Source organism: Lycorma delicatula, chromosome 11, assembly GCF_047948215.1.
Source record: "Lycorma delicatula isolate Av1 chromosome 11, ASM4794821v1, whole genome shotgun sequence".
NCBI classification, from domain to species: Eukaryota; Metazoa; Arthropoda; class Insecta; order Hemiptera; family Fulgoridae; genus Lycorma; species Lycorma delicatula.
In genome coordinates this window covers 71,500,718-71,572,806 of record NC_134465.1, presented here as the reverse complement: position 1 = coordinate 71,572,806, position 72,089 = coordinate 71,500,718, and the positions used below count along the sequence as shown (strand labels likewise).

The 72,089-nt window shown below is 29.1% G+C and overlaps 1 protein-coding gene across 1 annotated transcript; it reads right to left on the bottom strand.

The window, feature by feature from the left end:
• Positions 1-19,710: 19,710 nt before the first annotated feature.
• On the bottom strand, positions 19,711-54,356 carry LOC142332175 (uncharacterized). Its single transcript, XM_075378454.1, has 2 exons — positions 53,980-54,356; positions 19,711-20,759 (listed from the first exon to the last, which is right to left on the bottom strand). Exons 1-2 carry the CDS (start codon positions 54,209-54,211, stop codon positions 19,846-19,848), a joined length of 1,146 nt encoding a protein of 381 aa, XP_075234569.1. The 5' UTR covers positions 54,212-54,356; the 3' UTR covers positions 19,711-19,845.
• Between the last annotated feature and the right edge of the window lie 17,733 nt (positions 54,357-72,089).

Sequence of the window (72,089 nt, the reverse complement as noted above, 5' to 3'; positions counted from 1 at the left end):
TACATATTCCAAACGTGGCCTGCCTACACAATTTTTCCCTTCTACCTATCCTTCCAACATTAAAGCGACTATTCCAGGATACCTTACTATGTGGTCTATAAGTCTATCTCTTCTTTTAACTATATTTTTCCAAATGCTTCTTTCTTCATCTATTTGCCGCAATACCTCTTCATTTGTCACTTTATCCATCCGTCTGATTTTTAACATTCTCCTATAACACCGCATTTCAAAAGCTTCTAATCTTTTCTTCTCAGATACTCCGATCGTCCAAGTTTCACTTCCATATAAAGCGACGGTCCAAACATGTACTTTCAAAAATTTTTTTCTGACATTTAAATTAATTTTTGATGTAAACAAATTATATTTCTTACTGAAGACTCGTTTAGCTTGTGCTATTCGGCATTTTATATCGCTCCTGCTTCGTCCATCTTTAGTAATTCTACTTCCCAAATAACAAAATTATTCTACCTCCGTAATCTTTTCTCCTCCTATTTTCACATTCAGTGGTCCATCTTTGTTATTTCTACTACATTTCATTACTTTTGTTTTGTTCTTGTTTATTTTCATGCGATAGTTCTTGCGTAGGACTTCATCTATGCCGTTCATTGTTTCTTCTAAATCCTTTTTACTCTCGGCTAGAATTACTATATCATCAGCAAATCGTAGCATCTTTATCTTTTCACCTTGTACTGTTACTCCGAATCTAAATTGTTCTTTAACATCATTAACTGCAAGTTCCATGTAAAGATTAAAAAGTAACGGAGATAGGGAACATCCTTGTCGGACTCCCTTTCTTATTACGGCTTCTTTCATATGTTCTTCAATTATTACTGTTGCTGTTTGGTTCCTGTACATGTTAGCAATTGTTCTATCTCTGTATTTGAACCCTAATTATTTTTAAATGCGGAACATTTTATTCCATCTACGTTATCGAATGCCTTTTCTACGTCTATAAACGCCAAGTATGTCGGTTTGTTTTAATTTAATCTTCCTTATACTATTCATCTGAGACCTAAAATTCCTTCCCTTGTCCCTATACTTTTCCTGAAACCAAATTGGTCTTCTCCTAACACTTCTTCCACTCTCCTCTCAATTCTTCTGTATAGATATGTATTAATAAAAGTAAAATAAGTGCATATCAGATATTAAGTTTAAACAAATATATGAAGCATAAATTTGCATCGATATTTATTTGTGTAGGGAAGGAGCTCATGTAGAAAAAAATCATTTAATTTATTAGCGATTCGAACTATTTTAACCGTATAAAAGTGTTTGTAATACATCGTCGCATAAAACAAAAGATATTACAGAAGTTTAAATTATAGAATAAAATAGAATAGACAAAAAGAGATGTAAAAAAAGGAAATAACAGTTCTTTGGTTAAACGAAGAAAAGAAGTATGCGGGCAGAAGGTAAGAAATACAGCAACTATATAAAACCATCGGTAGTCCGTGGTTTACTTGAATATTCCGACCTCAGTCCTTCAAAGTAAGATCTGATCTCGGTTTATTGACCGTAAACCGGTAACGGAAACCTCAGTCGGTGAATAAATAATGAGTTTGAACAACGGCTACTGACCGGAGTTTATAGACCGGAGGGGTAAATCATGTTCATGCAATAGTATACATAGAGTACATGTAATAAAAGTAAAAAGTATTAAAAGGAGAAGAGGATAGGTGAAGTAAAAGAAAGAACGAACTTTAAAAATCTTTATGGTACCTCCATGTTTTATTCTTTAGTTTCTTGCCTTCACTAAAAGAAAAAAAAAGGGGTAAATAAGGCATTTGATGTTAGTTTCTATAAACAAGTGATAAAATAAGACTGTAAAACAGTTGGATTATATAATTTAAAACTTTAAGAAAAATAAAAGAAATTAAAAATTTTATATACGTTAATCGTAACTATTTTCTTTATTAAATATTTTATGTTAATGAAATGCTCATAAAAAACTAAAACGTAACTAATCACACTGACGAATTAAATATACAAATAAAAAAATGACGATACAGTTGTTTCTGAAGCATGACTTCGACTTATAAACACGTAGCTTAATTTAAAATATTTATCATTTTATTTAAATATAATATTTTTTCGTTTATTTTATTAAATGATTCTATCTAAACCGCGCGTGCATATCGTATTTCAATCGCGCGTGTGTGGCGGTAAGTGAACACTTTTAATACCTTTTAACGCTGTAAATATTATTCATTTATTTAATTCTACCTCTCACCTGTGACGTTACAACACACCTGGTGCCGGAGGCTAAAGAGAAAGAAAGACGACTATAGCAGCTGTACGTCAGTACTACAGTAGCACTGTAACCCCTTTTACCTTTTCTTTTTTTTTCTTCCGTTTAGCCTCCGGGAATTACCGTTTAGGTATTATTTCAGAGGATGATATGTATGAGTATAAATGAAGGGTGCAGTCTCAGTTCGACAGTTCCTGAGATGTGTGGTTAATTAAAAGCCAACCACCAAAGAACGCCGGTATCAACGACCTAGTATTCAGATTCGTATAAAAAAAACCTTTTACCTGTAATACCGCTGTAACCTAATCCTGTAACCCATTTTCATTGAACAACAACTTTATAGGTAATTCAGAGGACAGTATTACAAAGGATAATTGTTAAACGGAAATGTTGCTTTATTAAAAGGGGTTCTTTTAGCCCCTTTCTGGATTTCTCCCGTTATTATATTTTCTACTACTTTCTTCTTAATCGGTAGGAGGAATCCGTTGTTCAGTACCATTACACCGGTCTTGTTTACTCATATACAGTGTATGTCGAAAGGTAACTAACCAAATTTGTGGGACTTACTCGGAGACGTAAAAATAAACAAAAATTATTTTTATGAACAAACGCCCATTACTTCATTTTGCGTGTTCGTTTGTTTGTTTTATTATTTTTTTTAATAAACTTCTATAACTTAAGATCCAATCGAAATATTTCAACGAAATTTTATATTTTTTTTACCCCAAACTTTTAAAAAAAAAAGAGTACCTTTGAAAATATTATATTCAAAAATTTTTAAACGGTAGGCCTTTAAATTCGTTAATATTTTTTCCAGCTTCGTAACATTTTAATTACATCAAATTATGTTTTTATAGGTAAAATATTACATTTTACTGTGCAAAAAAAGAAATGAAATTTGTTAAAGTTGGTTGGCCATTAGATAAGCTGTAATATATTTACACAGTAAGCTTCCTGTAAATAAGTAGACTTACAACTGTTAAAAGAATATTTAGAGTATGCTTAAAGAAAAATAATGCAGTCTATTTTTTTTTCTATTTGGAAATAAGGAATTTATCAAAATAAATCTTTTAAATCTATTTTGATGCCTTGAATCGTTCAAATTTTACGAATTCCTCCATAGATACAATTGTAATTTTCTTCGATATCTACTGATGATGATTGTTTAAAAATGGAATTGATCATGCAAGTTTTTTAATATTTCAACAAACAATTATCGAGCGTAATCTAGTTTTCGAATTTAAATATTGAAATATTATACCAGAAGTCCACAACCCTTCTTTCTATTTTAAAGGAGTAGAAATGAAAACAACAAAAAGGAGGAAATGAATTAGAAAATGGTTTTATAGAGGAAGAAGAGGAAGTTGAGGAGGATGAAATGGGAGAAACAATACTGAGATCTGAATTTAAGAGAGCATTAAAAGATTTAAATGGCAGAAAGGCTCCTGGAATAGACGGAATACCTGTAGAATTACTGCGCAGTGCAGGGGAGGACGCGATTGATAGATTATACAAACTGGTGTGTAATATTTATGAAAAAGGGGAATTTCCGTCAGACTTCAAAAAAAGTGTTATAGTAATGATACCAAAGAAATCAGGGGCAGATAAATGTGAAGAATACAGAACAATTAGTTTAACTAGTCATGCATCAAAAATCTTAACTAGAATTCTATACAGAAGAATTGAGAGGAGAGTGGAGGAAGTGTTAGGAGAAGACCAATTTGGTTTCAGGAAAAGTATAGGGACAAGGGAAGCAATTTTAGGCCTCAGATTAATAGTAGAAGGAAGATTAAAGAAAAACAAACCAACATACTTGGCGTTTATAGACCTAAAAAAGGCATTCGATAACGTAGACTGGAATAAAATGTTCAGCATTTTAAAAAAATTAGGGTTCAAATACAGAGATAGAAGAACAATTGCTAACATGTACAGGAACCAAACAGCAACAGTAGCAATTGAAGAACATAAGAAAGAAGCCATAATAAGAAAGGGAGTCCGACAAGGATGTTCTCTATCTCCGTTACTTTTTAATCTTTACATGGAACTAGCAGTTAATGATGTTAAAGAACAATTTAGATTCGGAGTAACAGTACAAGGTGAAAAGATAAAGATGCTACGATTTGCTGATGATATAGTAATTCTAGCCGAGAATAAAAAGGATTTAGAAGAAACAATGAACGGCATAGATGAAGTCCTACGCAAGAACTATCGCATGAAAATAAACAAGAACAAAACAAAAGTAATGAAATGTAGTAGAAATAACAAAGATGGACCACTGAATGTGAAAATAGGAGGAGAAAAGATTACGGAGGTAGAAGAATTTTGTTATTTGGGAAGTAGAATTACTAAAGATGGGCGAAGCAGGAACGATATAAAATGCCGAATAGCACAAGCTAAACGAGTCTTCAGTAAGAAATATAATTTGTTTACATCAAAAATTAATTTAAATGTCAGAAAAAAATTTTTGAAAGTACATGTTTGGACCGTCGCTTTATATGGAAGTGAAACTTGGACGATCGGAGTATCTGAGAAGAAAAGATTAGAAGCTTTTGAAATGTGGTGCTATAGGAGAAAGTTAAAAATCAGATGGGTGGATAGTGACAAATGAGGAGGTATTGCGGCAAATAGATGAAGAAAGAAGCATTTGGAAAAATATAGTTAAAAGAAGAGACAGACTTATAGGCCACATACTAAGGCATCCTGGAATAGTCGCTTTAATATTGGAAGGACAGGTAGAAGGGAAATATTGTGTAGGCAGGCCACGTTTGGAATATGTAAAACAAATTGTTAGGGATGTGGAATGTAGAGGGTATACTGAAATGAAACGAATAGCACTAGATAGGGAATCTTGGAGAGCTGCATCAAACCAGTCAAATGACTGAAGACAAAAAAAAAAAGAAATGAAAACAAATCGACATCAAAATTGTAATATTCTTGACATCGGTTACTTATTTCTATATACTAGAAAATTACCTAATAGTACATGGAAAAAATTACCAGAAAAAAAAGATCGATTTTTTCTGTTTCTCCCTCCAAAATCACCTTCAAAGAATTTTTTCTACGTTTACTATTTTAAATAGAAGAAACTAAAAAAAAAATTACTAAAAAAAAAAAAAGTTACTTAAGATTTGTTTTTTGGCGGTAGGAAAGAACTATAATTCCCACCATATTCTTTTTAATATTATTAAAAATATAAATAAACCAAAAAACATTTTGAAAAATTCAAAATGTTTCAATCGATATTTCAATCGTATTCAATGTAATCGATGTTTTTATAGGTTGAAAGATTTAAAAACCCACAATATTGTCTCCTAGATTTTTTTAGAGCCATATACACTAGCATGTGGCTCTAAAAGAGTATAAAAATACTGTCATAGTATAAAAATAGTAGTCTGTATGCCTAGGAAGACATAAAAAAAATTTGGTTAAAAAAATGCAATAAATAGAAAGATAGAATTTTTTGATTTTTAGGGAACCAAGAATTTTGGGGCAAAATCACACCCCTCATGAGTATTATCATTTTAAAAATGATAATACTAGCATGCATTTATGTATTCAGCTTAATGTAAAATGGCGTTATATTAACAAAATTTTGATAAAATTGACCCTAAAAATCTATCTATTCCATCCGTAGATATTATCCCCAAAATTTTACCAAAAAATTACCCCATATACCTGAGCCCTTGTTCAAGATTTCATTACATTCGTTTTATCAAGTCGACCCCATTTTTTGGTTTTTTTAAGGTTTCTTGAACAAGAAACGTCAAGAAAACGCAAAAAAACGTATATCTCATTTTTTCACTGATTACATTCTTTCTTTCTTTCTTTCAGCATACCTCTACAGCTATAAGACCAGGAAAATAAAAAAGGTTGACTATGAATTAACGTATAGAACAAAAAAAGATAAGGTAAAAATAAGGAGAGCTTGTATTCAGAAAAGAAATCGATAAATATCAAACTTGGTAGATTAATGAATCAGAAAGATATTATTTTAAATATATGTATTTAATCTACAACTTTATATGCTAAATAAATAAAAATATGTAGAGCATGTAAGGAAAAAAGTAGCGGTTTTATTTCTGAAATGAAATGTTACACAAGAGGTTATTCAAATTTAATAGATCATTTAAAAAACGAAATTAAGTGATGTTATGATAAATAGGGAAAATTAAAAGTTTATTCTAAAAAAAAATTATTCCATGAACGGCAACAAAATTATAATTTTATTAACATGTTTTAATAATACAAGTATATCAAAATTAAAATTTTTGATATACTGAAATAATTACAGATGGTTATGTAGTAAATAATAATAAAATTGTTAATTTTCCCCGTTTACAAAATAAATTACTAAAGTTATCGTTAATAGATAACGATCAGTTGAGGGGCACGGGCAAACAGAACAAAGCAACAAAATATAATGTAAGTAACCTTCACTATATTATTTCACAATACAAATAACACGTAGAACAAATCGTCCATGGTACATAATTTTAGGCAATGAATATAACCTAATGATTGCGAAAATTAAGTGAAATTGGGCGGGAAAGCCTGTATAGTGTAATTGCTGTTTATAAATAGCTGTATACGGGTAGTACAAACACACACGCACATTAAATTCAAAGGTCGGTTCATTTATACAGGTAGATAGACCAACAAAAATAGTTTTCAGTTTCAATGGAACGTACATTGTTTGTTTTTGTTACTCCATCAGTGTTTAGACTGTACGAATAACAGACCAATCGTGCAAAGATTTTTTTCAAATCGTTTTATTTACCTTTTAGGACGATTTATTTAGATAACGTTGCATAAATCGATATTTTTTTATTTTTTTTTATTTCTCTCTCTCATGATTTGTCTTCCCACAAACACACACACGCACACCCTCATTCTCTCTCTCTCTCTCTCTCTCCCCCTCTCTCTTATATATGAGGTGTGATAAAAAAATACGGTAAATAATTTTTTATTTAAAAAAGTAATAAGTTTACATAGAATCCGATTTAATCTCCTTCAAAATACTGTCCTTGGGTAGCAATGCATTTATCCCAACGTTGACTCCATGACTGGAGGCATTTCTGGAAGGCGTCTTTCGGAAGGGCTTTCAGCTGCTCGGTCGTGGCCCTCTCAATGTCAGCAATGGTGTCAAAACGTTTTCCTTTAAGCACAGTTTTAATTTTTGGGAAGAGCCAAAAGTCGCGTGGTGCTAAATCCGGTGAGTATGGCGGATGTGGACAGACAGGAACACTTTTTTCGGCCAAAAACTCGCGAATGAGAAGCGAGGTGTGACACGGCGCGTTGTCGTGTCGTGTCTTCCGATAGCTCTCGAATAGTCATTCGCCTTTTGAACGAACCGTTGTTTCCACTTTTTGCATATTTTCAATTGTTTTTGAGGTTACTGGACGCCCCGCACGCTGCTCGTCTTCATCAGACTCATTTCCGTTTTTAAATCGGTCATACCACTTGTACACAGTCTTCAAAGTTACCGCATTATCGCCGTACACCGATTCTAACATTTCATGAACTTCTTTGGCACTCTTTTGCAACTTAACATGAAAACACAAGCTCACTCTAACGGCTCTGGCAGCTGAGTGGTAAGCTCGAACGTGTTACAACTTGTCCCTGCCTGTATCAGTTGATCACGCTAATGGACATATTACAGCACATAGATGTAGCGTCGGCAGTTGCCGCTATAAAAATTCATTCACCGTATTTTTTTTATGACACCTCGTATATAGATAAATCATGAAAAAAGACATTTCGATTACATATATAGACATTAACATATACTCGTTTATATTGTAACAAGACCAGTACAGCGAGCCTGAGTAACGGATTCCTACCCATTATTATAAAAATAATAATGTAATAATTGGAAGAATCAGGAAAGGGACAAAAAGAAGAAATCTTTTTGTAAAGAAAAGAACCATTTTACAATTTTTTTTTTTGTTATACTGCTCGCTAACACACAATGAATGCCTCTTGTACGGGGAGAAGACACCAGGCTTGGGATTCATGGGAACAAAGCCTTGGTCGATTCTTCTGACGCTTCGACTTGGATCCGGTCCGACAGGTAAACAGGCTAGCAGTATAAATAGCCCAGTAAGATCAGCTAAAAATCAGTTCGGCAGAGTTCTATTACAACCAGTCTGCGAGGCATTATGGCGTCAGTCCAGCAAAGGCAATTCAGCGAGGAGAGGCTGCGAGTTGTGTGGATTCGTGTGGGTTTTCAGAGTTCTGCGAATAAGTCAAGAGAGACGTACGACTACGGTCTAGCGTGGAAAGTCACGACGTCAGTCCAGCAAAGAGGTGAGTATCCAGTTCGATACGATTAAGATGACGCCACGAGTAATTCCAGTAACTAAGAATTACTATCGGTGAGTTACGGTAAAACTGTAAGTGTATAAGCGAAAGAAATAATGCAATAGACATCATTCATATACTGTTAGGGTAGACAACAAAAGGGATTTGCAAGTGAATTTTATAAGATTGTTTGTTAATATAAGACTAGCGGTTTCTTTTGTTAATGGGTCTAGTTTTATATTTATTTACCTGGAATAAATTCCGAAAGATTATTTATTTTAAACTTTGTCTTGTGCATATCCTGATTGTTATTCTTTGTTGATTACGCTCTGTTTTTATGTTATACTTAATGTTTTACTTATGTATTATGTCATATACTTATTTTTATGTTTGATTTGTTATTATTGACTAATAATATATTTATCGTTCACTACTGTTATCCTGATTATTATTGTAGTTGTAATTACTATATTAATATTTGGGTTTATTAACTGTTTTATTATTGTTATTGTATTATTATTATTATTATTATTATTATTATTATTATTATTGTATTTATCACCATTGTTATTATTATTAATTTGTCTGGTTGTAATTATGAACATTTCAAACCAATAAACTGTAATTATATAAACGTTCTAAATTATCAATATCATGATCGAGCCGCGGAACACGCGACAATATATATATAATGATAATGATATGATGTAATCCTATCATATTAAATATATGTTTAATCAACAAAATTATATATATATATATATATATTTTTTTTTTTTTCATCTTTTAGAATTTAATATAATTTCATTATAGCTCTTTCAATGATGACGTCTTCTTCAGTTTAACATTGTTTTTATTAAATTTTAAAAATAGACTAAAATCACATTAATATTACACTATGTTTTAATTACACATCAATTATCAAAAAAATAAACTAAAGTTATTACAAAAAACTGTATCAAACTCATTATTAATTCATGTATTATCCCTAAAAGTTTCAGATATAAAGTGTAGTTTTCTTAAATCGGGATTACATAACAGAGCTGCGTCTTATGTAATGAATGTACTTTACTTGTTTCTTAAATTCATGAATCGCTGAGCCAGGCGATTATTTTAATTAGAATACGAAAACCCAACGGTGTCCAAGGACAATAATGGGTAATGATAAAATATAATCTGTTCGGGTCTTGAGTTATCAGTTTCAAGCACGGAAATCTAGCGTTCTAATCATCTGTGATATTTCCAAACATTATATTAAACAGACAATGAAGCTAACATCAAAACACAACCTTAGTTATTAAATTTTAAAAATAAATTTTTACAAAAGTAATTTCAAAGGGGAAAAACTTATTTTTCATTTAGCATTTAAAATAATAACGAAATTAATTTTAAACAAATCCTTTCGGCACGCCGGAAGGCGGAAGTAGATTTCACCGGTGGCTAAGTGGGGCATAAAAAATATTTCCACCTTAAAGTTAAGAAAAACTTCAAATTTACTCAATAGGACAATGGTTTATGTGAAAAAAATTCACATATTTAGCATAAGACAAGCTTCTTACAATTCCAGCAACATTTTTATCATCCCTTGCCGTAAGGGTTGACATATCAAAAATTGTTTCAGACGATAGTTTTATGTAATATTTGGAGGACTAACGACCACTTTAAACCGATTCGATATTGTGCCTATTAAGGAAGGTACGATCTTTTTTGTCTTCAAAATCCCATTTTTTCCACCCCCTGGACCAATGGTTGGTGATATCAAAAAAACTTTACTTATATAAGTTTTAGTCCCTATCCAAAGAGTAGTAGGAACTTTAAACGAATTCGATATTTTAATTAATAAAAAAGTTATAACGAATTTTTTTTTTCGAAAAAGCCCCATTTCCTCCCTCTCATGGTCCGATTTTGTCCATTAACGAACTCCACCGAGACTTTGGGATGGGTTATTTTTAAGGAACAATTTGAAAGTGATTGTCGCAAAATTACGGCAGTTATCGTGTGCACAATAAAGTGAAGTATATTATATATATATATATATATATATATATATATATATATATATATATATATATATATATAAATAAATGTTTATATAACTGATTGATCTGATGGTGGTTTTGGGGCCTGGGGATGATAAGTGCGAACATATTCAAAATTTTCCGGAAGTTGAATCACGGTACCCATTACAATGGGTAACTTTCTTATTAAACCTACCTAATATCTAGGACTGGGGATGATAACAGCATCATTTCATCCGTTCTGTAATTCTCATGTTTCAGTAGTAAATTCTGTTTTGAGGACCTCATAGTTTTCAAATTAAAAAAAACAAAACATTATTTATATGCCATCGTCTTTGTCTTTCTTCCGAAAAAATTTTCCGCTTCAATTCTTTACAGAATGACAATTTTTATAAGTCAAAATTTTCATCTTTCGTACGTACTATAACAAAGATAGTTCGTGATTAATTTTGAAAAAATTAAACATTTGGGAAATATTTAAAAAAAAAAAACACAATTTATTACTCATTAACAACGTAATAGACCGACACATTATAAGACAAATTAACATACTTTAATCATAAAAGCAGAAAGGTTTTGAAAGTTTATACATTGTGTAAAGAATGTGTAACATTAATTGTGTAAATAATTATGAATGAGTGGCTATTTTACGGGGTGAAATTCATGAAAATATTACCGTATGAAACTTGTACCTAAGATAAAACAAAAGTTAAAAAAAAAAAATACTTTTTTAAACCTAAAAAAAAAGTATTTAAAAAAAATGAGTTTAAAAAAAGAGATTTTTTTTTAGAAAATACGTTTACTTACTTGAAGAGTTTATTCCCTCTCCAACAATAAACAAATTTTAATATAGAAATTTCGTAAATTTTTCTAAGTTTACAAATTATTAATTTAAGATCTTTAACTAGTACACTAAACTCAATACTTTTTCCCTTTGCTCCCCCGGGTCGGTTCAACATTCAAGTATAACTCGACCCAGGGGAATGTCCTTCTGACTCTAACGGGTCTCCCCACCCACCGGCTGTACGCCAGCACGGCAGGTCGGCCCTCCGGTTCTGAATATTTTATTTATTCATCTTTGCCGTGCCTCTAACTAGTAGAACAGGGGTAAACCCAGACCCGGCTATGCCATTCCCGAGGGTCCCTGCCCAAGCAGTCAGGAGTCGGTCTTTCAACTTTTTTTTTTACTAAACTCAGCATTGATCACTAAAAAAAAAATCTGTTGTGGACACCACATGACTTCCATGTACATCTATTAAATTACATATACACATTTTTAAAAGTACATAAAATTTTATTTCACCAACAACATTGATTATTTTTTATTGTTATTATTGGATTATAATTTATTGTAAAACTTTTTTTATAATCAAAGGTTAAAACTAATTATTAATAAATCAATATATTTAAATTAAGAAAAAAATTTAAAAAAAAGAAATAAGTTGGATACGAACCAATGTGTCTTCCCCTTGTGAGAATCAAATATTTCATTAATTAAACTTTTATTTGTCTATAACTTTGGAACCGATGAAAATAAGTACTACTTATGATACATCGTTAAAAAGCTTTCATTGAGGACTTATTACTGCAATTAAGTAAAAGTCCAAAACAAATTGTTTTGGATTTTCGTTTTTTTGGACATTTTTTGGTCAAGTTGATTGCAAACAAAAGGAGAAGTGCACAACTAGATGTTGCAAAAATCCAAAATCCAAAATTTCAACATCCTACGGGTAATCGTTTTTGAGTTATGCGAGATACGTTTGACCATTATTCGATAAATAATTTGTTTATTATTTTACTCACTGAAAATAACTGGATGGTAATCTCCAATACAGTTATTATTGTAGGGGGTACCTAGTTCCACAAGATTATGTAATAATTGTTTACTTTATTACTTTATACTTTTTGGTTGTTTGTCCACTAAGCTTATGTATTAAGAATTTATAATTGCAAATCATTTTATTTTAATTTGTAATCTGTTTATTTTGTTAAAAAAGATTATTATTATTATTATTACATACGTACAGACGTCACGCCGAAACAAGTCAAAATGGATGTTTCCATTGAAATCTGAAAACCGAATCGATCGAATTCGCGATCACAATGCTTCCTTTAGTTCGTACAAGGAAGTATAAATTAATATGTATATTAAATATACATTTATGAAATGAGGTCGAAGGTTAAATTTTGATTTGGTCGTGTCCCTGATTAAATATACGTTATGTAGTGTTCTAAAAATATCCAATGTGTAACCGCCAATTTGCCGGTTTAAGTTTGGTACATATCTAAAAGATTATCGCTCATCGTTTTCTACAATCTTTAAATGACGTCGTTTGAATGTCACGACGTATGATACTAAGAACGCTATATTTCATTATTTCTTCCTAAAAATTACAACCAACTAATCCGATTTCATAAAAAATATCCAACCATTAATAAAAGTACTTAAGTTTCAGTTATTTTAACTGGGCTATACGATCAGAGAGTTCAGTCCGGTAAATTAAAAAAAAATTTCTATGTTAATGTGTGTAATATGGGCACAGAATTGAGAGAAACTTTGTACTATGATTATAATTATCATTATTACTATTTTCTGTGGCGTTGTGGTAGCGTCTCGGCATTTCATCCGAAGATCTAGGGTTCGAATCCCGGTTGGGTATGGCATTTTCATACGATACAAAATTCATCTACAAAAATTAACTGTAATCGGGTATAACCCTACTGTGGCTTTCAAATAAATAAACAAATAATGATTATTATAGAACTCGTGAATCGGTTACCAAATTAAATATTTATGAGTTTTATTAATGAATCGAGTGACGCAAGATTTCTACACCACAAATTAACTGAAAAATTAAAAAATTTGTTTTGTAATTGAACGCATTTGATAAATAGTAAATATAGTTTTCCAAAATGAGCTGACATTTCAATTTTTTAACAAAACAAAATCTTTATTTGATAAATGATTATATTTTTGCTTCATTAGAAAGTAGTAACATGGAAGGAAGTCTGATACAAAAAATCTGACAAATGAGGGCCTTGGCCTATTCACGTTTTTGAAAACATTTTCCAAAACATATCGACGAAATTTCGGGGAAACGTCGGTATGTTACGTCAAATTTCTTATTTGAGGTCCTCAATTGTTTGTAGTTTATTGATGTACACTTTATTCTTAAGATAACACCAAAGAAATATGTCTTACGGTGTCAATTCACATGATCTCGGCGGCCAATTCACATCACCATACTGCGAGATAACACGAATAATAATTTTTTCTTGCAAATGAAACTCGATAGTTTCATTGGTACTGTGACATGTTGTACCGTCTTGTTGAAACCATATCATTAATTTTAGACCATAAAAATTCTGAACCATCTCACGATATCTAATACCATTGACGATAACGGCAACTCCATTTTTATTTTCAAAAAAGCAAGGTCCAATCAATCCCCCAGCTCAAAATTCTCACCAAACTGTGATCCATCGAGGATGCATGAGAAATTCTATAATCTTTTTTGGATTTTCTGATCCCAAATTCGACAATTTTATTTACTGACAAAACCGGTTAAAAGAAAATGTGCTTCATTTCAAGAAAAAATTATGATTTGTTTTCGAAAATTCGTTATCAATTTCATGATTTTCCAAAACCCAATTTTCTACGCGATATTCAAGCGTGTAGTTGTTTATTTAATATAAAGGAAAAGAAATGAATAACGAAATCACATTTAGATTTAATTTACTAAGCATTTGGAACCGTTGGTATTAATAAAATTGTATAAATTAAATTTCCACTTACAAACAATTTTAAAAGTACATATCCGAGTACTTTTTTGGAGCCATCATCAGAGATTTCCCATAAGATGTTAATTAAAATTCAAATGTATAATCATATTTAAATTAAAACTGTTAACGTTCATAATAGTCGGTCAACGGTAATAGTTTCAAACATCTTACGAACATGACATACTGTCTTATTGATGTACAATTTAATTTTATTTCTTGATGACCGACTATTATGAATGTAACAAATTTAAATACAATTATACACTTAAATTTGAATTAACATCTTTTGGGAAATCCCTGATGATGGAGTAAAGGCTCCGAAAGCACTCGGATATATACTTTTAAAATTGTTGGTAAGTGGAACTTAATTTTATAAAATTTTATTTCCTTTTATCATTTCGTCGTATCAATCCCATTTTATGAGAGAAAAATAAAAGAATCAATAAAATTACATCCCCATAGATTTAAAAAAAAAAGTTTCCTTAACTCTTTAATGTATTTTCCCGCGTTTAAGCTAGATTGAGGCATAGTTTTTTCTGATAGTTTCAGTCATAGTATTTTTCTATTAAAAGTTACTTTAAGTAAATTGAATAAAAACTAAATAAAATTACACATTTCTAATTCTTTTTTAATTTAATTAAACTTTACGTTTATGCGAAATGCTCACAAGGGAAATTTAAAACTTACGTCCTACTAATTGTAAAGTAATTTTTGTATAACTAATGGTAAGCCAGCCCCCGTGGCGCGAGTGGTAGCGTCTCGGCCTTTCATCCGGAGGTACCGGGTTCGAATCCCGGACAGAAATGGCATTTTCACACACGCTAAAAATCATTCATCTCATCCTCTGAAGCATGCCTAACGGTGGACCCAGAGTTAAAAAAAAAGAATTATAAAGTAATTGGATTTTTCTTTCTTTCCTCTTCTGGTCTGCCAATTTACATACCAACGGTCAATAAGCTATTCAATTGTATTTTTATTTTTTTGAAAAATTTTTTTAAGCTAAAAATGGTATTTACAAAAAATTATTTTAAAATAATTGCAATATTAATTGCTGTAGAGAGGAAAGAGATATAAACTTGATATAAATTGTATGATATAAATTTTCTAAAACCCCTGTTGTTCATAAGACAATGTTCTTACGAGTCACCTTTTCTTCCTAAATCATCTGTTCTGGTATAAAATATTAAATAATTTACTTATTTACAGATATTACTTTTCCCACGACTTAATAATGGTTATATTTTATATAACGTATTTTTCAGTTTATCAAAATAAATATACCAGGGTGTTTTTTTATTATTTATAAACGGATTTGCCTGACTGGAATGGAAAAACCACCGTTTTTCACTACTGGAAAACTGTTGGTCCAACAGTGCCTAAATTGGATTTAAGAATAAAATTATTAGTTATAACACAATAAATAAGTACACTTTTATATTTTTTTTTCATTTCTTGTGAGATAAATAAAAAACCAACCAAATTTTCTTTAGTTTTTCTAATTACCAGGTCAACAAAAATTAAAGAATTTGAAAGTTGTTTCTAATTTTATAACTAATTTTTATGTTATTTTTTGTGCCAATTTCAAGTACGGCCACCGTGTTTTTTTAACATGTAAGACTTTTCACAATACTAAAAAAAAGAAAATGGAAAAATATCATATTGTATATAATCCCTCGTGGAAAACCTTTCTTTATAAAAAAAGTAATATTACTTGAAAAAATAATTTTTAAACATTTTTTATCTCTACGAAGATTTGTACTGCTTTTTATTTTCCTTTCAACGCTTCTCAGGCCACATTTTCTGTTGGTTCATCTCTATGGATGCACCAACAGTATTCTGCAATCATGTTCACATCCCATCTTCTATGATATCTGCGTTTCATTTTCTTTATATTTTGGTAAAATCTTTCATCGAGTTCTTCACTTGCAGCACCAAAATTTTCGGGAATATAACCAATATGAGAATGCAGAAAATGAACCTTTAAGCTCATAGATCAATCCACGTCTTGGAATTTCAATGGATGTTATTCCAACATAGAAATTTCTTTAGGTTTTTTTGAATGCTTTCCGTGTTTCTTTTTCAATGTCCTACATTTATGTTTGAAATACTTGCATCTTTAAAAGGTTTACGAATACCTGGACCAGTGAAAATGTCTTGTTTCACTTTAGCTTCTGACAGTTGTGGAACCTTGTGACATATGTATTTAAAAAACTTTCCTTCTTTAGATAGAGCCTTTACAAATTATTTCATCAATCCCAGTTTGATGTGAAGTGGAAGTAGGAGGATTTTCCATGGATCAATCAAATTTTTCCGTATTACATTTTTGCTCCTAGGTTCTAATAATACCATACGTGGCTATTCTTTTCTGATCCAATGTTCTTTCTTGTCCCATTCATACAAGAAGCAGGGATATTTGGTGTTATCCTCCCTGCTACCCAAAAGCATAGAGATTACTTTTAAGTCACCATATATTATCCATTCATGGTTGCAATATTTCGTTTAGGCAGGACTAATTCTAAATTCTCGTAGCATTTTTTCAGATTGTCCTACCGGCACTGAACCATATTTGTTGCCATTGTGAAGAATAACAGCGTTGAGGTTTCTTTTTGAAGAGTCAATAAACAACCTCCATTAATTCACATCATACTTTATGTTCAAATGTTCCATTACACCAGGAACTTTGTTACAATGAATTAAGCTTCCATCTTCAGAAAAGTATGGAGTAAAGAACTTTTCTCTGTTTCTGTATCACGAGAAAGAAAGAGCCAGTAAGTTTTTTTATTTTAATCTAGATCCTAAAGGTACTGTTGAATTTTTAGGAAGCTTAAATCTCTGACCAAGTCATTCGGTTCATGCTATGAAAAAAGTTGTGGTTTGGAACTACCAGAAATAAAATTATCATCATCATCGTTGTCATCCTCCAACTCTGTTTCAGAGTTGTTCAGTATATCTTCGTTTTTTTCTGGAACTGAAAGTATTGGAACAGGACGTATTGTCGAATAACAATTTGGATATACAATTTCATTCTTATTTTATAAATTGAATCCTTGTACATTACAAGAACAAAAGTAGTAATCATCATTTTGATTTTGTGGTTCCCTCCAGATCATTGGTACTCCAAACGGAAAAGCCTTTTTCTTACATTTTGTCCATTTGCGTAGCTCTTCCACACAAGTAGAACAAACTACATAAGGGGCCCACGTTTTATCTTTGGTGAAAAAGTTTTACCCCAAAATAAGTGTAGTACAATTTTTTAACAAAATCTGTAATATTTCTTTGCTGTTTCTTCACCACAAACTCCCCGCAAATGTAATAGAAGTTATTAGGAGAATTAAGAGAATCCCTTGAAGCCATTTCGAAATATAAAAACACAAGAAGGACAGCACAAATAAAATAACTTCAAAAAATAAAACACTTTAGAAGATTTAGAAAACTATTTAACACTAGTAAAACCTTTCAACACAATGTTCTAATTGCAACTGATTTATTTTTATTTTACCAGAGTGAAGAGGAATAGAAATGAGTGAGACATCTTAGTTAATAGCTTGACAAAAATGACTTATTATTTTAAACTAAAATTATGAACACTACTTGCATTCATTCCATATAACCAAAATAATATTAAGTATCAAAAAAATTAACATAGGCCAAATTTTTTATTTAACGTTTTATAAATAAAATATATTGATTATAAATTTTAGGAATGTAAAAAAAATTGATTTCGTGAAAAAATTAAGTGTGAAGGAATTTTTTTACTATTTTTCCTAAGACCAGGACATAAAAATCTATAATAACCATTTATTAGTTTTCAAATAACTTTTACATTGTTGACCTGTATTATTATTTATATTTTTTAACAAAATTTTTAGCAATGAAATAAACTTTCAATAGATAAAAAAGTAATTGGTGTAACAAAAATTTTGACTAATTCTATATAAGAAACGAGCAATTAAATTTCAAACTTATCGAAAAAAATATAAATTACTAATTGCTTTTGTAATTAAAACCAAATAGCCGTGATATTTACACGGGTTTGGTTAATTTTAAAAACCCATTTAAAAAAAAATTTAAGATTATTTACCTAAAATAAAAATTGTGAATCAATAAAAATCTATTATCGTTAGAGTGGACCGGATTTTTAAAAATTTTAAAACATGAATCTTTTTTTTGTTAAGAAAGAGCGGGTATCAACAGCTACGGTCATTAACTGATTGGAAATTAGTACTATAAGTACGTATTATACATATATACATACGTACCTATGTATGTATTTACATACGTACGTACGTACTTATGTATCTCGCATAACTCATAAACGATTGGCCGTAGGATGTTGAAATTTTGGATTTAGGACTTTTGTAACATCTAGATGTACACCTCCGCTTTTGATTGCTATCAACTGAACCAAAAGTATCCAAAAAAGCCCAAAATCCAAAAAAAATCTAATCAGACTTCATCTTTTTTTTAACTACTTTTTTAATTTAAATATATTGATTTATTAATAATTATTAACCTCTGATTGTAAAAAAAAAAATTACAATGAATAATAATTCAATAATAATAACAATATAAAATATATGAAAAAATATCAGAAGTTATTAACGAAATAAAATTTTATGCACTTTTCTTTTTAAAAATTGTATACATGTAATTTAATGGTGTACAAGTAAGTCACGTGGTATCCGTATCAGATTTGGTGAAACATCTGATTATTGGTTCTTATTTTCATTTTGTTGATGGTTACATCATAATAATTTTAATAACGTAGTATTAGATATAAGTGTTATATTTATTTAGATAGTACTAAAGGGATTTTTACTCTATCCTAATATTTCAGGTAAGGTTGTTAAATTAATAATTGTATAAATATTTGATGTAAATAAAAACTAATATTTCAGCAATTGTGTAACTGTCCACTTTATTAAAAGATTTTTTTTCCTTCGGGAATCACCGTCAGGTATTACTTCAGAGGATGATATGTATGAATGTAAATGAAATATAGTCTTATACAGTCTCAGGTTGACCATTCCTGAGATATGTGGTTAATTGAAATCCAACCACCAAAGAACACCGGTATTCACGATGTAATATTCAAATCCGTATAAAGTAACTAAGATTTAAACTCTCGACTTCGAAATCAGCTGATTTATGATGACAAGTTCACCGCTAGACCAACTCGGTGGGTTAGATATTAGAGCTAGGCAGCATGTAAATTGCAATTTATCGACCTCGAGACACTTAACTTCTATTTCAGGATCTATTCATATTATAGTACATCATGAACACTTCCATTATGAATTTGGGACAGGATTAGTGAATTCGGTATCGCATGAGGATTTTTAAATGAGGTTGAACAACAAATAAAATAAAAACGCATTTTTTTAACGATTTGATTACTTAATATTAAAAAATACAAAAAATTTTTTAACAAGATATTACTTTTTTATGTTAATATATATAAAAAAAAATTTACATTATAAAAATTAAGAACCATTTTTAATGATGACCTTTACTAAAACCGAATTCTTTACTGTCTTTATGACCAGATTTCTTTTTATAATCGCTATAATTATCATGATGAGACTCATGACCGGATGATCCTTTATGACCAGAAGCTCCTTCATCGTGATGTCCTTTGGAAAAATGTCCTTTTTTATCTTTATGACCTTCTTTAAAAGCAGCATCAGAATGACCGCCTTTATGATGACTACCGTGTTTTTTACCGTGTTCTTCATGATTATCCCCGTATTTAGAATTGTGTCCATCCTTATGCGCGTTATCATAAAAGCTATGTTCTTTCTTATATTCATCTTTATGGAAAACGGTGTGATATCCTGTCGTCTTATGTCCTTTTTTATGAGCTTCATGACTAGCGTGTTCCGATCCTTTTTTACCGTGTCCAGAACCGTGTTCCGATCCGTACTTACCGGCAGAAGAATGATGTGCATCTTTGTGTCCAGAACTCGACGAGTAATGACCGGAATTTCCGTCTTTACCGAAATGACCTTTTTTCGCTTTGTCGAAATCGTGATGACCTTTGTAACCTTTATCGCCTTTGCTACCGTGACTCGAGTGTTGACTTGAATGATGCGATGAGCCGCCGCCCTTTTCAAAATGATGAGGTTTGTGTTCGTGATGATGATCGCCGTCGATTTCGTCGTGTTGACTCGATTCGTGGTAACTTATCGGACCGGAATCGTACGAGTGGTATGTCACGTGATTTGTAACCGGCGTGTCGTGGTGGCTTGCGTACGACGATTCGTGATTATAAGAGTCGTGTTGTACCGGAGGTGAGTGTACTTTAAATATCGGTGCTACGTATGCTTTGCTCGGTCCTGGTGCTGCACCTCTTACAAAATTGACTGGTTGTTGTGATCTTGAATATATTGCTGCAGGTACTTCATCGAGAGCTGAAAAATTACAAAAAATTATCTTAGAAAAAAGTAAAGAAAAACAAGTGATTTATATCGGTAAAACATATACTATAAGGAAGTAATAAACAATTGTGAGATACTGTATTTACAAGATTACAAAATCCCAAAAATAACTCTGTAAGTGCATTAGAAAGACGGATTTCCGCTTTTAATTAAGAAAGAAAGGATCTTGGACTGCTGTAATGATTTTTGAAAATAATATTGCTTTCGGTGTTTTTTGTATTTCATGTAATGTAAGTTATCGTGTGTTCTTTTATAATACTGCAAGGTATATTATACTGGTATATTTATGGTATTTCTTCCTCTTCACATAGTTTTTGAACTACGAACTGTGACTATTTGCGAAGAACCCGCTTTGACCCTGTTACTATAATTTGTGTAGTATCGCAAAAATCTGATTTCGGCTATAAACTTGATATGTTGAGACCATTGGGAAGCTATCTCGCTCCTACTGGTGCTCGCATAAATCTAATTTTGGATTTCTAACATGCTACCCTTCAAGTTACAAAATGAAAACCTTGAAAACCTACCCAAAAACCAAGTTTTTTGCCTTTAATTTCAGTTCCTGTGAACCGATTTACTTGAAAATTAATATAGTTCTATTTCTACTAGATTTACATCCTCCTACAAAATCAAATGAAAATAGGTTAAAAATTGCGCCCAATAGTACTATAAAAGTTGAAATTGTATCGAAAAACCTCGTTTTTGACTCTAAATCCGGTTTTATAAACCGATTTATTTGAAAATCAATAGGGATCTATTTCCAATAGGTTTACATTAACCCAACAATTTTCGTTAAAATCGATTAAAATTTACGTCCTGTAGAGAGAAGATAAAATCTTATACATAATATTGCAGAATCGTGTTTTTAGGAAAAAATTTAAATAAAAGTTGCTCCCCCTTCTACACCCCAGTGGAATTTAATTAGTGTTTGAATCTCACAACAACACATTTTCAAATCGCTGGATTGGACGTGATGGACCGATCGCTTGGCCATCTTGATAACCGGATATAACTCCATATGATTTTTTCCTGTGGGGATTTCATCAAGGATAATGTATACAAAATTCGTTTAGCGAATATTCATGATCTTAAGGAGAGGATTTTTAACGCATTCAAACTCATAAATTTGGGTACGTTGCAACGAATATAGCATGAAATTGATTACCGGTTGATTATTTTGCAAATTACTAATGGTACACACATTGAATGTCGTTGATTACTGGAAAAATAAACTTTCAGTGTTAATTTTTCTAAATTCAAACAACCCGTTTTTGTATCTTAATAAATAAATTATTTACTTAATATTAAAGTTATTCAGATAATTATCGGACACCCGGAGATATATATATATATATATCGTAACAACACCGATATAACGTAACGGATTCCTGCCAATTAAGAAGAAAGTAATAGAAAATGTAATAATGAGAGGAATCCAGAAAGGGGCTAATAGAAACCCTTTTAGTAAAGCTAACAAGTCCGTTTAACAATCGTTCTTTGTAATACTGCCGGCTGTTACACCTAAACAGATGTTGTTCCGTGAGAAGAGTTACCTCACGTTTCGAATCTGGTTCTGCAGGTAAAGAGGATAGAAGTATAAATATACTAGGGAAGACCGGTTTTGACAGTCACTCTGCGAGGAGAGTCTGCAAGAGAGTGCTACGATAGAGTCATGCGAGAAAGTTCTAAGCGAGGAATTATTATGCGAGAGTATTCTAGGAGGAGGCCGGTGAAAGAAAGAATTTCTAGTGCTTATGATGCGATTAAGGTAACTCGCAAGTAATTCCAGTGTGAACAGTACATGAAAACAAGAAATGGTTTGGTGAGTTACTGTTAGACTATAAGTGAAAGAGATAATGTACTAAATTTCATCCGCAAATTGTTGGGTAGTTTTATTTGTAAAGGTATTTGCAGAGAAAGAACTTTATACTTGTCTTATCTACCGTACTATTATACAATCGTTGTTAATACAAGACTAGCGGTTAAAAGTGCGAAGACCAGCGGTCATGCTAATGTCTTTTGTCTATGGGACTAAATTCTTGTTTTCAATATTTAACTACCTGTAAATAAATTCTGACGATTACTTTAAATTTTGTTTTATATGTAATCACTAATATAGTTAAAAGAAAAGACAGACTTTTGAATTCCGTCTATACTATACTGAATTTTATACAGAAGGATTTGAAATAATAACAAAATATAATGGTCGTACATATTTAAATTTTGTTTCATCTTTAAAATATAGGTACTAAAATGTAACGCTTTAAATAAATATAACTTAATTCATGTAACATTTTTTTTTTTTAAGAGTATTATATGCTAAGTATATATTTTACTACTGCGACAGACAACTAAATAGATTCAATGTAAAGGAAGAAAGAAAATTGTTATTTTTTAATCTTCTCTCTAATAAAAGAGAATAAAACATAAAAGACCTAGAAAAAAAAATTATCTTTTCAATTCTAACATTATTCGATCACTCGAGTGTCCCTCTTAGAAAATATATATAATTTATAAATATTTAATTGCAACAGAGACGTCGTGTCAGAACAAAAAAATATGAAAATTTTCAGTGAGTAAAGAATTTCTCCTTTTATAAAATTATAACATTATATTTTGTTAATATTTATAAAAATTAATTTATCAAAAACATTTCAAAATGTACGAGATCGAATAAAATAACAAAAAGAACATAGGTAAATGTTTTTATAATTTTTATTGTTAAAAAAAGTAAGTAAACAAACAAGATTAAATAATTGTTAAATTATAAATCGTATACGATAATTAGAGGTAAATAAAAATAAAATTATTTTTATTTTTTTTATTTATGATTTCGCCACAAAATTTTGAAGCTTATATCTGTGATATGGAAATGTAATTTTGTAGCGTATGAAAAATGCTATGCCTGACCGGTATTCGAATATGGAATCTCCGGATGAAAGGCCGAGACGCTAGAATTTAATTTAGACGTCATCCGTATAACTCTGTAGTACATACATTTTAAAAACTTTTCCTTTTTGTATTTAATTTTTTTTTTCATCTGATTAGTATTTTTACGAGGAAATATTATGTTTCTTTGTGTATGAACTTTATCAATTTTCTTGGAATGGAATTGTTTGTTTCAAACAAATTAGTGATAATGGATAAAATAAGATTTCAAGAAAAAAATAGATAGAAATAGTATTAAAAATATTTTTAAAAACTTGCTTCATACTTTTTAGTCATACTTTAATCAAATTATTATCATACATTGCATGAGTTTAATTAGTAGCTTAATTTGGATTTGAAAAGATAACATCGTATATTGAAATTTCTAATATATTTATGTATTGTGTTACACTCCCTTAATTTATATTACGGGGGGAATGTTTGCAAAAGAAATGGTGGAATATTGTATTGTTACCCGACCTTAGTAACTGAGCAAATGATATGAATGTCAAAAAGTATGTTAAATTAAGGATGCAAGTTTTTAAGACAAACATGAAAAAAGAAACATTGTGAGTTAAAGAAAAGGAGGTAAAAACATTTATAACACGTTGAAAAAATTATTTTAAATTAAAAATTATTTTTATTTTAACTCAATTAGGAAATCGAATAAAAATATACAAAAAGGGAATTTAAAATATTTATGTTTATATATTACAGAGTTGAAAGATGATTATGTATGTAAAACCGTATATTACATTTTGTAAAATTTAACAAAACACTAATTTTAACAGGTTCGATTTTTTATTAAATAATTGCTAAATTATTTACCATAATCTTTATGTGTTATCAGGGACATAACGGTTTGGAGAAAACAATGATAAAAGACAGATGCTGTTGTCGTTCAAACTGGGTAACCAAAATTTTATAACATATAATATTTATCAAATAAAAGAACAAATTAAAAAGAATCTCAGAATATATTTTTGACAAAGTTCCTTGACTTAGTTTTTATGAGTGTATTCCAACTACTAATTATTTTTAAATAATTTAATAAATTATTTTAAAAAATTATAAATTAATTAATAAATTATTTAAACTTTTTTTTTTTATATGCTTTGAGTAATCATAATTGAAACTTAATTAAAAAATTAAATAATTATTAACAAGGAAATCTAAAATAAATAGTTAAAATAGCCGTAAAAGTTATTTAAATAAAAAAGGTAAAGAACCAAAAAGTAGTATAAAAAATTTAAAAAAAACAAACAATTTTAGGCCTCAGATTAATAGTAGAAGGAAGATTAAAGAAAAACAAACCAACATACTTGGCGTTTATAGACCTAGAAAAGGCATTCGATAACGTAGACTCGAATAAAATGTTAAGCATTTAAAAAAAATTAGGGTTCAAATACAGAGATAGAAGAACAATTGCTAACATGTACAGGAACCAAACAGCAACAATAACAATTGAAGAACATAAGAAAGAAGCCCTAATAAGAAAGGGAGTCCGACAAGGATGTTCCCTATCTCCGTTACTTTTTAATCTTTACATGGAACTAGCAGTTAATGATGTTAAAGAACAATTTAGACTCGGAGTAATAGTACAAGGTGAAAAGATAAAGATGCTACGATTTGCTGATGATATAGTAGTAATTCTAGCCGAGAATAAAAAGGATTTAGAAGAAACAATGAACGGCATAGATGAAGTGCTACGCAACAAGTATCGCATGAAAATAAACAAGAACAAAACAAAAGGAAAAGAAATGTAGTAGAAATAATAAAGATGGATCACTGAATGTGAAAACAGGAGGAGAAAAGATTATGGAGGTAGAAGAATTTTGTTATTTGGGAAGTAGAATTACTAAAGATGGACGAAGCAGGAGCAATATAAAATGCCGAATAGTACAAGCTAAACGAGCCTTCAGTAAGAAATATAATTTGTTTACATCAAAAATTAACTTAAATGTCAGAAAAAGATTTTTTGAAAGTGTATGTTTGGAGTGTCGCTTTATATGGAAGTGAAACATGGACGATCGGAGTATCTGAGAAGAAAAGATTAGTAGCTTTTGAAATGCGGTGCTATAGGAGAATGTTAAAAATCAGATGGGTGGATAAAGTGACAAATGAAGAGGTATTGCGGCAAATAGATGAAGAAAGAAGCATTTGGAAGAATATAGTTAAAAGAAGAGACAGACTTACAGGCCACATACTAAGGCATCCTGGAATAGTCGCTTTAATATTGGAAGGACAGGTAGAAGGGAAAAATTGTGTAGGCAGGCCACGTTTGGAATATGTAAAACAAATTGTTACGGATGTAGGATGTAGAGGGTATACTGAAATGAAACGAATAGCACTAGATAGGGAATCTTGGAGAGCTGCCATCAAACCAGTCAAATGACTGAAAACAAAAAAAAAAAAAAAACAAACTGCTATAAAATATTTCAAATTAATAAAAGAATTGAAATTTAAAGAAAAAAAATTAAACAATTATTAAATGTAGATTTACAGCCTTTAAAAAATATAAGCCTAACTCGCCGTCGCAAATCGGCTGTTAGCAACTGATTTTCGAAGTCAAAAGTTCTAAGGTTGAAATCGTAGTAAAAGATTTGAATATTAGACAGTGAATATTGAATATTAGTTCGGTGGTTGGGTTTCAATTAACCACTTATCAGGATCGGTCGGCCTAACTGTACAAGACTACACCTCATTTATATTCTTATATATCATCTTCATCTTATTGTGTCATGGGTTGTTTAATGTTCACAAGTTGAACAGATTGCAACGTACACGTTGGGGAAAAACTTATAAATAAAAAAAAAATAGTTTAAACTTTTATCATTTACTGCTTACATTTCATATAAAATAATTTTAAAAGACAACAAAAACGTTTTTTTTTTAAATATTAAGAATATAACTTAGTATGTATGAAACTTTAAAAATTATTTCCTTCTTTTATCAGAAATCGTTAGGGTTTTCTTGTTTCGTATTAAATATTATATAAATTAATTATTATAAATTATTGAAATTCTACTTCAAAAAGACCTCTCGAAACAAGTTAACAGCATCTTATGTCTACTGTAGCTGTTAATCATTAACAACAACGCTACCGTTAATTCTCTTTTAGGTTCTTTAAATTTAAAAGAATCTTTGGAATAAGAAATTCTATTATTTTAAAAGCGAGCCTTTGTTTAAATATTTTAATTTATAATTTAAAAACGTAATTACGTTTCATCAAGTTGTTCAACAAAAATTATTTATTTATTCTGTGATAAATATTTGATAGATTAACTTTAATCTACTTTTTCTTTCGTTGTTTGATTTTTTTAAATAAATTTTTTCACCCCATTTGTTTAGAAATTTTTTTTGACATTCAATTTAATGAACACATTAATTTATTGAATAAATCAAAATTTAATTTATTTGTTTAAATATTCGTTAGAAAGTACTTCGATTCAGACACAAGAACTTTGTCATTTTATAAATTTTTTTTACACTTAAAAAAACAGAAAAACTTTAGATCGCATGATTCGATTGTGGGGAGGGGGAGATGAAAATAATTTTCTTTACGTTTTGAGCTATGAGAAGTACGAAAATAGCATTAACTTAGATGTTTCCTTATATATTCTATGTTTAAAATTTTGTGGCTCAAAAATCTCCAAAATTACTCGATAAATTTCATTCAAATTTAGATATGCTATGGTAATGTATTTGAAGTTGTGCGTGTGAAAATTTGATGAAGATTGACTAAGTCGTTTTTTATTTACGCTTAAAGTTGAAAAAATTGAGCGCGGCAAGTTAGAAGCGTGATTCGTTATGATGCTGCAAGTTGGAACGTTGACGTTTCTTTATTTGTAATATCTATTGTTAGCAATATTAAACAAAATTAAAAAAAGAAAATTAAAACTAAATAAATTCACAAAAAGTCAAACTTCTTGCGTAGAATTGCGGTGCAAGAGGTTTTTCAAATTTTAACAAACGTATTTTTAATAAAATATGTTAAAAAATTTTTAAGTCTCTTTCAATCAGTTTAAATTAATATAATTAATATATTATTATAATTGAAAGATCACTTAATTGCTTCCGAGTAATTAAAATGTTTATTCACACACTTAAAGGAAAAAAGTGCAACATATAGGTTTACAGATTAATGAACATAGAAACCAGGTGGAAAGCTAAAGTATAAGTTGTGGGAGGGGGTTTATTCCTTCATTATAGATAATCCATACAATTATAGATAATGACCGATGCATTAGTCCGAAACAACGCGATAGCATCTATTACGTTAATGGACTTCACTCCGTGTTAGGTTAACATTTAGTCTAATCAGTCTAGAGCTGGAGTAAAGGATATATATATATATATATATATATATATATATATATATATATATATGTATTATGTTAGTTAAAATTTGTTTACAAATATTCGCTTTAAACTACGGATCCGTATGACTCCATTGTATTTAATAAATACTAAGAAAGTTTTATATGTAAATTTAATCATAAAACTGCATAATTGAGTCAGCAGAAAAAATTAAACCGTGGTCATGTCGTATTTTACAGCGTTATTTCCCATATAATAATGTTTTGGGTTGCGGATTAATTACTTTCTGTAAAGGTTAAATATCTTTATCATTAAAACTTAAAAAATAGGCTAATTTTTGTTAGATTTACTGTTGGCAGACGGACGAATAATCTTTCGATAACGAACTGTATATACATAACTAATAATGTGCGTCTTAACCAACAAAGTGGCTGTAGGTGACTTGTGACAAGATGTAAATTTCTCTTAAAACCATTTTCAGGAGCCATTTGAAAACTATTTTCTTGAGGATGGTCGTGCCATCGACAATCCTCAAGAAACAAGCATCATATGCCGAGGATACTGAAGGAGATAAAAAGGGAAATAGTCTCCCGTTGCCTTCTTCATTAAGCCAGATATACTGTGTCAACTACATCTACAGATACATATATATATTTTAGATGCATTACAATCTTAAGAAACAATGACAGAGGTAGTATAAAGTAACAAATCAAAATGTTTCTTCTCTCGAGAAACGATGTTAACGATGCACATTGACACTAATACGTAGAAGAAAGCGCGCGATATAAGTATAAAATTAATCTTTATTGTCCGTACATTGTAAAGGATAAGTTTTCTGAAATATATGCAATATATATTTTACGGAAACCTCAAAAAAAACATGTTATATCGATCTGTATGTGAATATGTCTAAAATATTTTTGTTCGGTCTCTTCAACAAACGGCCCCATTGATTTTTATAAAGTTTTAATATAATCATATTTTAACTCAGACTTAAATTAAACGGACAATAAGGTAGCATTTTGATGTTTATTCATTCAATATGTATAACAACAAAAAAGCTATTGCGAAAAAATAAAAACTATAAAATATTTTAAATATTTAATATATTTCAAAGAAGGTTGTAGTTTTGATCATGTTCAAACGGTTACGTAAATTTTTATTTAAGATTATAAGCTTTTGAAATGTAGCGCTACAGGAGAATTTAAAAAATCAGATGGGTGGATAAAGTGACGAATGAAGAGGTATTGCGGTAAACAGATGAATAAAGAAATATTTGGTAAAGTATAGTTAAAGAAGAGACAGACTTATAGGCCACATATTGAGTCATCCTGGAATAGTTTATTAGATATTGGAGGGATAGGTAGACGGGAAAAATTGTGTAAGCAGACAACGTTTGGAATATGTAAAACAAATTGTTAGGGATGTAGGATGTAGGGAGTATACCGAAATGAAACGACAGGCATTAGATAGGGAATCTTAAGTGCAGCATAAAGCCAGTTAAATAAGACAAAAAATAATATTTTATTTACTTGCAGAAGATATAACTGGCAAAAAAAAATATTTTTTCTTATTAATAGGAGACCAGGCAATGATTCGCTAATGCAATATTTGAGTATGTATATAGATTAAATGAACACAATTGAAAGTTTGATAAAACATTAACAAAATGAACATTACGGAACTTCACAATATTTAACATTTCCCTTTCTCTTTCTTACCCTTTCTCCCTTTCCTCTTTCCCATTTTCATTTTTACCATATTACCTTTCCCCTTTTCCCCATATCTTCCTTTCCTCTCCCTTTCCTTCCAAGAATTCTATTTCCCTTGTTTCCCTACCCCCTTCGTCTTCCCTCTTTTCCCCTTTTCTCGTTTTTTCATTTTCTCTTTATTTTCTTTTTACCTTCTTACTTTTTACATTTTTCGATTTTTCCCTTTCTCCCTTTTTCCCTGCGCGTAAATCGGTTCGGTAATTTTTTAGTCTACAGCGGACACTCATAACGGAAACATTGAAATGGAATCGTAAAATATTTAGTATAGCGTCTGTTGCTTTTACGTCCAACATATAGCGCTGTTTTAAAAAAAAAACAACATGTTTTTACCTGTCACAGGTGTGACATCTTAGATATATAAATAATAGGTATAAAAAATACGCTCGTATTCGAATGCAAAAGTGTGTTAAAATTTCAAAGCAATCTGTAAAGAACTTTCGGAGATTTAAGATTTTGAACAAACAAACATTTACATTTAATATAGATTTATTTTTTTTTTTTGCTAGATGAAATTCGGTGTAGAAACTTGAAACTTGGGCGTAGGAATATGAATGTAAGTTTTTTGTAACGTATGAAAAATACCATTCCTGACTGGGATTCATACCCGGGACCTCCAGGTTTTATACGGTTAATAAAATATTTAATCTTGATTTACATTATTAAAAATTCAAATGAATTGAAAAAAAAATGTCTTAGATTTCATAATACTTGTTATCTGATTTAAAATTATCTAGATTCCTTTTAAAGTTTTTATTTAATATTTTTTTACTTGTTACGGCACATTTTAAAGAAAACATAAAGCAAAAATTTAAAGAATTTTTACATGGAACCTTTTTTTATATTTCAAATCCGGCTCTTTTTTAGTTTTTTATTTTTTTATGTAGATATATTATACTAAAAGGTTTCATAATGTCAGAATAATTAAAGCAAACACATTTTTTTTAAATTTCATAGAAAAAATGTTTAAATATTTTAACTTTTCCAGACAATATATAAAAGATGAATACCAAATAAATCAGTTTGTACTTCTGTAAATTACATCATATAGCTGCTACCAGAGATTACAAAATTAAATTATGTATTTAAAAGGATAGAAAACTGAAAAATACTTGCGTTATTTAAATTATTGCAATTATTTCATATAAAAAAACACACTTTATTTAAAAACATATTACTTATTTAGAAACTATTTAAAACTATTATTTTTCTTGTTTTGACCTATGCTAACGACTGAAATAAGAAATAAGAGTTACATACAAAAGGACATTTAATGTGGAAAAAAATATTGATCAATGTTCGATTTCAGTAAGAGAGAAGAAAAGATGATGTTTTTAATAAAATAGAGTGAATCTCCAATATTACTAAACTTTTTAACCCATGTAATCAGGTATAAAAGCTTCCATTAAAACTATTTAGTACCAATTACATTTTAACTTATCTCGTTCACTATTAACTTTAATTACACTACAATGTGTGTTCGTTATCCTTATAAAATGTCATTTCATTTAACTTTATACGGGAGTTAAATAAATATCTAAAAACAACGACCTAATTATTTGTTAATGTTATTTATTCGTTGTTTAATTATTTAATTCGTTTTAATAATTATTCATCTATATCTAACAAATTTTTTCTCAACTGGGAGGGAGATAACTTCCATTTTTTCTCCATCTTTTCCTTGTAGTTTCCAAAATTCCATTCATCTACTAACTTCATCCTTCTTCTTCGATTTCTTTCTCCTTCCACTGATTCTTCTAATGCGGTTATCAAGATTCTATTTCCTTTAACCACATGTTCTAACCAGTTTTCTTTTCTTTTACGTAGTTCTCATATAAATGCTCTTTCTTTTTCAATCCTGTTAATTACTTCCAAATTTCTCACTTTATTCCTACATTTTCTTTTCTCGATATCCACATCTCAAAATTATCTAAACTAAATTAAATTTATTTTTTTGTATATATAAACATAAACATATAAATCAATTTTTTTTTGTCTTCATTCATTTGACTGGTTTAATGCAGCTTTCCAAGCTTCCCTATCTAGTGCTAGTCGTTTCATTTCAGTATACCCTCTACATCCTACATCCCTAACAATTTGTTTTACATATTACAAACGTGGCCTGCCTACACAATTTTTCCCTTCTACCAGTCCTTCCAATATTAAAGCGACTATTCCAGGATGCCTTAGTATGCGGCCTATAAGTCTGCCTCATCTTTCAACTATATTTTTCCAAATGCTTCTTTCTTCATCTATTTGCCGCAATACCTCTTCATTTGTCACTTTATCCATCCATCTGATTTTTAACATTCTCCTGTAGCACCGCATTTCAAAAGCTTCTAATCTTTTCTTCTCAGATACTCCGATCGTCCAAGTTTCACTTCCATATAAAGCGACACTACAAACATACACTTTCAAAAATCTTTTCCTGACATTTAAATTAATTTTTGATGTAAACAATTTATATTTCTTACTGAAGGCTCGTTTACCTTGTGCTATTCGGCATTTTATATCGCTCCTGCTTGTCAATCATTAGTAATTCTACTTGCGAAATAACAAAATTCTTCTTCCTCCATAATCTTTTCTCCTCCTATTTTCACATTCAGCGGTCCATCTTTGTTATTTCTACTACATTTCATTACTTTTGTTTTGTTCTTGTTTATTTTCATGCGATAATTCTTGCGTAGGACTTCATCTATGCCGTTCATTGTTTCTTCTAAATCCTCTTTACACTCGGCTAGAATTACTATATCATCAGCAAATCGTAGCATCTTTATCTTTTCACCTTGTACTGTTACTCCGAATCTAAATTGTTCTTTAACATCATTAACTGCTAGTTCCATGTAAAGATTAAAAAGTAACGGTGACAGGGAACATTCTTGTCGGACTCCCTTTAAATAAATCAATATACTGATAAAGTATTAGCGTATTAATTTTATAATAAATTAGTTTTCGGTGAAATTCCTGACGGATGTTTGTGATTTATAAATATTGAAATTGAAATTTCTTGTAAGAAAAAACAAAAAGTAAATAAAATTTTAATTTTTTTTCTTAAAAAAAAAAAATACAATTTTTAAATAAATTTAAAACTAAGCCGCATATTAAAACTGGTTTACTGGTAAAGTAATACAATGCATACACATAAATAAATATATATATAAACTGAACAAGTATTGCATCACTTTGCCGATTATTCATAATAAAGATTAAAAGAGTTAGAGCTAAAATAAAAAAAAAAGAATATATATTTTTGGTGGTGCCGAATAAATTTTAAGAAAAAACGTCAAAAAATATTCATATATAGATTAAACTTAACAAATTTGCTTAACTGAAATTTTCTCTATATGTAACACCTTTAATAAAGGCTAAAATAAGAAAAAGAACATTTTTAAAAACCTTTTCTGCATTTTAGGTCCGGGATCAATAATTTTTAAAAAATTGTACTTTTTTAATACTAAGTATAGAAAAAAAAATTGAAAAGTATTTAAAATGAAAAGATATAGAGTAAAAGAACAAAATATACATATTCCAGTTTTAAAGGATGGGAGGTGATTTTTTTGTAAAAGGTTTTTTCTGGATTATTTATATATGCACTGTAGGTAAGAAATATTTTAATCAATGTTTCTCTATAACATATATATATATCTAAAACCTTTGAAGAAAGTCGAGATTTGTTTTTTCATGATAAGAGGGTAAAAGAATCTTCACCCCTTAACAAACTTTGAAAAAATTAAAACAATCAATCCTCCACATAATAAAATATTTGAGCTAAATTTGAAGAAAATTGTGTTTGGTCAATCCTTACACATAAGGTGAAAAGCAGTGAGACACATACGTATGCGCATATATATATGCTTTATTGGTCTACATCATTCGTTCTCAAAATGGGCGATAACGCCCCCGTGTGGGTGCTGGAGGCTTTCAGGGGGGGGGGCAGTAGAAGGACCACAGAAAATTGGGGGCGTTTAGGCGGTTTAGGAAGGCGATGGCTGATTACAAAATATGCAAAAATTATGTTTTCCTGATATTTCAAAACTAAAATTAAATACCTACTAAACTAGTATAAAAAAATTAAAGGAGCACCTATACTTTATGATAAAAAATGATTGTATTCACACTACTTTAACTTTGCAACCATGAGGCTTAGAGAGACGAATAAAAAACAACATTAAAGCTTAAATAATCTACTTTTTTACAGTATACTTCAGATTTCAAAAATCATCAAATTAAAAAAAAAAAATTGTGTGAAGAAAAGTTTTAGAAATTTGAAATTTATTCTTCGTGTTTGATCAAGCACATGGGGGAAACAAAATTATTTTCAGTAACTGCATTAAAATCCTTTAAAAGCATAAGACTTCAGCTTTAATTTACTTTTTTTATGTCTTTCTACGATTTTTCTGAACGAAATATTCCACTTCAAAGAGAAAAGGTCACTTTTGTCTTTAATGCTACATATTTCCCGATAATCGACGTATTGATACAAATAAATATGGAAATTAAAGGGTTTAGATCTAGCTTTAATAAAAAATTGTGAGGTTTGTGGTGTAGCGTTACAGTTTTTGGCTTTTGTTAATTTTGTGCCGAGATATTGAAATCTTTAAATAAAGATTGAAACTGCAACGTGTATCATCCGTTTATGTATTAAGTTACACTAATGTAAGTTTAATTTTTCAATTTAAAGCTTTGTTTTAATTATTGTACTGTTATATTGAATACGCTATCACTATTGTTGTTATATAACGATATAGATACAATTGGAATTTTTTTGAAAGCAGTTTTAACAAAAATATTTCCAAATATGATTAAATATGCGTTTTAATTGCTCTTATTTAAAATATAAGTTTCAAGTCAGAAATAGTTTAAAAACAATAGTTTCAATTGCAATTATTATTTTTAACAGATGGTAAGTTTAAAATTTTGGGGGCGCTAAGAAAATTGTTGATTCTTAATGTGGGCGGTGGGAGAAAACGTTTGAGAATCAATTGTCTAAATGGACTAGTTGGGCACTAAAACCTAAAAATTTGCAAAAAACTCGGTACCTCATTTTTCACGTAATCACTATATCTTCTCGTTTAATCTAGCTATATAGTTACATTCGTCGGGAAATATATATATATATATATATATATATATACTTTATATATATATATAAAGTATATTTATATATATATATATTTATATATATATAAAGTATATTTATATTTATATATATATTTATAAAGTATATATATAGTATATAAAGTAACAATTAGTAAGATTTCTTGATAATATTTTACTTTAAAACTAATAATGAGTAAAAAACACAAAGAAATGGATTAATCATTGAGAGAAAAATTAAATATGTAAAGTAAAATATGAGTAATCCAAGGGTTACGAATTGTCATAACCAAGAATGGAATATTGAAATAAAAGATATTATAATATATAATACCCACGTAATATGTAAAATTTTGTTAGATCCCTTAGGAATGACATTCTTAGCATAAAAAGTATTAACGAAATAGAATAGAGATCAGAACGAAATTAAGCCATGAGATTTTCACGTAAAAATAAATGGATGGATTTTATAGAAATGTGATGCATATTCATAGAGAAAATTAACAAATTTTATATGCATATTCTCTTTAGAATTTTAAAACAATTAAAAATTGGAAAAATGAAAAGAAAAGTCGTTTTAGATATTTTTCTTATAATTTTTTTTTTTTTTTTTAAATAAGGTGAGTTGAGTGGTAACTAAATGATATTTTATGATAAAATAAAAAAAGTATCCTTTAAAACGAATGTTATATAGATTAAAAGAGGATTGATAAACTATATTATGATAGAACACTCAAAATATAAAAATTTTATTGCAGAAAGAAATTTAAAAACTCATTTAAAAGACAAAGATTATAATATAAAAAAAAGATTAAGATATATGACGTCCAAAGCATGTACACAACAAACATTCAATTAACGAAGATAAGTAATGCATAAAAATTATTAAAATACTACCTTTTTTCTTAGCATCATAAATATAATGTAAATTTATTATATTTTAGCTATAAATAAGTTTTCCTTTAATTCATGATTTATTGTCAAGAATTTTCACTTTCACTTAACTCCTTATAGTAATCCAGTATCTTATAGGCCTATCGACTACTGCTGATTAGTTCATATCTATTGCACAATAACTTCCTTGTTCACGATCGATTGGTCTAAGCTTAAAAAGAAAATAAAGGAATTCTAATTAAAGACCGTATAATCAATAAATCAGTGACCTAATTTTTAATTAAGTATATTTTTTATAATGTAAAAACCGAAGTTCAGTTTCATTTCAAAAAAACATCTGTGCACATTAAACTTGTTAGAGAACTAGAAACTTGTAAGCCAGCAATCTTAATTTTATTTGTAAATCTTTTAAGTATTGTTACCGAATTACTTTTTTTTATATAATTTTATATATTTTCAAATTTTTCTAGATTGGTATCTACCAATCTATCGTTTCATAAGAAAAAATAGGCTTGTGGTTGATGTAAAACTTGTAAATGACAGGTGTTGTAAGTGACTGAGATTAATTAATCAATAAAAAACGCGGTCTAATCTGCATAATACGAACAAAGTGTATGTGAAAAGTGGGCATATCGTACCTTGAAAAATTATTAAGAATAACAAGAAACCCGTGCCCGGCTTACTAAGTTACGTGAGAAACGAAGGGTTTTTCGGTTGTCTTCTTCACTGAACCAAATAAAGTTTGGACATAAATATGTCAAGCTTATTAAAATTAAGGTGATATTCAGCTTTAAAAGCTGATGAGATATTAAATTTTATTCACCAAACGAACTGATTATAAAATGAACATCATTACTTTCAGAGAAATCAATACTAATCATTGCTATCTGAGATAGTGAACACGCATTACAATCGTAATAGATAGAGAAAACAAGAAATTACCCCTTTCTGTGAGATAGAATAAATTATTAACCTTGTCTACTCATGAGGGGAAATTCGTATTTAGTTATTTATATTGCTTGTCGTACACCAAAAATTAACACGCTAATATTTAAACCTTAATGCTGAACCTATTTAAGCGACGATATTATCAAATGTTTAGATGATAGAGTAATTAGATTTCAATTCGAATTTATGGAAAATTTGTAATAAATAGTTTGCTTATTTTTAAGGTAGATGTGTTGAAATAATATAATAAAGATTGATTGAAATATTTTCTTTTATTGTAGTTGATTTTTTCACAATTTAAATCACAACTAACTGAATTAACACCAAGTATTTAGTACGTGCTTATGTACTTAAGTTTTTCTTTTCCACAACTATATGGTAAAAATAACGGAAATTATTATTTAAAATTGTTAAAAAATGCATCACGGAAATATAGATAAATACATAATGATAAAGAGAGAGAGAGAGAGAGAGAGTGATTGAATGAGGAAGAGAAAATAAGAACCTGGCAAAAGCAAATAAAATGTATAAAGATGTTATTTTTAAATCAAGCTTTTTGTTTGATGTCCCAATTTGTAACTTTCGAACAATGTACCTGAATATTAATCGTACGGTTGGGAACTCGTTTTCTGTTTATTTCAAGAAAAACCAATACAGATATCTATGAACTACAGGGGTACAAAGAAACTTAATTACCTTACTCCTACTGTAATTGTAATAATAAACTGATTTTTTTTTTTTCATTAAAAAAACCAAACAAAAACTAACATTTTGTTAAAACCGTAAATGATGTACATAGTTTACAATTTTTATAATAAATTTTAACAACAAAATTTTAAACTAAAAATAACATTTTTTAAATTTTTTTTTATTATTAAATATGATGTTGACAGCACATGACTTCCTTGTACGCCTATTAAATTAAACAATAACATTTTTTTAAAATGAAAAGTAAGTAAATTTTATTTCATAAATAACTTCTGATAGTTTTTCGTATTTTTATTTTTTTTAGTTGTTATTATTGAATTATTATTTATTGTAAAACTAGTTTTACAATCAGAAGTTAATAACTATTAATAAATAAATATGTTTGAATTTAAAAAAAGTTAAATAAAAAAGGAAAAGTCGGATTCTAACAGATGTGCCTTCCCCTTGTAAGATCTATATATTTCATTAATTAAACTTTTATTTGGCTGTAACTCGAAACCAATGAAAATAAGTACCACTTAAAAGTTAAAAAGTTCTCAATCAGGGCTTATTACTGTAGTTAAGAAAAAATCCAATATCATTTTTTTTTTTTTTGATTTTGGGATGTTTTGGACACTTGGTTCAGTCGATTCCAATCAAAATGAAGGTGCAAAACTAGATGTTACAAAAGTCCTAAATCCAAAATTTCAATACCCTACGGCTAATCGTTTTTGAGTTATGCAATTAACTCAAAACTCGTCAAAATGGATTCAGGGATGATCAAAATAGATATTTCCGTTGAAATCTGAAACCTGAAATTTTTCACGATCACAATATTTCCAACACTTCGGACCGGAAAGTAAAAATTAAATCATTTAAAAAAAATTTCAGTTCATGATTTTCCTTATGTGTACGTTGCAATTTGTTCAACTAGTGAACAACAAGTAACCCCGTCCCCATGGTCCAATTAGATGACGATGACATGCATGTCATGTTAATCAGGTGTAGTTTGCGACTCAGGTCGATCATTCCTGACACGTGTGGTTAATTGAACCCCAACTATCAAAGTACACAGATATCCTCTGTCTATAAATCAAATTCGTATAAAAACAATAGTATTTGAATCTCAAAACCTTCGACTTCGAAAAGGGTGTTGTTAAAAAAAAAAAACAAAAAACAAATACATAAAATTAATATAAATTTAAAAATAATAATAATTATTATTATTTTAAATTATACGTTACTTGAGTACGGTTAGAAATACGTTCCAACACGACGACAAATGGGTTGTACTTCCAAGTCATTGGATTCCATAAAGTGACACAAAGACAAACGAAGAAAATAGAAAAAATATAGAGAAAAATAAAGTTCATTGAATTTACCAAAAAGAAATTGGATTCAAGCCATAAAAAATAAGGGGAAAATATATGGTTAAGAGGTTTTTATACTTTATTTATAAATGGATTCGTAAATAATTTATTACATTTCAGTAATTTATATTACTTCATTTAATATAATTTCTTTTTGAATAATAATATTTATAATAATAATAAAGAAACCAAACATCCTTTGGAACTGCATAAAAATTAATACTTTCTTACTTTTATTAAAATAAATTAAATGTAAATGCAACAAAAAAATTCAATATAAAAAAACGTTTGGATGTAATTTCAGTTAAACTAAAAGATTAAATATCTGGATATTTATAATACATACTGATACGATATCCTGTATATAAAAAAATAAGTAACATAAATTGTGATAAGTAAAGCCAACAGAAAATAAATAAATAAGTGTTGCTTTCAAGAGACAACGCATTACGTGTTTTATGGTATGAAACAAATTTATAGTTTATAAATCATTAATTTTTTAACTTATGATTCGGTAGGGAGTAAGAAAGAAAAGAGATAAGAATAAATAGTGTACCCCATCTTTTTAACGCTATAAATTCAGTGTAGGAAAATATATATGTTCCCTATCAAAAGAAAATATAAAAATGAAATGGAATAAAAAATAATCCGTTTAAATATTCTGAAATTTTTGAAAAGATTATACAATTAAATAGTCATTTATTTTATAAATTACCAAATAATTGTCTAATTTTTCTTAAACATAGATGGTTTTTTTATAAACCTATAATTTTTTTTTAATGCTTTTATTTACAGTCGCATCAAGAATTACAGTCATTAGCGGCTACAGTAACACTGTCATGCAATATTATATAAAACAACAAAAATCATAAAGAACAAAAATAAACAATAAAGAATAAGCATAGACAAGTGACAATAATAAATACAAAATAAAATACATAAATCAGGAAAAAAATCAGTAAATCATATTCTTCATTCCACTGTTGGAGAGAAATCGCAACAGACGTTTTACACTTTCTTTCTGGTTTAATAGAAATTTCATATCCGAACCCAGGTTTAAGTTTTGTCGGATGTTTCCAAAGATTGGGTAATCAAAGAGCAGGTGGTACACAGATAATTTGACCTTGAAAACCTCACAGATCTTCTGAGAGCCAAGTAGATGAGCGTGGGTAAGTCTGATGGGTCCAATCCTTAGTCGAGTTAAAATGACTTGATTTCTTCTGTTGTTCGGGGAAAGAGGTTTCTCGAGCACGTTATGTAATGCCGTGGGAGGACTCAGCAGCCAGAATCTATTCCACATAGCCCGCAATTTTGCACGGACATGAAGTCTCTCTCACATGTCGATTGTACTCGGATGCCATTTATCATCAGCATCGGCCCGTACGTTCCTGAGCATGCCACAACGGTCAAGGACCCATATCAGTACCACAGTCTTATTTATCCTTGAAAGAATATCATGAATAATCTGGACGATGGATTCAGCACGTTTGCAGCTCGTCAAGTACACTCCTAGAGTCTGTGATTACTAGGAAGATGTCATCGCTACGGGTTTCTATAACTTTCAAGGCGGAGTAAATCGTAAAGGCCTCACAAAAGAACACAGAACAGGTATTAAAGTTTATATAATATCTCGGTGTCAGGAAGAACAATAGAACAGCCACATCCATCGGCCCAGACAGACCCATCTGTGAAGATCAGTGTACAATAAGCCATGTTGTAACCCATTGTACGTCTTAGCCATGTTGTTAAAGAGAAAAGACTGGAAAGCTGTGTCTCTTTACGAATTTTATTTATAATATTTTTATTTATTATCGCATCAACAACTAAAGCAATTAGTGACTATCAGTGTTGCGTAACAGTACCGGTAGACATGAATTCTTGAACAAACTCAGGCCGACCATTCCTGAGACGTGTGGTTAATTGAAAGCCAACCACCAAAGAACTTTGATATTCACGATCTACTATTCAAATCCGAATAAAAGCAAATACCTTTATTAGGATTTAAACCTTAGAACTCCCGACTTCGAAATCATCAGCTGATTTACAACGACGAGTTTACCACTAGACCAACCCGGCGGGGTACCTATAATTTCATCTACTAAGAACTTAATAATACTATTATCATCAACATTTATTGTATAAGCTTAATGAAAATATATATTTAAGTTATTTCAATAATTTTTCTTATCTTTAGTCCGGATAAACGAAATTATATTTAAAAAAAAGAATTTAAATTATGTTCTAGTTATTACTATTTCTTTTCTTTTTTAAATTAATTATGAAATTTATAAACAGCTGTTCTACCTAATAACAGATTTAATATATTTCTGTTACGGAATCACGTTTTAACGGTTCAACAGTTTTTAATAAAACGTAACAAATGATACCGGGTTTTTGTTTTCCATCTTCTCTCTGATTCAAACTTTGACTGTATTAACACATCGACTAATAAATATAACTACAAGGAGACTCGTTCCGGTCGATCAAAATGAACTTTTGCTTTTAATAAAAATAATAATAAAAATTACGTAATCCAAAAAAAAAATTTGCGCATAATGCAAAGTTCTACCAAATATCGTAATCTCTGTACTAATGAAATAAATGATTTTATCAATGGTTTTTCTGAGCATGTAAAATGTGTGAAATAAATTTCATCTGGGTTTTAAATATCATAAAAATAATGTGTGTATATGTATATATATATATATATATATATATATGGACAAGGTGTTTCTAAAATGGTGAGCTGGCTGTACGTAATGGGATTTTAGTTGTAAAACTAAATAAAAAATACCCTGGGAAAAATGGCGATTTCTCCTTCGTTCTCCCACTTTCCGCTATTTTGTATAATAATTTATATCTCAAATACGGATAGACAAATCACATTAACATAAATTACAAAATGGCGGCCATATTTATTTTTTAATCCATTATATCTCCTTAAATATTAGTTTTATCAAAATGTATGTTTTGCTAACATATTAGGCCTTTTATTTTGAACAAAATGACATTTTAGTTTTGAAAATCGGTTAACAAATAGCCGAATTATGGCAGAAAATTGAAGTTGTAATTATGTGTTTTCATGTCCTCCACTTTAAGTTCAATTCGATGAAATATTAATTATTTTTATTTATTGTTGATTCTAGTATTGTAAATTAGTATCAAATTGAATAATAATTTTCTCACAATAATAGACCTAATAATTATGACACAAAATTACAACATTAATTTTCTTCTATAAATCGAAGAGAAATTACTGCAGTTAAGAAAAAATCCAATTTTTGGGGGATTTTCGGTTTTTTTGGACACTTTTGGTCGAGTCGATTGCAATCAAAAGAGGAGATGCACAACTAGACGTTGCAACATTCCTAAATTCAAAATTTCAAAATTCTACGGTTAATCTTTTTTGAGTTATGCGAGATACATACGTACGTACAGATGTCACGTCGAAACTAGTCAAAATGGATTCAGGGATGGTCAAAATAAATATTTCTGTTGAAATCTGAAAACCAAAATTTTTCGCTATCACAATACTTCTTTTACTTTGTACAAAGAAGTAACAAAATAAGTAAATTAATATTTTATAAACGAAACGAAACGATCTTACGATGATACTATAGTTTTGGAATAAAATAGGTTTCATAGAATCATTAAAAGGAAAAGGGCATTTAATTTGAAAATGAATAAAATTAAAACGATATTAATGAATTACTAAAAAATTAAATATAATAAGTTATGTATTAAGATAAAAATACATGTTATTTAAGTGGTAAACTTACTTAGAATAAACAAAATTCGGAAGTCACAGAATTCGAATCCCGTTGAGGCATAGCATTTTTCATGTATTATAAAAAAAATTTTCCATTTCATACTCCTACGCAAAATCTTTGAAGCTTACATGATGAATTAATGATGAAAACTTTATTGTGAACAACGTATTTCAACAGTAAAAAAAAAAAATCCTAAAATTTTTAATGTAAAACAAACACTTCGCGTTGTAAAAAATTTTCTTGCAAACTCAAATAAGAGTTAATTTTTTAATTCTAGTCTCCAGAATTAAAATTTAGCTCTTTTTCTTTTAGAGGTTAGAGGATTTTAATTATGATAAACAAGAAATCTATCTGAAATCAGATCGATGGTGATCTGAAATCGATTTAATAGGATCATCTACAATTTAATTTGGTCAGATCAGTAAGACACTTTTATAGAGATATTTTATGAAACAAAATGCAAATTCCTCAACAAAAAAAAAAAAAAAAAATCGAAAATATCATTTTTATAATAGTACGAGATTGGTTAAAATTTATACTATTGAACAATGAATTTCCCTTTCAAGCTATAACTACATGTACACCGTTCTTACAAAGACAAAGCAAATTATAAGGGTTTGAATGGGAATTAATATCTTTTAACCAAGTAATCCCCTTTTGTAGCATTAACTATTTCATAATTTGATCATAATTTTTATTTAAACGGGATAAATATTATTTGCTTAAAGGGAATGATTATCACATTTAAATAAGACTTATGCTACCAAACCACACAAAGGGAATGTTACAGAAGAATGTTAATAATCACACGGGTGGTTAAAGTGACAAATGAAGAGGTATTGCGGCAAATAGATGAAGAAAGAAGCATTTGGAAAAATATACTTAAAAGAAGAGACAGACTTATAGCCCACATATTAAGGCATCCTGGAATAGTCGCATTAATATTGGAGGGACAAGTAGAAGGGAAAAATTATGCAGGCAGGCAACGTTTGGAATATGTTAAACAAACTATAAGGGATATAAGATGTAGGGGGTATACCTAAATGAAACAATTGGCACCAGATAGAGAATCTTGGAGAGCTGCATCAAACCGATCAAATGACTGAAGACAAAAAAAAGAGATACACTTAATGTTTATTTACTTTAAAGTAACGTAGATTTAAAAGGAAAAACTTAAACATCCTGGAATATTAAATTAACTTAAGTATAGAAATTTTTTGATTTTGTAAAAAGTTAATAAGTTATTTATCGAATTAAATTGATCAACTTGAAAATTTTTGGGAATCGATTTTTGTTTCAAAAATAGAATCCTCCTGGCAGAATGGCATAATGACTCTGACTCTCAGCCGGAGACCCAAAATTCGAATTCCGGCCAGGAATAGCATTTTTCAAACGATATGTATTTTTATTATCCAACAGGAATTAGCCTGTTGTAAAAATAAATAATTACATATATTTTAATAAAATAAAAAATATTTTAAATTAAGTTTTTAATAAATAATATGTATCTGACAATTTTAATTACTAAAAAAGAAAAATTTATTTGATTTAAAAAAAAAATTTGGATTGATAAAATTATTAGTATTAAATTCTTATTTAACCCATATAAGTGATATTAAATAGAACAAGAGACAGACTGGCAACTAAAAATGAAAAAATGCCAAGTTTTTTGCTATAAATAGCTACTTGAAAAAACATCTGTTAATACGTTAGTAAAATTTAAATCAACTAAAAATATAACAGATTAGTTAATAGTCTGTAAATTAAATTATTTTCTAATAACAACTAAAAAAATTTTTACTTCAATTTTAACTTTTTTTTTAAAAATTAAACATTCTTTAATAAAGTAATATTAAATTAATTACACTAGATTAAAGATTAAAAAAAACTAAATACAAATAACTTTTACATTTTTTTTAAAAAGATATAAATATTTTATAACGCATTTCGATCTGTATCATAATACTTAAATGATTTTTATCCATGTTTGAGTACTATCATATTTTAAGATACAATCGGAAGTCATTGAATCATCAATTATGAAACGTTCATTAATAGAGGCAATGCGAAAAGAAAAAAAATATTCGTTTCTGATGATTATATTTTTATTTATATGCATACTACATACTAAATCACATTGAGCAATCTTGTTTTCACATTGTCTAAAACGTCATCTGTCAAGCGAGTTAGTCGACCGCCGTCTTCTATCGCAAACACTACCTGTCTCTCGAAATCGGTTTTCTAGCCTAGAAATTGACATTTTTTCTGGCGGAGGAACACCAAAAAATTTAATTTGTAATGATTCTTCTTACACTCGCATAGGATTTCGTAGCAAAATATTGTTTAAGAATGAAAACTCGTTGTTCTACGGTAAAAGACATTCTGTTCGTAACACGACCGAAAACGGCATAAAAGTTTACACAGCTCAAGGAGAATCAACTCACACTCCCGTATCTATACCGGTTGAGTAGCGATACCAACTTCGTGTCGTAAAACAAAATTTCCCTTTCTTAGAAAAAAATTACCAGAATTTAAAAATTGGGTAACAGGACTAAAAAATCAACCTGTATTTAGAAAGTGTATTTATGGATCCGTTAATATATAAGTAAAGTATGTGGAAGGAAGATTTTGCTAATATTACGACAATTTTACAAGTAACTTCTAAGTTTGTGTTTCAGAAACTGAGTTAAAACTTCATAAATGTGTTTGAGTATATATATATATGGAAACGGCTTTATATTTCAAAACGAGTCATACCAGGTGGTAGAGAAGACAAACGCGGATTTAGATAATTATTACAGAATTACTACTTTAAGGTGTGTTTGAAAGTTTTGTCCGCCATCTTGGATCTTCCATATCGAATCAAACATTTTTAATAGGAAGGTGGACATGTAATAAATGATTTTCATTTCAGAATTGATGAGAAAATCAATGGGGGAACCCGTTTCTCGATAAATGTCTTCGTTTTCGACTTATAATCGATCAAATTTGCAAAGAGGGAAAAATCGATGTGGTAATAAGTGAGGTTAGATGCCCTGTAGCATCTTCTTTAATTCGTATTACCTTCAGAGTTACATCCAATAACAGATTTTAAACAGTTAATATACAAAACATTAATAAATAGCACTATTAATAATATTATTATTTTAGACGTTACTTAAAACAATGTATTTGTATTTAAATAATTAATATGAAATTTAGACCATCTTCTTTTTAATCTTATAAACTGGTTTTATATCTAGAATCTATATTATATAGAAGCGATCAATATAATGCACTGATCAGAATAAAGATTTATTTATTTCCAATAAAATTCCGTATTTTAAAAATATAAAAATATAACTTAAAGAGACGTGTAATATCAAAAAATTTGTTTTATATTATTTTTGTAGAAATATTTAAAAAAAGAAACATATTTACAAATGTTTTTTTAGTTTTCCGCACAATGAGATTATATACTGTACACTAGCCCCCCGTCACAACTTCACCAGTGCTATATAGTTATTTGTGTTTCCCGTAGCGGTCATTCTTTTTATTTTATATTTATTAATCAAGTAACCGGAGTCAGGTGCAGCCAGTCACACATACAATAACGATACCAATGGCTATGGTGGTTGAGTCAAGCACACACATCTTAAAAAAATCGGAATTAAAAAAAACCCGAAAATAATTTTAAAATATCTATCTAAAGAGTATTTGAAAGCCCAAATCTATTGAATATTTACTACAGTCGCGATTGGAAAATTTAAAATCATAGTTTAAAAATTTTTTCACTTTTCATCATCCCTTTTCAAGGTAAAATTTCAAAAATTTAGAAATTGTTTTGTTGAGATGAAGATTACACACACCAAAAATCAAATTGATTTCTTCATTTGTTACAGAGAAATTAAAAAAATAACAGTGTTTCAAGAAAAAAAAATACAAAAATCAATTTTAACCCTTGAAACTCGAAATAAAATTGAAAGGATCTAAAAATTGATTTTTAGATGTTCATAATCTCAATAAATTCAAACCCAGCTCACAAAGTGGTAGACAATCACAGTTAAACTAAATATATCTAAAAAACTTCTCAGATTTCCCAAGAAATATAGGTGAAAATCTAATAGGGATAAATCGGGTAGTTTTTCGTTTATCGCGAACAAATGAATCCTTTTCCTCTTTATATAATAGCATATATACCTATATACACGTATATATATATAAACAAGTAAATACAAAATGATGATAATTTATTTTTCTAATCAATATTTCAAAATAATCGTACGGAAGTAAATATAAAACAACGGAAAAAATTCACTTGAATTTTTATAACCAAATAATTAAGCTGAAAGAATTAAATGCATATCCAATTTTTGAAAATTGGGATGAACGCTTCCTTAAAATTTTCAAAAATTTTCATCATTTATAAATTTATTTCCTTTTTTTACTTCCTTGTACGAATTAAAAAGGAAATATTGTGATCGCGAAAAATTTCGGTCTACAGATTTCAACGGAACTATTTATTTTGACCATCCCTGAATCCATTTTGACTAGTTTCAGCGTAATGTCTGTATGCAAAGATGTATCTCGCATAATTCAAAAACTATTAGCCGTAGAATGTTGAAATTTTGGATTTAGGACTATTATATCATCTAGTTGTGTACCTCTCCTTTTGATTGCAATCGAGTGGACCAAAAGTGTCCACAAGAGCCCAAAATTCAAAATATTTGGATTTTAGACTTTTTCTTCACTGCATTGAAAAGCTCTCATTGAGAGCTTTTCAACGATTTATCATAACTGGTACTTATTTTCATTGGTTCCAGAGTTATAGTCAAATTTTAACATTTTAATTAATGAAATATTTGGATCTTACAAGGGGAAGGCACATCGGTTCAAATCCGACTTCATTTCCTTTTTTATTTTCTTTAATTTAAATATATTGATTTATTAATAATTTTTAACCTCCGATTACAATTAATAGTAATTCAATAATAATAAAGAAAAAAAAAATATCAGAAGTTTTTAATGAAATATAATTTTATGTACTTTTCATAAAAAAAAAAAAAAAAAAAAAAAATGTGTAAATGTAATTTAATAGGCGTACAAGGAAGTCATGTATTGTCCACATCAGATTTAAAAAAAAATTGTTTGTCATAAATTTCTCTCTTCCACCAATTCAATAAAAAATTCCTCATTTAGTAATTTTATCAGTCTAAAAAAGCTAAAATTAGTCAGAACGCAAACTTTACTTACAGCACGATGGCGCGCCTGTCCACTTCTCTTGTGCCGTTTCCACTCGATTTAAATCATCATTTCCCTGAGAAATGGATCGATCATGGTGGTCCACATTCCTGCCCACCAAGATCGCCTGATCTAACATCTTTAGATTTTTACGTCAGGAAATGAATTAAAAATATTGTATACAAACAAAAATACATTCTTGGGAAGAATTAATTGTCCGCATTATGGATGCGGTTGAGCAACTTAAGGACATCCCTGAAGATCTAAAAAGAGCAACAAAATCAGTACAGAAGCGTGCTAACAAATTTGTTGGAAATGGCGGAGTTATTTTTGAACATTTATTATAAACTGATACTTATTATACTTTGGTCAAGTGTAATGTTTCTAAATAAAATTCGAATTTTTCTAACTTTCTTTCTATTATTCAACTTACCTTACACTAATTTATTCAGAATTAAATTCTCTACAAGTTTTTAAATGTCGACAAAAAACATAAAAGCATGTTTTTTTACTTCAATTTTGAGAAATATGGGGTTTTCACTCCAGATTTCTCAAAAACTACGATATGTATATTTCTGAAACCTATTTTATTTGATCTTTCAGGTTAAAAATCATAAGAAATCGTTAAATCTGCTCTTCAATTAAACATCCTAAAAATTTCATTTTGACTTCATTTCACCGGGGTAACTGAAATCCGAACGATACATTCACTAGCCGTAACTCACAAACGAAGCATTTTAAGGCATATGTTTGTATGAACCTTTTCAATTATTTTCACGATTAGATTAAAGTAACAGGAGAAATAAAAAAATAAAAAATGTATCACGATTACTTAAGCTAATCTTTCTCAATCGATACCTCATTATCGATCAATTTTAACCACATTATTAAAGTATTATATATATATATATATACATATTAATGCACAGCTTGTCGTGCATGATACTTTACTCTATAATTATAAATATGGTTTTATACATTAAGGTATTTATTGATAATAATAAATTAAATGTTACAATATCTTGAATAAACTACAGTGTAACGTTTTAATGAATGTTTTATGTTTTATTTTTATATCAGCTACAAACAGTACAGAACAAATTTCCTTTATAGCATTCTTGTTAAAGCCAGTAAAAGATTCAAATTTTTATCAGGAAGGGAAACAAAGTGTTAATAATTTTAAAATAACTGGAAAATTATTACGCGACTTTCCCAACTAATAATAATACAAATTAAATTAGTTAAGGGCCAAATAAATTTTTTTTAAATATAAAATAAATATCTTTTTACAGGAGAATAAATTTAAAAAACTTTTCTAAAAAATATTCAGATGTTAAAAAAAATATATTAAGAGGTTAAGTTTAACAGATTTTCTTAAGTAAAGTTTTCTCTAAACTTAACAACGTCTTCAGCAAAAGCTAAAATAGGAAAATGAACGTTTTCATATTGCTATTCGGCATTTTAGAACTTGGATCTGTATTGAAAAAGAAACAAAATAATGTTAAACATTTATTGATAGTTCTATATATGAAGTATAAACTTTGAAAACAATCTTTCTAATATTTAAACCGATGGGAAATATAGCAAAGAATAAAAAAAACCGTTTTATTTCAATTTTAAGAAATGGGAGTTGATTTTTTAGAAAACAATTTTTTGGTTATTTACATGTGCATGAAATTAACAAATTTTCTTTCTCAAAATGCCTCTGAAGAAAATCGAAATTCGTTTTTTTGTGATAAACTTCCCTCAACAAATTTTTCAAAAAAAAAAAAAAAATTATATATGACCCTTCCTCCATATGTAAAAATATTAGTGTCAAACTTGAAAAAAAGAAAACGGTTTGGTCAATTGAAAAATAAGGCCAAAAGCGTGCAACACATGTAGGTACATGTTATTTTATGGTATAAATAAATATTTTAACCCTAAAAGGTAAATTTTAGCAAAAAAAAAAACCTGTTACTCCATTTTTGACATAATCACCATCCTCTTCCCTTTAATATCGTTATTCTAACTATATTCTCCGGGGAAATAAAGAATATTCCCTACGAATTATTAAAAGTTTTTTTCCCCGTTAAATTTTAATTTTTTAATTCTATTGGATATCTAAAAAAAATTGGAATTAAGAAATGAATCCAGTTTACAGTTTAAAAAGTACTTAAAAATAAAAATTTTATTGGCTTTAATTTTTCTTTATAACCAAATAATTAAGCTGAAAGAATTAAATGCATATACAATTTTTGAAAATTGGGATGAACTCTTTCTTAAAATTTTCAAAATATTTTGAGAAAATTATATTATATTATCTTATCATTATATTATCTTAAAATATTTCGTAGTAAGTATAAAAAGACTTAAAATAAGGATGAAAAACTGTATTACTAAATGAGAATAGGCCTTATAACCATTTTTTAAAATACAGAAACTAAACAAGAAACTTATACCTAGATTGTGGATAAAGCTAATCGACCGGATATGTCTAGTGATGAAGGCGTCTTCCCAAATCAGCTGATTTGGAAGTCGAGAGTTCCATCGTTCAAATCCTAGTAATGGCTTTGATACGGAACTACTAAATAATTTTATACAGATTTAAATACTAGATCGTGGATACCGGTGTTCTTTGGTGGAGGGGTTTCAATTAACTATACATCTCAGGATTGGTCGAACTGGGACTGTACAAGATTATACTTTATTACACTCATACATATCATCCTCAAGTAATATCTGAACGGTAATTCCCGGAGGGTAAACAGGAAAATTAAAGAAAAGATTGGGGATAAAGCTGCCATTGAAAATAATAATTTTTTACAAGAATTTAAAAAAGGAAATATTCTCACCCACAACTTGAATTCTATTATTTTATTATTTTAGATTTTAATAGTATATCTTTAATTTTTTTAATTTATATTATCAGTCATTTGATTAGTTTGGTACAATTCTCTATTCGTTGATATTCTGCATTAATTTTTTCAACAATTTAATCATATTCGTCATAATAGAAACAGGTAAAGAATTATTTTTATTTATAAGAAATTAAGACTAAAACTAAATGAGTGTTTCGCTTGTAAAAAAAAAAATAAATAAAACAAAATACAAAAGCTTACAAAAAGAAAAGTCTTTTTGTCTCTGTATAGAGATTAAAAATTAAAATAGGAATATCTTAAAAAATAATACCAAGTAAGAAAAAAAAGAATTATGAATCGGTCGTGGAAAAACAGTACACAAAATAATTTTTTTCAAAATATTTATTGTTAAAAGAAATTTAAATTATTGGAAAATCTATCAACGATACAGATAATTTATTGTTGAATAATAAAAATAGTGAGCGAATTATCTAATAGCCTATTTAAAATTGATTAATTAATTTTTCTTGTTTATTTTAGTGAAATTATGTTTAAGGAATATTGATATTACGCTTAAACTTTATAGTTCCTTGACTTTCTCGAAATAACAGGATCTCTAATCTTGTTTACTACGTAAAAAAATAAACAGACGTTATGTGACCAGTCCTAGTCGAGAGTTTAAAAGTTATACATTCCTTTCTTACCGAATGTTCTTTTCTCCTTTCAATTCGAATTGTACACAGATAGTTTTTATCTTTAATTTTCAGTTGTTTATATATTATAACATTTATCTACTGAAGATTTTATTTTTCATAATTATTTTTATCATAGATTAATTAACCAGTCCAATATTTTATATTGGACTGGTATATGTCCAGTCCAAATATTTTTTTTTTTTTTTTTTTAAGAATTTGTTACAATTAAATCTCTTGTCTGTTGCGGTTCCTCTCCTACGAGTACAGTGGAATGAAGAATACGATTTAGTGATTTTGTGTGATTTATCTATTTTATTTTGTATTTATTGTTGTTACGTATCTATGTTTATTCTTTATTGTTCCTGTTTCTTTATTGCTTATTTTTGTTGTTTTATAGTAAACTACATGATAGCGTTACTTTAGACTATAATTGTTGATGCGACTATAAATAAATGCCTTAAAAAAAAAAAGAAGAAATCTCTTAATTTTATTTTTTATTATTTTTTCCCCTTCTTTTTCCCGCCCGGTCTCGAATTCGCAACTAAACATACACTCGGCTCCGAGGATGCCATAGTTAATTCTATTGCCTTTTGTGAACCCCACCATATAAATTTTAGTATATTTTTTTTATAATACCGTATTTAAATATCCTTTTATTATTTTTATTTTTTTTACTTTTGTGTAACGTAAATAATTGTAGTTTTTCGATGGTTTTTTCACAATATTTTTTTTGAAAATATAACCTGTTGTATTGTTTTGTAAATCTGCTTTTTCTTTTTATTTTTAAATAATATGTTTTTCATACTCTCTCTTTAAAAAAAAAAAATTATATTATTGTATAAAATACAAATAAAAGTTTAACTCTGTCCTTTAAATGTAGCAAAAAATATATAGCTAATAAAAAAAAAATTAAAGATTTTAAAACATAAACAGGTCATATTGAAATTCTCTCTATATCTGAAATTTACCTCCTGAGAATATTTAAAATTAAGATATATTTCAGATATTAACAGAAGCTAAAATAATATAATTTTTATAAGCTTTATTGAAATCGGTAGAGCCATTCTTAAATTTATGAACAAACAGATGTGTAAATTAATTTACTTAGTTCAAATTTTGGAATTTAAACACAGAGATATTATACAAAAAATATTATTTTGAAGTGAAGAATGTACAGAAGAATTTTAATTTTGTTTTTAACTTAATTTTAATACTGATACGCAAATTATCAAGTCAATTGTTTTTAATATATATAACAAATCTTCTTCTTTATAAAACTTTGATTTCAAATACTTGTACTGTTTTTGTTTTCTTTTTATATCTCTTCTATTATTTGTTATAGATAGTTAATTTATTTACCATAAGATGTAACTATGATTTCAAACACGTGTATAATTTTTTTTAAGAATGTACAAAAAACAATATGTAAAATATATTTGGCCTTACAGTTACAGAATGTAAACTGGGAATTGAATTAAAAGAGATACAATCAAATTTTCAACAACAAAGAAATTTGTAAGAACAAATGAACTGAATTTGATTTTACTTTATCAAATTTCTTTTTGGAAATTATAGTTATAGAATTTGGAAAAATATAGTTAAAAGAAGAGACAGACTTTAGGCCACATACTAATGCATTCTGGAATAGTCGCTTTAATATTGGAAGGACAGGTAGAAGGAAAAAATTGTGTAGGCAGGCCACGTTTGGAGTATGTAAAACAAATTGTTAGGGATGTAGGATGTGTGGACTGAAATGAGACGACTAGCACTAGATAGGGAATCTTGGAGAGATGCATCAAACCAGTCAAATGACTGGACAAAAAAAAAAAACAAATTTCTTATAAATTATAAAATTCACTAAAAAGTGATAAAAAAACCTTTTTAAATGAGTGGCTAGGATAGAAAACGTTTGAAAAAATTTGTTGCAAATCATATCAGATTTAATTGTTCCCATTAATAATCTTTTGATAGGAATAAAAAAAAATAAAAAGATAAAAACTTCATAAAGGAGAATAAATCAAATATATATTTTTTCTAATAATTAGGCTATCCACTGCAAAAGTTATTAATCAAATCGGATCATTGGTTTTAAATTGAATTTTAACAAAGGAAACGCAAATTAAAAAAATAAAATCTTAAGCAGTTCTACGCAAGAAGACCAGCTTTGAGATATTTTATTTTGTTTCCACATTCCAACTTGTAGCATGAATAACAAACCACGTTTCTAACTTGCCCCGTTCAAATTTTTTCGATTTTAAATTGAGCATTACTCAAGAACGACTCAACTAATCTTCATTAAATTTTCACACGCACAACTTCAGATATACTACTATTACAACTTTTTTAAATATGAAAGAATTTTATGTGATAGTTTTGAAGATTTTCGAGTAATAAATTTTTATACATAGCCTATATAAATTTATAAGGACACCAAAATTTAGGTCAGTAGTATTTTCGTACTCCTCATACTCAAAACATAAAGAAAATTCATTTTCACCCCCCACTCCAACCATGCAACCGAAAGTTATTGTAGAAAAATTTATAAAAACCAATGTTACTACGTATTTATATTTTTAAAGCAAACTTTTAAATTCTGAACCACCCAGTGTGATATAATTTATAATTTTTTTTTTAAATTAACAAATATTTAAATACCTTTTTCAGCTAGATACTGTCCGTATGGTCCGCCTTGATCTCCAAGTCTAATAAACGTAGCAGGCCCATTGCCATCACTTCTATAAATATATCCAGTCGCTTGTGAATCCAGATCGGATGTTTTCATTCTTTCAACGTACAATTTTTCTCTATGTACCGTTGGATTAGATGCGTTTATCTTATCGGTAATAAATCCAATAAATAATAAAACTAAAAACTTCAAAAAAATCATATTGTCCTTTTGAGATTTATCTACCTAATATGTATTGAATAGATAAGTACTAGAAAAATCTGCTATAATTTTTTTATAAAATAACACTTATATACAAAACATTGAATACTTACATTCAATCTATACAACTCAACTGATATCCGGTCCCTTATATTCATGTTATTTAACAAGAAATATTCCCCCCACTACCTCATTTTAACAAAAATAATTTCTAAATGGGTTGACCGCCACGCCACGCCAGTGACGCCGGTTATATCGCGTCATTGCCAATCCAATAGCAAGCGACATTACTTTACCGCGAGAAAAGTATGTAATGACTATGACACAGAGTCGCGACCACAACGCAAATCGGCCTTCAGAGTTTTTTTTTTATCATTATTATTATTACTGTTATTATTATTATTTTTTTTTTTTTTATTAAAACTTACCTTTCATTCACACGTATAGACACTAGCTTTAACAAACAATAACATAACATAAAACGTATCTACATTGCAAACCTATCAATCATATCATATCAATTGAATATAACGAATTTGTAATAATCACATATCCCCTCTTACTAGAAATAAATTTTTAAACTGGTCATTTTTTTTTAACACATCTAACATATCAGTTGACATGTTATAGAATAACATATCATCAATATTAAAAATAAAAACAAAGTTTTTTACTTTATTTATTTGTTATTTTTATATCTAATTGTTTATATTAAGATAATTATATTTAAAATACGGTAAACGTAAGCATCGAATTTACATATAATTCAATTTGTCGTAGAAACATTCCGCATGCGAAATTTCGTATGAATTGGTCAATCGATTTAGGATAGAATAATAAACATAACCTCAAAATATTACTATGGACGATATAAAAAGAGGTAAGTTTTTTTAATATATAATTTAATATAAAAATGACTAATAATGTATTATATTTTATATGAATTGTTTAAAAAATTAAATAATTTTTACTTTCAAATCAAATTATAACCGTTATTTAATTTATTCGTATTCTTTCCCTTATTTTTATAACAGAAGATTTATTTTTTTATTTCTTTTTAGATAAAATATCCGATGAACTTTTGAGTAAAAATTTTTATCTCTTATTACTCAGGTGGGAATATTCGGGGAAAATTAAAAAAAAGAAAAAATTCTATTGAAAGCTTTTTAAATTTTTTTAGAATTAATTCATTAGTTGTATTTATTACTTAAACGTTTTATCAAGTAATTAGATTAGGAATTTAAAAATTAAATGTTAAAGAAACTAAAAGCTTCATTTAAAATTACCAAAAATTCCTTATTTATGAATTACTTTAATTCTTTTACTGATTTCCAATTTAATACGATTATTTTTTTTTTGTCTTCAGTCATTTGACTGGTTTGATGCAGCTTTCCAAGATTCCCTTTCTAGCGCTAGAGGTTTCATTTCAGTATACCCCCTACATCCTACATCCCTAACAATTTATTTTACATATTCCAAACGTTGCCTGCTTACACAATTTTTTCCTTCTACCTGTTCCTACAATATTAAAACGACTATTCCAGGATGCCTTAATAAGTAGCCTATAAGTCTGCCTCTTTTTTTAACTGTATTTTTCCAAAAGCTTCTTTCTTCATCAATCTGCTGCAACATCTCTTCATTTGTAATTTTATCCACCCATCTGATTTTTAACATTCTCCTATAGCACCGCAATTCAAAAGCTTCTAATCTTTTCTTCTTAGGTACTCCGATCGTCCAAGTTTCACTTCCATATAAATCTACGCTCCAAACATATATTTTCAAAAATTCTTTCTTGACATTTAAATTAAGTTTTGATGTAAACAAATTGTATATCTGATTGAAGGTTCGTTTTGTCTGTGCCATTCGGCATTTTATATCGCTCCTGCTTCGTCCAGCTTTAATAATTCTACTTCCTCTATATCAAAATTCTTCTACTTCCGTAATGTTTTCTCTTCCTATTTTTACATTCAGTGATCCATCTTCGTTATTTCTACTAAATTTCATTACTTTCGTTTTGTTCTTGTTTATTTTCATGCAGTAATTATTGTGTAGGACTTCATCCATGCCGTTCATTGTTCCTTCTAAATCTTTTTTTACTCTCCGTTAGAATTACTGAATCATCAGCAAATCGTAGCATTTTTTTCTTTTCACCTTGTACTGTTACTCTGGATCTAAATTGGTCTTTACCATCTTTAACTGCTCGTTCTATGTAAAGATTAAAAAGTAACGGGGATAGGGAACATCCTTGTCGAACTTCATTTCTTATTACGGCTTCTTTCTTATGTTCTTTAATTATTACTGTTGCTGTTTGGTTCCTGTAAATGTTAGCAATCGTTCTTCTATCTCTGTATTTGAACCCTATTTTTTTTTTTAAATTCTGAATATTTTATTCCAGTCTACGTTATCGAATGCCTTTGCTAGGTTTACAAATGCCAAGTATGTTGGTTTCTTTTTCTTTAATCTTCCTAAAAGGATTATAAAAAAATTTAATTAAAAAAAAGATTTTATTTCATTTTTTTTTCTTTAAATATTTTATTAACATTTCTTATTAAAGTTTTAACTTAAAAATAAAGGATAATTTTATTAAAAATAGAATGGATTTTTTAAAATTAGAAATAAATTCTACTCAGTAATTTTTATCAGTTGAAATATTTTACTTTAGTATATCTCTTTAGATAACCACCAATGAAAAGGCTACACGGAACCTTCATTTAAAATTTCCTACAAAGATTATTACAAATTTTTTTATATATTATTTATTTTTATTTATTATAAATAATTAAGTTTTTGTTAGATACATCCCAAGACATTAAAAATTCTAATGATAAAATAAAGTACTGTAAAAAATTAACTATTTCAATCCGACAAATTGTATAAAAATAATTTCGATATAGTTTCATGATATTTAGCCAATCAGTAACATATATACAAATCAAAATAGTGAATTAAATTATTTCAGTTTTGTATGAAATACAATATTATCGTGATAAAATAGCTTATATATCAATGTTATCAACGGCTTGAATAACATTTTTTTTTTTTTTTTTTTTTTATAAATCGTAATGTACGAAGTATAATTTGCGTAAATTACGAATTAATTCATGAGATCAATATAGATATTCTGAATGGCATACCTAAAAATAAAACTTCTAAACTTGTTGGCGAAGTCCAAATAAGATCCATATACTGATTTAACGGGTTGGTCTAGTGGTGAACTCGTCATCGCAAATCAACTGGTTTCCAAGTGGAGAGTTGTAAGGTTCAAATCCTAGTAAAATTAGTTAATTTATACGAATTTGAATACTAGATCGTGGATATCGGTGTTCTTTGGTGGTTAGGTTTCAATTAACCACACATCTCAGGAATAATCGAGCTGAGACTGTTGTACGAGCTAAATTTCATTTATATTCATACATATCATACTGATTCATCCTCTGATGTAATATGTTACACCCAGAGGCTAAACAGAAAATTAAGTAAGATCCATATATATATATATATATGGATCTTAAATTTTTTTTTATTTATTAAATATTCTATATAATAATTCATATTAAAAAATTCGTAAAAATAAGAACAATTGGTCGATTTTTAATTAAAAACATTATAATAGTTTACAAAATATTTTTTATAAATATAGTTAGAAAGAAGTAACTGTACTAAATGCTTTCGAAGTATTGAATTACTTATAAAACAGCGACAACAGAAACAGGTAATTAAACAAAATGACATTAAAAATTCTTTTTACGTATTAAACGGAAAACAATAATTATTTCATTTTATCCCGAATAGCAACAAAATAAAAATTTGTCATAAATATTTGCAAAAGAATCTTAAGAAAAATAAAATAAAAATTATTTTGATTATCAATCATTAAATTAAATAAAATAAGAATTGAAAATCTAAAATGTAAACCTGGCAGTTGAAATCCATTTACGTAGTAAATTATAAACAAGTCATATTTTTCATTAACTAAAATGTAAAAGGATAAAAAAGATGCAAACTAATTTTTTAACCTTAATTGACCTTAAAAGCTAAAATTCTAAGGATTCGGTTAACGCTCCTGGAATTTAGCAGTATTTATTCCAAATATTTTCAAAATAATATTAATTTTATCTTAAAAAATTTTCCTTAAAATCAATCAAGAAAAAATGGATGGAAAATAATTCCAATTCTTGCCCTATGTATGTATTGTGAAGAGGTCATAATGGAAAAATGGATTCCAATATAGATGAAACAAAAAATCAGTAACAGGATACGGTTTTGCTTTACATTACTTTTAAAAAATGAAACATTATAAGCATAAATTCGTTCATCGCAAAATCAGCTGATTTTTGAGGTCGTGAGTTCTAAGGTTCAAATCCTTGTAAAGCAATTGTTTTTGATAGATTTGATTGCTAGACTGTGTATACCAGTGTTCTTTGGCGGTTAGGTTTCAGCTAATCACATGTTTCAGGAGTGTTCGACCTGAGTCTATTCCAAACTACATATTAACCCGTAGATTTACATTTACATTGCAGCTACATCAGGCAAGCCGGTAGTGGTTATTGCATTTGCCTATCACACATACGCACACCCAGAACCGGCAGTAGATGAAAAACTGGTTGGAGAAATACAAATATAAGCATAGATTCTCTAACTATTATAGAATTCTAATAAATTTTATATAAAATTTAAATTGATTTGCTGTATCTAAATCGGATTATATTACCAAATATTTTTTTTTGCATGATGATTTGCAAGAAATTTATTTATTTTTTTTTTTTTGTACTTCTAAAGTACTGAAAACATATAACTCGGTATTGAGACACTAAATCTACGTATTATATTAAACGGAAAAGTCCGAATTTACTCATTCGTCATTAATTCTACCCCTTTAAAATTGTGCCCATTAAATCACCCCTTTAGAGATATGTAGAAAAAATAATTTAAAATTAGTTTCATTACAATATCTTAATGAAGATTTTGTGTTTACCCTTACAAAGAATGGGTAGTTAAACCAGTAAATATATTAAATATTAAAACCAAAAAAGAAGAAAACTAATATTTATTTTATTATTGTTTTAATATAGATATTTATATATATATATATATATATATATATATATATATATATAACTAAACTGGATTAGTTCTTTTACAGTTTACTAGATCTATGATAAATTTTTACTTCCTTGTACGAAGTAAAGGAAGTATTGTGATCGCAAAACATTTCGGTTTTCAAGTTTCAACGGAAATATACATTTTGACCATCCCTGCATCTAATTTGACTAGTTTCGACGTGACGTCTGTACGTACGTATGTATCTCGTATAACTCAAAAACGATTAGCCACAGTATGTTAAAATTTTGGATTTAGAAGTGTTACAACTTTTAGTTGTGCACCATCCCTTTTGATTGCAATCGACTGAACTAAAAGTGTACAAAAAAGGTCAAAATCCGAAAAAAATTTGGATTTTGGACATTTTATTAACTGCAGTAATAAGTTCTCATTGAGAATTTTTCAACGATATATCATAAGTGGTACTTATTTTCATTGTTTCCAGAATTATAGCAAAATGAAATTTTAATTAATGAGATATTTGGATCTTACAAGGGAAGGCCATCGGTTCGAATCAGACTTCATCTCCTTTTTTTAACTTTTTTTTTTTTAACTTAAATATATTGATGTTTTAATAATTATTAACCCGAGATTGTAAAAAAATGTTTACAATATATAATAATTCAATAATAATAAAAAAAGCAATATGAAAAAATCAGAAATTATTAATGAAATAAAATTTTATGTACTTTTAAAAATGTGTATATGTCATTGAATAAGCATTATTACATAAATGTATACGTAATACATTTGGTGAAACATGTGATTATTTAATATTAATTGAAAATTATAATTTAGAATCGTATTATTTTTTCATTTTCTAGTTTAATTTCTGTTTAATTTTAACTACATTAAAGTTAACTACAGAGTGACTGAAAAATAGACCCTCACAAGAACAACATATACACTTCCGAAAAATAGATCTTGCGTAATCTTTAATTGGTTGTACCTTTTTTAATGGAAGTTTTTTTAATTTGTTTTCCCATTTAGGAAAGTAAACGTAGAAAACAAAAAAAAAATTTGAAGGTAATTTTGAAAGGAGAGAAAAAAAATTGTTTTTTTAATATTTAAAACCTTTTTACTTAAATACATAATTATAATTTTACAAATACTTCATCATAAATTACCCCAACCCAAAAAAAAATATCGGGTAACGTTTTTCATATATAATTATTTTTCTACTTAATAAGAATAAATAACCAATGCCATGAAATTATAACAACTATTTAATTTTTTTTTCAACCAAATTTCGGGTAAAAATTTTATTTTTATAACGATCCAATATTAAGTAATAATAACAAACAAACCATATGTCATTTAAAAAGGCTTTTCATTGATTTTATTTAGGATAAACCTATAAGAACAGCGAAAAAACCTTATAAAATGTGAAAAAAGATAACATTGTACAGAAGAAGAAATTGTACAAGAAATGTCAAGTCAGGGAGTGATTCAGTGTCGCAGACTAACCATGCGAAGAAATGGTGAAGTTCTACCTTCGGCCTCGCATGTTTTAACATTTAATAGGCCGAACCTTCCTGAAAAGGTGCGAGCTGGCATCCATCGGCTCGATGTTCGGGCATTCGTCCCGCAACCGATGAGATGTTTTAAGTGTCAACGATTTGGACACACAGCAGCAAGATGTGAAGCTCAGGAAATATGTATATGTGGAGTGAAAACACATGAGGGTGACCCATGTAAAGACCCTGCAATCTGCGTTAACTGTAAAGGGCACCACAACTGTCGTTCAAGGAACTGCCCTATATATAAATTAGAAACGGCAATTCAAGTAGTTAAAACACTTCAAAAGGTCAGTTATCATGAAGCGAAGAAAATTGTTAATCAGCGTACACCTCGACCATCGACTTCTTATGCAGAAGCAGCGGCTGCCCCTTCCACATCTAAAATTAATGTGGAGCAGTTGCTTAACACGATGGCACCAAGTCTTGCGACAATCGTTGATTCAAAGTTTGAGTCGACTCATCGGATGGAACAAAGTAAAGATGAGAAGGCTCACTCTCCGTCTGAGGCCGTTGACATGAGAGACGCACCAGCGCAGTTTAAAAAACCAGCCAAACCTACGATTATAAAGCCACCAACTGAAGTAAAAATAAAAAATCTTGACTTATCTAGCAAAGAGAAACAGATCACTCCTTCGTCTAGCCTAAGAAATTGTGACAAGAAAATCTGAATCTACGGAAATGGAAGTGCAAGTTATTATTGAGAAAGCACCAGACGTAGAGGATATAAAACCTGTACCAATAGAGCCTCCAAAAGCGCAAAGAACAGCTTCGGTGAGAGCATCTACTTCAGCTGGACCCAGCACTGCAGTAGAGATAGAATCCAGCTCATCAGCCGCGGAAAGTGCGTCGCTTGCTAGCATAGATTCCTTAGCAACGATGCTAACAGCACCGACGAAACTTTCATCACCTGATGTAGGTCGGCGAACGTCATTGGCATCAGATAAAAAGGATGATGCCATGTCCGAAGCCTCAGACACTCTCTCGTCAGAAGTTGAGGCCGTTCGCAGGATGGAAAAACGGTACAAGAAAGGATGGGCCAAAGGAAAGCCTAGGAAGTAATTTTTTGGATTCGAAGTTACAGGAAAATGTAATTTTTTGAATCTTTTTTGATTCATGATTATGTGAATCATTGAACCTTTTTTTTTTCTTTTTTTTCTTTTTGAAGTGGGATGGGGCTAATGACCAAAGTAGTCGATGCCCCTAAAAACCTCAAAAAAAAATAAAAAAATAACATCAAAATCGGTCAGTTTTATTCGGATGTGAATTCGAAAAAATTTAGGATAAAACAAATGGATCAAAGCTTGAAATCGGTTAATAAATATTCTACATTATCTATTCTATTTTGAATCCATCATATACGTTTATTTGTTACCAAAATAACATTAATTATATCCATTTAAAAAAAAAAAAAAATGTTATGTAACACCACCACATAATAAAAATTAAAAATAATCAGTTTCGCTATCGAAGACAATTTTAAACAGTACACAAGGTAAGTAAAGAAAAAACGCAATAAAAATAAAAGAAAAGGAACCAAAGTAAATTATTTAATAAAAAAGCATACAGGATCAAATTTACACCATGACCTGTACATCCGTTGTCGTTTGGTTTCACTTGCTTAAAATTACTTTTTTTTTTAATTCGATTATTTTAACACATAGTAGTTAATATTATTATTGCAAAAAAGTCTTGCATATTATTACAGATATATATATATATATATATATATATACTTTTTAGTAATAACAGAATAAATAAAAAGATTTTGGAAAATATTTTGTATTACCTGATATTGGAATACACCGATAGTGTTTGACATGATTCATTTACGTCTGTTTAAATATGAACTTTATTATAACATTATGATATTATTTCAATAAAAATAAATTAATAATAAATTGAAAATATAATATTATAACCGATTACCTATGTTAAGTGACATAGCCTTATTTGTTATAGGTGAAACATAAATCATAAGCCACTCCTGAAAATTATATAAAATTTTTAATAAAAAAGGAAGAATTTCCATACCAGATTAATGAAATACATTCAGGAGTGAAGTGGTTTCGCTTTACCTATTTCAATCAACCGAATAAAGTATGAATTACAATAATCCTAAGCCCGATGAAATGCAGAAGATATTCAATTCTAATCATAACATCTATATTTTCCACGTTACAACGAATACCATTAATCTTAGAGAAAGCAACATTTACTGATGTTATTTGTATCTTGGGTGATATGCACAACTTAAAATTGTAATAAAAAAAATATTAATGTAACGCTTTTTGTAATGAATAGATCTTATTTTTATCTGTACCTAAAAAACACATTATATAGATTGTATCAGGAATGGGTAGGTTTGCTGGTAATAAAAATTAACTGCATCAGAATTTTCTTAGATGGATGAAGGAAAACGAAGGTAAAACTTTGATCAAAGCAAAATAAAAATAGAAATTTAATTAAAAATATTTATAATAATAATAATAATAATAATAATAAAAAATAAATAAAAAAATAGTATTAGTTAAATAATATTTTAGGGTGTAAAAGTATTTAAAGTGACCGCTAGTACCGCCACACCCATGTGAATGAAATTCAATATGCGCGCCCGCTTTTAGTTTGAATAACTGAATTAAATTAACAAAAAATATTACACTTAAATAAAATTATAAATATTTTAAATTAAATTGCGTATGTAAGTCGTACATCAGAAAAAAGCCGCGTGGTGGGAAAGTCCTATAACTGTGGGACACTAACTCAAAACATATTTACAATTTAAAATATAAATATATAAAATAATAAGAATTAATTAAATACAAGACACTAAACAAATTAATTAATAATATTCTAATAACTGCAAAAAACTATTTGAATTTAATGAATATAATAAATAGAGAGGTAGAAAATTCATATTAGTTTATTCGTTTTGTTCTTCTAACAGAAAATATTTTCTTTTTTTTTTAAAGAAAATTATTTAGTTGCTTGGAAAACCTTTTAAATTGTTTAATAATTTATGTGTAAAACAACAACGGATTTAACAGTAAGGCCCTTTCACGTAAAGCGCGTGGATTTACGCGAAAACAGCTTTATTTAATTTGATAGATGTGGAAATTGTTATCTTTAAAAATAAGTGATTAACATTGTGTAATGTATTTTACTTACAAATACATTATTGCGACTATATTGATTCTAAAAGTGTATATATATATATATATATATATTTAAAAGACCTACACAGAATTTTATTCATAAAAGAGCTATTTTATAAGGATTGTAAATAAGTGCCGCATTATCAGAAGTCATTTCCAGTTTGACAAGGTAAAATTATAAAACCTTTACTTCAACAAATCAAGTGAAAATTATGTTCACAATGCTTTTAAATTTTTAGTTTAATTTACAATTCACAAACCTAATTTTTATTTTTCATCTAGAACAACGCAAAACGATAAGATATTATACAAAAAAAAAATAGCTGACAACACAGTTGTAGGACTTTTTTTGATGCACAGCTTACACACACAACGTTTTTTTTTTGGCTCAATAACAATTATAATTACAATCGGCTCTCCTGCGGAGCCATAAGTAAGTTTCCTGACAAAAGCACGTGATAAGAAGGTCCTTAAGGAACCCCCAAAATAAATAATGCACAATAAACAGTTGGAAGCAAACTAAAAGTCAAATATGAAATTTCAAGCTCAGTCATAAATCACAAACCAATAATTTCAGCACCATATAGTCCACAAAACAAACATTAATACCAAATATGAAGAAAAAGAAAGAGTAGTAACAAGAAATTAGATACGACACCACTAAACTTGATGGAATTAGATTCCAAACTGTTACGAACCCTAAGTCGAGTACATGGGCTTGTTTCAACCGTCGGACGTCTCTGCGGTTATGGAGTAGATTAATTGCAAAGTGGTTTACATGATTCTCAAGCCTCTGCAGGTATTTGACATTGCGCTGTCGTGCAATCTCACGATGGGAGCTCCAGATAATCCTGAATCTCATCATTCCGCGAGAACCACGGAGCTTCAGCAATTACCCTCACTACTTTGTTCTGAAATCGTTGTATAATTTCCACATTAATAGTACTAGCCGTTCCCCACAATTCTACACCGTACGTCCAGATTGGGTGCAGGATAGCATTGTAAATTAAGATCTTGTTTGATAACGTGAGGCCTGAGTTCCTCCGTAGCAACCAATGAAGTTCCCTGTACCTTGCGTTTAGTTGTTTCCTCTTCATTCACGTGACACTTTCAGGTAGTCCCAGATACCGTACAGTCTCCGTTTGCGGGATTGTGCACACAACTTAATTAAAAATATTTATAATTTTATTTAGATACTAGCAGACCTGGCAATGCTAGATTGAGTATACTTTATATAGATTAAATGAACGCAATTGAAAATTTGATAAAACATTAATAAAATGAACATTACGGAACTTCACAAAATTTAATCTTTCCCGTTTTTCCTTTTACCCTTTCTCCGTTTTCCCTTTCCCTTTCCCCTGTCCCCATTTTCCTTTTACCATATTCCCTTTTTCCCGTTTCCGCTCTTTCCTTTTCCTCATGACATTTCTTTTTCCGTTATTTCCTTTTCCCTGTTCCTCTTTCCCCCTTCATTTTTTTCTCACCTTTTCATTTTCTTTTCCCGTTTTTTCCTTTCCCCGTTTATTTCTTTTTTCCATTTTCCCCTTCTTCCGTTTTTCGATTTTTCCCTTCTCCATTTTCCTCGGGAGTAAATCGATCCAGTAGTTTTTTAGTCTATAGTGGAAACACATATCGGAAACATTGAAATGGAATCGTAAAATATTTAGAATAGCGTGAATTGCTTTTACGTCCAACAGATAGCACTATTTTTCAAAAACAACCTGTTTTTACCTGTCAGAGGTGTGATATCTTAGGCATATAAATACTAGGTATATAAAAACACGGGGCGCGTATTCGAATGAAACACTGTGTCAAAAATTCAAAATAATCGGTGATGAACTTTCGGAGAGTTAAGATTTTGAACAAACGAGCATTTACATTTTTATTTATATAGATAATATTTTTTATTTATTTAATTCAATGATTCTAACTAAAGCGCGCGCGCATACCGTATCTCATTTGCGCGGATGTGGCGGTAGTAGCAGCCACTTTAAATACTTTTTACACTTATAACTAAATATTATTTACTTATTTAATTTTACCACTCATCTGTGACGTCACAACATAGCAGGCGACTCAGCAGTTGTACGTCAGTGCTGCACTAGCGCTCTTTGTGGAGAGAAGGATATACTATTGAGCAGTATACGCACTTAGCCGCAACTTTATTTAAAGCATTTTTTTGTGGTGGAGGTGCGATTTTAAAAAAATGTTTTTTTGCAGATGTGTTTTTTAACTGTTAACAAATGTGTCTAAGAAAAATAAGACCTTAATTAGGAGAAATCTCGAGATACTGAGGTTAACCTTGCTCTACAGCCTCACCCCCTTGACCATTTAAATTGAAAATTTAATGGCATCAATGCCCCATATATAAAAGTAGGGCGATTAAGTTTGGTCAAAATCGGTCGAGTAGTTTTGGAGATATAAAGTGATTTACAGGCCGATACCGAAAATACACACGTACATACGAATATGTGAAATATTTCCATCCGATTTTTTGGGTTCTTATATATCAAGAAATGTCAAGATCCGGTGAAAACCGTATATTCCCAAAGTGGACCGATTACACTTTCTTTTCTAAAGCTACAGCTCTGTTATAGCGCTAGACGGGAAAGTAATTAATTTATTAAATTAAAATTTATCAATTATTAAATTGATTTACTTCAATTTAATATAAACATGAAATTGCATGAAAATAAAAGAAATATTCCTTCAATATACTGTTTTATGAATAAATAATTAATAAATTAAATTGAAGTAAAAAAAAAAAGTTATTTGAAAATAATAAAGGGAATTAATTATTGAGAAGATCCGTGCCTTATTTTCGTTTCAATATTAGAATAAAATTAACGAATTCCCTAGAGGTATGACCAGTTGATTTTTGTGGACAGATAATTGGAAGTGCAACTCTTTTATAGCAAAATCTGTAAAAGTAGCTATTAAATAGGAATATAATATATAATTGGATGAATTTTTTACTGGAAAATTTCAATCGACTTTAAATTAATTTTATTTTTTTTTCTTACTGCTTAAACTTTGTGCACGATACCTTCAGATGCGTTGAAGAATAACTTTTATTTTAATTATTTGTTTTATGCACGTGTTCATACTACTAAGACGCTGTCTTAATTCCAATTGTAAAATGTTTTGATCATAGGTAAGCCGTTAATTGAGATCAAGCCCAAATTAGGAAACAGTGGAATGTTGGGAAATAGCTGTGACATCTCTCTGCGTAAAATAACCAGATGTACGATGATTTTGCGGGTTTAATCTTCATTCTCCAAACAATATTTCTACTAAATTCATGTTAACTAAGTTTAAAGTAGACGTAGATAAAAAACAAAATTGTAGACATGAAAAAAATTAGAAAAATATTTTTTAGCGATTTAAAAATTAAAAAGGTTTGTAATTTTCAATTTTTTTAAACGAAAAACGTTCATATTTATTCTTTTCAAAGAAAATTTTTTATATAAAATGTTATTAAAATATTTTAAATCTGATATTTAGATAAATAAACGGAAAATGAAACATTTTCCGGAAATCTGTAAAAAAAAAAACATTTTTTGGTAAGCTTTTCCTTTTTATTTTTATGCAAGAAACGTACTTTTTAAGTCATTTCTCCCTCTCCGTTGGCGAAATAAAGGAAAATAAATAGTAATACCAGAAATGAAATATAGCTTCATAATTTTTAAAAAATATTTCCTGTGAAAAGGTTTTTAAATTTATTTTCTGGTCTTAACGTATATTTCTCATAAAAATTATTTCGTGGTGTCTCCAAAGAAAATAATTATTTAAAATACAGGTTGATTCAGGAGAAAAGGGAAATAATTTGGGAACCGATTCTATAGCTTGAAATAAGGAAAAAAAATCATACGTACTAAGTTAAAACTAGCGTTTTGCTTTTTTATAAAAAATTTGATTTTTTTTGTTTTTCGTAACTTTATTATCATTTTTGTTAGAATTAAATTCTCTGCAAGCCCCTATAATGTAATTTAGTAGTCATTTAACAAATTTATTATAATTCAAACCTAAAAAACGTGTTTTTCATCAACGAATGTTTCTGTTTTACGTTGAATATCACAAAAGTTACGAGAAGTACAGTTTTCTGGAACCTGTTCTATTCGATTTTTCACGTCAAATAACATAAAAAATCATCAGGTTTCCGAATGTACTACCTTAAAAGACCACATTTCACCGGGCGAAAGAAATCCGGGCGAAAATTTTCGCTAGCCGTAACTCGATAACTAAGCGTGTTCGGGAATGTTTGTATGAACTTTTTTCTTTATTTCAAACTCTATAAACAGTTCCCAAATAATTTCATTTTCCTTGTGAATCACTGTTTATAATTTTTTTTTAAATATAGATTTATTTAAATAAAAATACGGAATCGACTTTAAGACGATGTAATGTGAGGCGCGTATATAGAATTATAAAATTCCTGTTATCCTTACCGATGGTACGTATTATATATACTGTGTATCGGATCTGAAACGTTTAAGACGAGATATCTCGATTTTTTATGATCTTATTAACGGTGTTGCATCTCTTGTGCAGAAACTTACATTACCTGCCCTACAGAAGACATCTCAATTGCCCCCCGAGGGGAAAAGATCCCGCCTCGTAGCGTGTCAGGTCGCTACACCACCCACTCCGTTCCTACAAAAGACAATATAACATCATCTAATGTGACGCGTAGATACAGAATATCAGGATTCCCACTGTCCTAAATCAATTTGCCACCCAGCGGATACCCGCTGGATGGCAAAAAGATATTTTTGTCAATTTTCTGATCGATTTTCTTTGTTTAAAATATATTTCAACATCATGGTACCACCGTGAAAAGCAGCTGAGTTGATTGCAACAAGATTTATTTCAATCCGATAATTAGGAGAAAAGTTATGTGCAAACAAATCTGTATAAATAAAAATGTAAATGTTCGTTTGTTCAAAATCTTAAATCTCCGAAAGTACTTCAACGATTGCTTTGCAATTTTTACACAACGTTGTATTTGAATACGCGAGTGTTTTTATATACCTAGTATTTATATGCCTAAGATATCACACCTCTGACAGGTAAAAACAGGTTGTTTTTGAAAGATAGCGCTATCTGTTGGACGTAAAAGCAACACACGCTATACTAAATATTTTACAATTGCATTTCAATGTTTGTCTACTGTAGACTAAAAAACTACTGGATCGATTTACGCGTGGGGGAAAAAGGGAGAAAGGGAAAAATCGGAAAAGGGAAAAGAGGAGAAGGTTAAAAGGAAACAAGGGGAAAAGGAAATGGAAAGAGGAAAGGAGAAAAGAAAAGGGAAAAGAGGAAGGAAAAACTTGTATTTCTCATAAAAATTATTTCGTGCTGTCTGCAAAGTAAATAATTATTTAAAATACAGGTCGATTCAGGAGGAAAGGGAAATAATTTGAGAACCGATTCTATAGCTTGGAATAAGGAAAACAATTCATACAAACATACTATGTTACGACTAGCGTTTTGTTTTTCCTGTAGAAAAAGGAACTAAATAAAAACGTGAAAAGGAAATAAAGGAAAGAGAAATGGTGGAGGAAGGGGAAAGGTGAAAAAATGGGAAATTGTAGAAAGGGGAAAGGAATGTGATAAAATGAAAATGGGAAAATGCAGGGGAAAGGGAAAAGGGAGAAAGGGGAAGGTTAAATTTTACGAAGTTCGGTTCATTTTTAAAATTTTTATCAAACGTTCAATTATGTTCATTAATCTATGTATATATATATATATATATACTCAAATATAGCAATAACGAAGCACTGCCGCGTCTGCTATATACATATATATGTATATAAATATAAAAAACCTAATTTTTTAAAGTCGGTTGAAAATGTATACTTTTTTTTTATTTCCACGCTATTAATTCATCTTATTATTAATATAAATTATTAATGATAAATAATATCATAAGCCTACTAATAAATATATCAAAGGATATTTTGGCCAATTTTTAACTTGAAATAGGAAACAGGCTATACGCATATAAAAAAAAATTGTAAATTTTTGTACCGTTGTACGTAAATTGTTATAACTATATCAAACATTTTAGAAAGATAAAATATTCGTTTGTCAAAGAAAACCTAAAATATGGTATTACAATGCGTTACTTATTTTTACAAAAAAAAAATATGATAAAAAAATATATATTTACAATTTGTCTTTCATTTGAAATAAATGATGCATAAAAACATGATTGGCACATAAATATAGCATATACAAACAATTTTTTTTTTCTTAACCGTGTTCTTTTATTGCATTTGTGCAACATTCAATGCAGTTTGCATAATATTTATACTCAAGCGAAATTTAGTACCGAATAAGTCGTCGTCTAGACTGTACCGCATTCCAGTCGCATTTGAATCGGAGCCATTAATACGTGCGAAACTATCACCGCAGACTGGTTTAAAATATATACTATATAGAATTGCAGAAAAGTAAGCCGTTACAATCGAAATGAAAAAAAAAAGCGAGAGCATGTTACTTTCCATAATCCGTTGATAGTACTTAACCGATATCCGCAATCTTACATTTGTTGTATTACATTTGTATACAAAACATAACAAATAAAATATAGAAAACTTTTACCACATATTCTTTATAAAGAATCTACCTTTCTTATTTAATATCGATAACAATCGTTCTTACTTATTTCAGTAATTGATCGATTACTACTGTCGATATCCAATAAAAAATTTAGCCTAACTATATCGTCAACAGTATTAACAAGAACATTAACCGTTAAAAAACGATTTCTTTTTATTACTGAAAATTCATCTTGAGAAAAGTGAACAAATAAACAGAAACTGTCTAAAATAAACAGAAATTTGTTCATAATCATCCATGTTAAATCGCTGAATGTTAAAAAAAATTGCAATAATGTTTTTCCATAGTTTGTTTATAGTCGCATGAACGATAATAGTCATTAGCGACTTAATTAAAACTAAATGATCATAAATAATTAGGCAAAATAAACACCAAACATTGAACATTGAACACCGCAACGGTGTTTTGATGTATTTCTTTCGTTTGAATAAAACCTTCACATCTAAACTCAGGTTTGATTGTCATCGAATAGACACGAACATTGGTTAATCAAGGAGTAAATTGTTTACGGACCATTTTACAATGTACTCCTCACAGTTCTGTTGAGGAGAGCCAAATAAGCTTTGAGCGCCCAATCTTCAGCCGAGTTAGAATGACTTGATATGTTGTTTGGGATAAAAAAATTCTCGAAGACGTTCTCCCGGATGCCATGGAGGCCGTGCCGGCACTCAGCCGTCAGAACTTATCCAGTGAGAACGTAGTTTAACACAGATTGTCTTCATGAAGTCGCTCTCACACGTTAATTCTAACCGGAGGACATTTGTTACCGCTCTCTTGGAAGCCTTCATCGAGCCGTTTGACCTGGCCGCAATGGGCCAGGATCCATATGAATACTACTGTTTTGTTTACTTTTTACAGGGTATCATAAATTATTTGAACGATGGGTTCAGACCGTCTACAGCTCAAGCTCTCAAGTACACTCTTTGAGTCGGTTATAATCAGGAAGCTGTCGTCACTACGGGTCTCAATAACTCTTTAGGCAGAGTCAATTGCGTATACCTCAGAAAAGAACACAAGGAAATAAGTATTAAACTTATATGTTACCTCGTTATCAGGGAGTATCATTGAACAGCTACACCCATCGGCCGAGACAGTAGGATGTATGTGTGTAACTGTTAAATTGCTAGAGGTTGTACGGGCACGTTATAAACTCTATACTGTATGAAATTTCAGTGTCGGGGGAATGCCCTGGAATTCGGAAACCATCGCCGCAGAACGGAAGGGGTGCAACGGAGGATAGCGCTGCGTATCATTCTGCTTACGCGTCAGTTTCTACCGACGGAGTCCTAGTGTTAGCAGGCATTCTCCCCTCACCCTGATTGCTCGCATAGGAACAGAGTGGAGGAAGGGAAAGACTGGATAGTGGTGCGCAGACGACTGTTCCAGGAGTGGCAGGAACGGTGGGACCAATCGACCACTGGAAGATGGACCCACCAGTTAATAAGAGAGGTCGAACCACGATTCAACCGCAAGTTCGGG

Coding starts and splice junctions, on each gene's coding strand:
- LOC142332175 (XM_075378454.1), bottom strand. CDS start 54,211: ATGATTTTTTTGAAGTTTTTAGTTTTATTATTTATTGGATTTATTACC. Junction 20,760..53,979: donor ACAGTATCTAGCTGAAAAAG/GTATTTAAATAT, acceptor GTAATTTTTCAG/CTCTCGATGAAGTACCTGCA.